Source organism: Pinus tabuliformis, chromosome 4_2 (genome assembly GCF_031772625.1).
Source record: "Pinus tabuliformis cultivar Carrire ecotype Pingquan chromosome 4_2, CPIR1, whole genome shotgun sequence".
Classification (NCBI taxonomy): Eukaryota; Viridiplantae; Streptophyta; class Pinopsida; order Pinales; family Pinaceae; genus Pinus; species Pinus tabuliformis.
This window is the reverse complement of record NC_142304.1, coordinates 755,629,433-755,701,521: the sequence shown is the minus strand read 5'-3', so window position 1 is coordinate 755,701,521 and position 72,089 is coordinate 755,629,433. Positions and strand designations below refer to the sequence as shown.

Here is a 72,089-nt window from a genome sequence, read left to right as displayed (position 1 = left end):
TTATTTGAAATTAAATGAAATAGAATGTAGAATCTATCCTACTAAAAATTGAAAATTAGTTATTGACAAGATGATCTCCCTTATAACTAATTACTAATAGACACTTACATATATTAAAAAAATACTAATAGACCATTGTAAACAACAATATATTCAAAATATTTATGAGAGGAAAGATATATTGATAAACATTCTAAACGATTACAAATATTGGAAGCTACTAATAAACAATTGCATACAACAATATATTTAAAATATTTATTAGTGTTATTAAAAAACATTAAAAATCTTAAAAAAATGTCAAAATGCTATTCAATGTCCATGTTTAAGATGTATACAAAATAGAGATGTGAAAGTGTATTGAATTATCATAAAATCATGTTAATGTACATAGAAAACCTCTATTATAGAGAAATGGAGGAAACCTAGTGTCGGTTAAGGATAACTATGAAATCTTGATACTTAGCTCATAGGGAAATGAACTCTCATAAGTGGAGAAAGAGAAAAACCCGTAGGAAAAAACTCCCCTCCAAAAGGGAGAAAGATGTGAGTGCTCAAATTATAATGGAGCTAAAATTGTAGATCCAATAATGATCCACTAAATTGCATGGAATGATCCACTAAGAAGTATGGAATGTTGAAGTACCGAAACTCTAAAGATGAGAGCCATGAAACCTCAATGAGTTCTGTCAATCTCTGAAGTTGGATAGCTGTAGAGGCACAAGTGTGGAAAACACTCTCAAATTCTCCTTAAAAGCTCTAGAGAGAATAGGTGTTGGTAAATAACCATGAAAAAGGCTTCAAAAAAAAGAAACACCATCAACCAACAAATAACCAATGAGGCTTATATGTCTCGAAAATGGCCTACAAAAAAACCCCTAACCTTGTCTCAACTTCGTCACCATCACAGTGATAAAAAACAAAAGATGACAATTGTCCACAAAGGATTGGGAAGAATGGACACACAATTTTTACTCCTATTAACCATGTAGTGCAAACATCAAGAGCTATTAACTGTGTAGTGAAAACATCAAGAGTATATTTTGGATACGATCGTGCTACTCCCTCATCACCTACATCCAACTATGAGGTGCTTTGAATCAAAATGTGGTGGCACCCAAATTTGAGTCTGCAAAAGCAAATACTGAGGTGTATCCACATCCTCACTAAAGGAAATCATCGAGGCCCCATCATCTTAGTCAATTAGTATTCCAACATTCAGATTGATTAAGAAGAGACATGAAAGAATGAATTGTGGATGAGTGCCAACCATGAGGATCAACTGTCGATGGATCAATGAATGTTCATGGTGTCATTTGAACCAATGCTTGTCAATTGCCAATTTTCCCTTGGTTGTGCTTTAGGGGGAAATTTGCTCACAGTGAAGACTATTGATTCTTTCTTCTTTCCTAGTTCTATTTTGGGGGGGGGGGAGTTAGATGGTGACATATATTGTTGTCGTTTCTTTGTTGACAATCGTCATCTTTTATGTTTGATCAGCGTGATGGTGATGAAGTTCACACAAGTTTAGGAGATTTGTTGTAGGCCATTTTTCATACTTACAAGCCTCATTAGTTATTTGTTGGTTGATGGTGTTTCTTCTTTTTGAAGCCTTTGTCATGGTTCTTTTCTGACACCTATTCTTCTATAGCTTTTCGGGAGAAGTTGACAGTGTCTGTTCTTGCTACGGGGTTAATAAGAGCAACAATTGCCTTGGGGCAGCTCTTCGATTCAACTTTTCTCCACCCACTAATGTTTAGCGTCTGAAGTTTTGCAAAGGTCACAAAGACCATCTATTTTCTCCAAATTAGAGCAAGATATAAAGTTAAATTGTATGATTTTCTTCAACAATTTTCCAACCTCCACTAGAAAAATGACAAGATTTTACTTCCAACTCGTGCAACGGACTCAGGGAATCCGGTAAACATTTCAATCTGTGGAAATCCACCAACCTCAATTCCTTCAAATTCCTTAGGTGGCTGAGTGAAGGTGACAACAATTTTAGCAGAGAATTTTTTAATTCGAGAACTTCCAAATTGTAGAGGTTTTCAGTAGTACTAAGCAAGGGGAGCCTGGAGAATTAATGTTATTGGGACGCTTAATGTTTCCACTATGCACGGTTACAGATTTTCTCCACTGGGAATAGATCTCATTTATACGCTGCCTAAAATTGTTAATCTTTAGTCAACTCCAGTACTTGATACATAATGATATAAGTCAACTACACGTATGTGTTTGACACCTTATCTCCTCCATTTAGCCACAGGGACATACTCAGCTAAATGATAGATTATAGATCCCCTTTTAAATGGTTTCTCAGTGCATGAGGAAAGGAGAGATTTGGCTTCTCGATCACACAAGCTCGACCTCTTTTGAAGACTAACATTGCTCTCTTAAAATATTGCATAGAACTCGTTCAAATTGAAAAGGTGACTCGTTCCTACTCCTCTGATCTGACAAATTAAAATCATCCCTCTGTCACTTGCAACCATAATGATATCCTCTAATTGAAGACAATATTCCAACAATTGCATTTCTTTTTGGTACTTGGAGAATGAGTGAAAAATCCTCTAAAACTCTTGATCTAGGCACTATTCCAATAGGTTTATAAATCTAGAAAAAAATTGAAACCCCATTGCTTCACTATTAGAACCAAAAGAAAAATTTGATTTACACCAACCTAGATCCATCTTAACTCCGGATCTATCAAGTGCCGAGAGGATCAAATCTCTAGAGGTGCAAAACTTTATGAAAGGTTTGCACCTCGAGAAATTTGATCCCTCTCCTCTCTTGATAGATCTGGAGTTAAGATGGATCTAGGATGGTTTCAGTCGTGTGTGGCCAAAGAAAATCTATCGAAGATATCATTTTACCAATAATATGTAAATACATTTAATATTAATATAATAATTTTAAATATGCTAAATATGTTTGAGATTATTTTAATTTTAAATTTTCATGTTGAGATGATAAATATTGTTAATAATTTTAATGATGAAACAAAAATTTTGAATGCAAAGTGAGAGTGTAATAGTGTTGAATGATAGAAATGTGAATAATAAGAATGTAGTCAATTACAAATAGTCTTTATTGTGATCAATTCAAACTATTTCCTTCTACTATTATTATTGTCACCCTTATTAGTTTTGTCATCTTTTCATATCAATTATATGAAAAGTACAACTGAAATCATAAACTATTTAAATGTTTAGCTCGATTTGTTGTAGTCAACATCATACCTTATATTTCTTTCTCTCCAATATTAATAATTGAATTACTGTAACAGAAAATTCAATGTACATTGTCAATCATTTTTTGTGCTTACTCTCAAATCAATGCATATTGTTAATCCAATCACTTTAATGTTAATGTACCATCATACATCCAATTATATCAAATCATAAATCAACATCTACACTCAAATCAATGCCTCTAATGCAAGCACTGAAATAAGATTAGAAAACAACTTCTACACTAAAATCAATGCATCTAATGCAAACAATCAAATACGATTAGAAATCAACATCTACACTCAAATCAATGCATCTAGTGTAAGTAAGAAAATAGGATTAGAAACTCACATCTACACCGAAATCAATGAATTTAGTGCAAGCAATCAAATAGGATTAGAAATTACCATCTACAATGAAATCAATGCATTTAGTGAAAGCAATCAAATAGGATTAGAAATCATTTACATTGAAATTAATGCATCTAGTGCAAGCAATCAAATATAATTAGAAATCAACATCTACATTGAAATAAATGCATCTAGTGCAAGCAATGAAATAGGATTAGAAATGACCATCGACACTAAAATCTATGCACTTAGTGCAACCAATAAAATAGTATTAGAAATAATATATTGTGAGATCAATGCATTTAGTGCAAGAAATCGAATATAATTAGAAATCAACATCTACACTAAAATCAATGCATCGAGTGTAAGCAATCAAATAGGATTAGAAATCGCCATCTACACTGAAATCAATGCATCTAGTGCAAGAAATCTTCTCCCTCTCTCCCCCCTCCATCTATATATATATCTTCCTCCATCTCTATCCCCCCCCACAAACACACAATCTCTCACTCCATATTTATCAATCTCTCTGTCCCTCCCTCTCTCCATCTCTCTCTTCTTCCCTTTCTTCACCTTCCATCAATATCTCTATCTCCATTTGTCTCTCTATATCACCCCCAAAACATACACTCTCTTTCTCCAATCTATCTATCTAACCCTCTCTCCTCCTCTCCCTCCCTCTCTCTCTCTCTCTCTCTCTCTCTCTCTCTCTCCCCTTCTCTCCCTCTCACCCACTTCTCTCTGTTTCCTCCTGATGTCCCCTCTCCCCTCTCCATATTCCTTATCACTTCTCTCTCTTTCTCCACCTTTCTACCTCTATGTATTTCTTCTTACATTCCTCTCTTTCCCCTCCAACCTTATCTCTCTTTCCCTCCCTCTCTCTAATCTCTCACATCCCCTCCCTTCCTTCCTCTCTCCCCCTTTATCTCCCACCTCTCTCTCTCTTTCTCTACCCTCCAACATTGTTACTATATCCCTCCCTCTCTCCTTCTCTCTCCTTTTCACCCCCTTCTCCCCATATCTCATTATTTATCCCTTTATCTCACCCCCAAACATACACACTCTCTCTCCTTCTCTCCCTTGTCACTCCCTCTCTCTCTCCACTTCTCACTCTCTATGTCTTTCTTCTTCCCTCCCTCTCCCCCCCCTCCAACTCAATCTCTATATCCCTCCCTCTCTGCTCCTCTCTCACTCCCTCTCTCCTCCTTCTTCTCAAAAATATCTTTGTGAAAATACTTTCCTTTCATTGAACGAATTTCAAAATAAATGGGTCTTCCCTCCTACATTAAAACAACACCAATTCCATTTTTGGAGGCATAACATTCCACAATAAAGGTTTTTGTGAAGTTCAGGGTAGCTAATAATGGTGCTTGACAGATTGCCTCTTTAAGATATTCAAAGGCCTTAGTTGCTTCTCGCGTCTTAGAAAATGCATCTTTATTAATTAATGTTGTTAGAGGTGTTGCTATTCTCCCATAATTCTTAACAAACCTACGATAATACCTTGAGAAATTTTCACAGATGCTTTATGCATGTGGGGATTTTCCATTCCTTAATGGATTTAATTTTGTTAGGGTCTACCTTAACACCTTCATGAGATACAATATGACCTAGATATTCCACCTCGTGTACTCCAAAGAAACATTTCAAGGTTTTTTCACACTTAACTTAGTGGGATTTGACCTCGATGGAACAATCTCGCCTTTCATTTCCAACTGCGCCAATTTACGTTCCCTTAACTGGTGGGTAAACCATTTAATGGATGAATTGAGAACATTATTTACAGTGTCTAGTGTGCATCCTCATCATTAAATAGCATGGAAGCCCATTTGCACTTGAAATCATTCATCATATTTTGTTTTTCATAATCTTCATATACCATTTCATATTTTTTTTGCTTGTGGAATTCATTCTTTAATTGTATAGACCCAGTTGTTTCCTTTGTTTTGATCGAATCCCATGGCCGAGCTATGAATGCATGAATGTTGTACCTTCAATGGATGATCTTGCATACACGGAGCAAAGCCTACCTAAAGAAGCTTATAAGATTGTTCTGCACTCATTGGGGCTGATTTGGGCAGATGTTGTGGATGCAAAGAATCTAGAAATCACACCTCTAAAGGGTGCCATGGCGAACAAGGTCTTTCAATGTAATTGGAAGAGGAGGAAGGGGAAAAATCCTAGGAAGGCCTTGGTTCAAATCTTTGGAGAGGGATAGGATTTGTTCTTCAGCAATTAAGATGAGATCCAGACATTCAAGTGTATGTTGAGGCTCAGGAAAGGGCCACATACCCTGGGTAGGTTCCCCGAGGGCCGTATTGAGGAGTTTCTCAATGCAAGGATAATTTATTTATTCAGTTCTTTGTTTAGAATTGCAGTTGCTTTAATCATTTTTTTTCTCTCTTCGAATTTTAGTCATAAAATGCATCTTTTCATTTCTTGTGCTAGGAAATTTCAAGTACATCTTTGTATTAGGGAATTTATCCCTTTTGTCTATGTCCAAAATTTTTTTCTTCAATGAAAAATTGGTGAGCGTTTTTCTTCCCATTAAAGGGAGCACAAGACCATAATTCAACACATGAGAAAAATGGGAAAATTGTGTCATTCATATCCTTCGGTCATGTTGTTTAATGACACCTAGTGATAGGTTTACATGATCATTGGATTAATTTAGCCCTTAAACAACCACCAAAATGTAAAAATACCATAGGTTGTTTTGGCGGTCAACAGACAGTGCGCACTACCTTAACTGTCCATGTGAATAATTGGATTCCGTTGGCGGTCTACTGTCTGACTAGCATTTAATGGTTTATCTGCTTGGCGGTTTGGGTATTGCTGTTTAATGTGAACAATTGCTGTTACCAACCTCCGTCCGGTTAGCAAACCACCTCCTGTTCGCCACAGTTAGTTACCCACATTTCCACATACCCGCGTGTCTACCCTATCCGCTCACATGGCATGCGATTCCAACGTAGATAACTGCTGCAATTAGGAAATTGTTTTATGTAACCTTCGCCTGGTGAACTCTTGTTCACATACCCACGGTTCTGACAAAGTTTAATCCTGTGGTTAGGGATGTGTGGGTTGGAATTACAATGTATTTGTAATGTATTATGGTTACAAGGTCCGAGGATTAGGTTTTAGGTTTATAGACTTAGGTTTCAAGCTTAGGTTTTTAATACAATGTTTGAATACACTTCTTTTAGGACTTGGTACATCAAATTACAAAACCCTTTTACAATAAATTGTCATAATGTGACATCACCCAATGACCACATCACTGAACCACACATTAGTGACGATGACTGAACGATGCCCATGAAATTCACGCTAACGATGAACTGAACCTATGCAATTGATCTGACGAGATCCTCCTGGATCAATCCTCTCCACTTGAAATCTTTTGGACCACAAAAGTTTGATTTTAAGTAGATATCAGGTGAGGGTACAGTTCCCTCACTTTTTTGATTTCCATCCACCTTTCCTTTCTCAGATTCATGCCCTTGAGTCCTACTCGAAGATATTCAACATATCCATGCCTCAAACATGGAATCTTCCTGTCTAAGATGATATCTTCCTCCTGCTCGTTCATATACTCATGTGCCAAATCATCGGTAGTCAGAATCTGTGTATATTCCTCGGGATCCATGATCATCAGAGGTTCATACAATTTCAGATTTTCCACATTTAAAACTGTGTAAATTTGCATGTAAGGAGGTAAATTTAATCGAAATGCATTATTTCCAATCTTTTCCATAATCTCGAAAGGGCCATACCTAATAGGTTTCAGTTTCTTACCTTCAACTTTCAACGTGTCTTTACTGATATACAACCACACCTCATCGCCGACCTAAAAATTACGATCGACTTGATGCTTGTCATGGCGTATTTTATAATTGGCTTGACTCTTCTCTAACTTATCCTACACTGCTGCATGTATCTGTTGAATGAACTTAACTACTTTGTTCGCATCATCATGTTCACCCACTTTGTCCTCTTTCGATTGCTTGGTTTTCTAGTCGAACACATCACACATTCTTTAATGCATTTATCAGCAATTTCATACATACGAGGCCACTAACAATACCTTTGAACTTGTGCCATTATTTTTCTTACTCCAAAATGTCCCGAAATGTGAGAAGAATGTGCTTCCTGGACAACATGCGCTCTTTCTGTATGCGGTATGCATAACTTACCTAGATGATATAACAACGTGTCATGAACATGATAATTGATTTCTTCCACCTTAGCATCATGAGTTAGTGATTCATAGATATCTTTGAAATCAACATCCATACTATATTATTCTATATAACTTTCATGCTTTAAAGAACTACTATGTAGCACTACTAAAGCATTCAAAAATGGTCTAGACAACATATCAGCTACTTTGTTTGTGACACCTTTCTTGTACTTAATTACTAAGTGAAATTGTTGAAGAAATCCCATGCATCTGTAATGATGAGATTGTTGCCACTTAGCTTGAGACTGAAGGTACTGAAGCGGCTGATGATCTATGTGAATCACTGTTTCCTTACCCATTAAATAATGTTTACAATTCTTAACACTTTCAACCAAAGCAAATAGTTCTTTATCATATGTCGGATAATTCATTACTGCCTTAGAAAAATTTTCTGAAGGAAAACAAATTGGTTTCCGTTTTTGAAGCAAGACTGTACCCATTGCATAACCACTAGCATCTATTTCAATTTCGAATGACTGTTGTATATCTGGTAAAGCAGATTTTTTTTTTGAAGGAAAACAAATTGGTTTCCGTTTTTGAAGCAAGACTGTACCCATTGCATAACCACTAGCATCTATTTCAATTTCGAATGACTGTTGTATATCTGGTAAAGCTAAGATTGGTGTTGTGACTATTTTCTGCCTAAGTTTATCAAAAGATTTTTGTTGTTTACCTCCGCACTGAAAGGGAACTTTAGAACCCGTTAAAGCATGTAACGATGAAGCAATCAAAGAAAAATGAGCAATAAATTTTCTCAATACTGAATTGCACCTAAAAAACTTCTAACTTCAGTCAAATTCTGTGGTCTTGGCCACTTAACAATCACATCGATTTTAGTTGGATCTATTTTTAAACTTCCACCTTTAACTATGTAACCAAGATAATTCAGTGAAGTTTTCCAATCTCACATTTGGAAAGTTTAAGGTACAACTTTTCTCTGTGTAATACTTCGAAAACATGCTTACACATGCTTAACATGCTATTCTGTACTGGAACTGAAAATCAGAATGTCATCTAGTAGATTATGACAAATTTATCAATGTATGGGTGAGAAACATCATTCACAACCAGCATGAAAGTTGTTGGTGCATTACACAAACCAAAAGGAAATAATAACCATTCAAATAGTGCCTGCCTAGTTCTGAATGCAGTTTTTTAGATGTCATTTTCTGCTATGCGGATTTGATGATACCCACTTCTTGAATCTAACTTAGTGAAATAGACAACATTTTTCACTTGGTGAAGTAAATTGTCTATCCTGGGAAGAGGATACCTGTTTTTTATTGTTATCTTGTTTAAGGCCCTGAAGTCGACACACATCCTCCATGTCCCATCTTTCTTAGGAACCAAAATTATGGGTGAGCCATATGGAGATGAATTAGGCTGAATAAAACCTTTTTCAATCAATTATTGGATTTGTTTCTTTATTTCTTCGTTCTCTATAACTCATATTCGATATATTCCAATATTAAGAAGAGGGGCATCAGACATTAATTGTATTTCATGTTGTATTTCTCTTTTAGGAGGAAGATTTTTCGGTTCCTTAAATGGATTTTGAAAAGAATCTACCACTTTAACCAATCTGTCTTTGACCTAAGATTCACAACCTGAAAAAACATCTTGTTGATCCTTTTGTTGTTCTTTTACAACCATAAGTACATATTTCTTACTTGAACTTATTAATCTCTTCATCTATTAGCTGAAACTAAATCCAAGTGTGTTTTAAGTTTATGTGCCCTCACAATAAATTCAATCCCATCTTTCTTAAGATGATATTTATGCTATTTCTTATAAAACACCGCATCACGATCATAGAGATTAGGACTTCCTAGCAATACTCCACATATATATGTTGGAATCACATCTAAATCCACTTCATCAATGTAGTTATTTGTTATGGCAAATTTTAACTAACACTGCTTTGTGACATTAATATGAGTCTCTTTATTTAGCCAACCGAGAGGGTATGGTCTTGGATGATTATGTGTATCCAAACCCAATTACTTAACTAAACCTTTAGATATTAAATTTGCCCGTGATCCAGTGTCAAATAATGTATCTATCTTTGTTTGCTTATAATTTATCCTTATGTTAAATAGTTCAACCCTTTTATCCTCCTTTAGATGATTTCGGTTTGAAGAAGGTGTAGAAGTGCTAGAACTTGAACCAATATGAGATGTTTTACTTATTGAAACCATTGTGGTTATTTTATGTTCATCACCTAAGTGGGAGCCCAAATCTTGTTGGATTGCTGTATTGGCCTTCTTTTCACCTTTCTTCTTCTCGAACTTCTTTGGTCTGAGTTGTGGGTTAAGTTTCCAACATTTGGACTCATCATGTTCGATCCTCTGGCAATGAAGACAAGTAGGTCTTTCACCTTTCTTCTGAGTTGTCGCTGATCTCTTCCTCGTCAGATTGCCATACTTGTTTTTGTCTTTGGAATCCTTGATTTCCAATTGGCTCGATGGTTTCTGTGAAAACTTGAATGGTCTTCCACCTAATTCAATATTTATGGCTTGAACACACACTTCATCAAAATCATGAGGATTAAACATCAATAATGTATGCTGCAAATATGAATGTAAACTACTGATGTATTTTAATAAAGTTTCATGTGTATCCAATGAAATACCAAACGCTAATGCGTTCTTTCTAAACTCCTGAGTAAACTCCTAAACACTCGGCCCTTTACCTTGCCTTAAATGTTTCCAATCAATAACAAATTGTTGCATATATCCTAAAGGATATAATTGTTTCTTAAGAGATTTTAAAAACTTATACCATGAAGAGATGACTTTACCTTTCTGCTTTACATCTATTTGAGTTTTACCTTCACACCTGATTAAAGCTATTTCCCCCATTCTAAGTGTATCTAACTGAATTTTTGTTTTATCATCATAAATGTTGTGAATACGACAATACACTTCTAACTGCTTAATCTAGTTATCTAACTTTTTAGGATTCATTTCGCCATCATAAATAGGTAACTCAAATTTTACATCAAGTTTTAAAAGAGATGTTTTCTTAGGTTTCTTTTCTATTTCAGATTCTGCACTGGAAGAAGAAGAAGAAGAAGAAGATGATGATGATGGAGATGATGTAGGTGAAGGAGGTTTATCAACCTTGCCTTTACCTTTATCATTATTTGATGCCTTTGAAGAAGAAGCTGCATCTCTCGCCTTCTTATCTTCGTATAGTTATCCTAAAATTTCTTGTATACTCAACAATTCTTGCTGAAACTATTCCTCACTCATCTTAGTTTTAGGATTTTCGCCTCCATTAGATCCTCTCATGGTCGACTTGAGGACGACTTGAGGACGACTCTTCGCTTTCCAATCTATGGATCAATCTCCTCGAGGATTCCTTCTCCACATTGCGACTTTGACCTGGTTAACATTCACTAACAAATTATACAAACACAACCTACTTTGATACCAAATTATATGATCTAAAATGATCATATGTTAAACTGAAGTAGAACTGATTAATGGAACCACTCAGATGAATGTTAACTTAAAGTGCTTTAACCATGAGAATCGATTGAAAAGGAAAGGCTTTACGATAGATGATAAATATAAGCAAGATGTAAAACATAAGTGAAAAGCAACAAAACACAACGATACGAGACACCAAGATTGATTACGGAGTTCGTTCCTGATGGACTACGTCTTTGGGTCTGCTTTCAAGATGGGCAACTGCTTTATTAGGATTGAATCCAAGGAGGTCGATTGCACAACAAATTTACCAGACTGGTTGTGCATGCAGGCACTTCTGGTCACTGTCAGAAGAAATCTCTCTGAAATAGCTTTCCAACGCCTGCCACAGTTCCCAATTCTGACTCCTGATACTCCTGTTACACTTAAAACAAAAACAATCTATATCCTCGAGAATCTGCATATAAAACTCAAAAACACTCTCCTTCACTTCGACGAGCCAAACTATATTTATAGCCCTGCAAATGCACTTTAACCTCCTTAGGGTGAGTTAAGGAGTGAATGAGCTGAATTCAGGGTTCATATCCTTCGGGCTTGTTGTTTAATGACACCTAGTGATAGGTTTACATGGTCATTGAATTGATTTAGCCCTCAAACAACCACCAAAACCCAAAAATACCATAGCTTGGTTTTGGCAGTCAATAGAAAAGACGCATTGGTTTAACTGTCCATGTGAACAGTTGGATTCCTTTGGCGGTCGACTCTCCAAGTGCCACCTAATGGTTTATTCGCCTCGTAGTTTCAGTCTTGTTGTTTAATGTGAAGATCTATTGTTACCAACCTTTGCCCCGTTAGCAAACCCCCATGTGTCCACCACGATTAGCTGCCCACATGTCCACATACTCACGCGGTCTACTGTGTCATCCCGCATGGAACGTGGTTCCGACGCGGCTAACTGTTACAGTTACGAAACTGGTTTATGTAACCTCCACCAAGTGAACTCTTGTTCACATACCCATGGTTCCGATGTGGTTTAAATGTGTTGTTAGAGACCTTTGGGTTGGAATTACAATGTATTTTTAATGTATTGTGGTTACGAGGTTCGAGGGTTAGGTTTTAGGTTTGTAGACTTAGGTGTCAAGCTTAGGTTTTTAATAAATGTTTGAATACAAGCCTTTTAGGACATGGTACATCAAATTACAAAACCCTTTTACAATAAATTTTCACAATGTGACATACCCAATGACCACATCAATAAACCACACATTACTAACGACGACTAAACGATGCCCATGAACTGCACGCTGACGATGCACTGAACATGTGCAATTGATTTGACGAGATCCTCCTTGATCAACATATGATTTAGTCTCAGTTTTGAGACTCATAACTTAGACTTTTTGAGTCAAACTAACATGCTCTAACTTGTGAGTATGTGATTTTGTAGCTTGACTCGAAGCATTCTAAATTATAATTTGCACTCATTTTTTTTCCAATCTAATAAATATATTTTTGTATTAATTTTTTTAGTTATTTTATTCTCTATGAAGTGGGTATATCTTGGATTGATTTCTTTTTTATTTTGATTTCCCATGATTTATTCCTATTTTGAAGCTTATTTGAGGATTTAGTTATAAGTGAGCTTTGCCAAGTTATGCCAAGTTATTCCTGAGCCTCAAGTGTCTTTGATAATGATATGTAATACTCGAGTCAAGTGTCTTTGATAATGATATGGAAAAAAATTGAGAACATTGTAAATAGATCTAATGTTTTACAAAATTTCCAAATTTGTGCAAGATATCACAAGTTTCCATACCTACATGAAGCTTAGCAATTTACTTATGATTTCCTACCACTTATGAATTTGTAGGTGAGATGTTTTGTACAACCTTATTGGGGATTTTATTGAATGGTTACACTTTTTTATATAGTATAGACTGCATCAACCCAAAAGCTGTTTGAGAGTTTTTTTCCCTTGACAATGCTCTTTTCCATCTAAAAAATGGTCCTCTTTTTTGTCTAGAGTGTGGTTATGTCTCCAACAACTTTTGCAACAACTTTTTATTTGTCCCTCTTAAAACCCTTTCCATCTCATTTAATCTTGGAATGATGCTTTTGTATTTGTTGTCTATAACTTCTTATTTACACTGAGTACTTATATACTCCAAATCTTTAATACCTCCATTAGCCACTTTCATTGGGTTTGTACCTTAGCCTTTGGCCATGTAAATACTCGTCAAACATGTTATAATTCTTCTTGATTTTTGGGTTTTTCTTCATAGGTGGCACCATACAGTAAGGTTCATTATGTGGATTTTGTGAGTGAGATTCCAAAAAATGCAGTAGGAAATATATTGAGAAAGGTTGATTAAATTTGCCACCTCCAAACTCGAATGCATCTCTGGGAGAATAAGTTTCAGTGCTTGTTAAAGAAAAAACATGCATCACAACCACTCGTTGATAAGTCACGAGAATAGGAAACAACCATTATATGCAATATGAGAGTTATCAAATTCTTTGCAAATGGATCAAAATTCTTGCAAGTAAAGACACTCTTTGGGGTTTAGTAATATGCTCTAGTTTTGTTGTAACACTCTTTTGGGTTTAGTAATATGCTCTCGTTTTATGTACAACATGTTTTGTGTAAAAGAGTGGCAATTTTTTGGCAAGTCAATACTTAAACTCTACCAACTTTTTTCTTTTAGATTCTCTCCTACTTTATTATCTTGTTTCATTATGTATATGTTGAAAATGATCAACATCAATTTGATGGAGAATTATTATGTATGATGATATTACTATATTTGGATGGATGTTGTCAATTTACCTTAAAATAGTTGTATTCATGAAATATTTTGACGATATTGAATTTCAGTTTGTTTGATTAAAAAGGATGTTGATATTATTATTATTATCTTGTTACTTTATATATGTGTTGAATATTGTGAATGTTTTCTCATGGAGAATCATTATGTACCATGATATTACTATTTTTGGATGAATGTTGTGAATTTACCTTGGAATAATGATATTTGTGATAGGTGTTGATTTGGTATTGATATATGTCTATTGAAAATTGTTAATGACTTTTTGATGGAGAATTATTATATATGATGATATTTCTATTTTTTGGATGGATGTTGTGAGTTTCCCTTAAATTTCTTTACAAACACTATGTTATCAATTTGAATTGTCATATTTTCTTTAATGATATTTATAAATTTTAATATATTTCACTATGTAATTGAAATTAGTAAAATGAACCCATAAGTGAGGTCATAAATGGAAATATTTTAAGCTTTAAAAATATTTCCACATTAGGGAATGATACAATTTATTTTAAAAAAATATTTCCAAATGTTTTATAATTTATAAACTAAGGACTAAAAAGTTTGATTTTTACAAAAATAGTCTCAAATATTTTCTAATTTGTAAATTAAATAGTAATAGGTTTCCTCTTTTGAAAGAAAACACATGGATCATAAAAACCCTAACCACTAGACCAACAAGAATAGATCAAACTCTGTACACCTAAATCATGAACTTAACCCATCTTTGCAAGGTCTTTGAACAAAATGGATACAATAGAAACAACATCAACAAAACCATCCTCCAAACGTTAAATTGAAAAATATAAAAAAATAAACAAATATCCATGGACATACTAAAAATATCCCTTCCATATATAAGAGGCACCATAGATAAAATTACAAAGAATTTTAAACAAACATAATATCAATGTGGCTTTCACCCCCTAACAACATTCGAAAATTAGGTGACTCTGTCAAAGATCCAATATAACAAGACTTTTAATCATGAATATTTACCATGGATATTATTAACTTCTAAATAGGCTTTATTACAATACCATGGGTCAATACCACGGGATAATCACATGGTTTATCAATACCATGGGCCATCTAGGATTTTGATTATTATTTTTTGTATCCACCATTTTAATAAATAAAAAATGAGAATACTTTTATATATACAAATGTGAAATTTATATAATATATATTACAATAAATAATCAAGATAGATGCATTTTAACCAAAGATCCAAGCAAAGGGAGAAAGAAAAGTGACTAAGAATGATGGAAGATGCATTTTAACCAAAGATCCAAGCAAAGGGAGAAAGAAAAGTGACTAAAAATGATACAGGAAAGATAGTGCTTCTTTTATGTTTTTTATTATTGTATTTTCTTTCACATGATTGATCCAAAATATAGGTTTAATATTTTACCACTAATTTTGTTTTGTTTTGTTTTTTGTTTTTTGTTTTTTTCATTTTTTTACTTTCTAAAATAAAATACAATGGGAACATATTTAAGATAGATAGAGTGAGATGAAGGGGGAATAGAGTGGGGGAAAGAGACATAGAGGTGGGAGAGAGGGAGAGAGAGGAAGGAACATAGAGAGGAGGAGAGAGGGAGGGAGAGAGATGGATTTGGAGGGGGAGAGAGAGCGAGTGATAAGGGAGAGACGGAATGAGGGAGAGAGGACATGAGGGAAGGGAGAGAAAATGAGAGGATAGAGATAGGGAATTAAGGGGGAGAGAGACACAGTGAAACATAGATATAGATGGTGGAGAGAGGGGGAGAGAAAGAAGAAGAGAGAGAGGGAGAGAAAGAATGAGAGAGAGAGGGAGATAGTGAGAGAGTTGGAGGGTGGAGAGAGAGAGTGGGTGTGATCTATACTAGTTATATATGTGTGTGAGAGAGATTTTTCATTGTTTAAGTTACATTTTTGAATGTATAAAATGACTTCGATGTCTTCAAAATTTATTTGGGAACTTGTATGTACTACATACCTTACAATCAAAACAAGTCATTGCTTGATTTGAAACAAAATTGACCAAAAATATATTTAAAAAATGCCACAATGAGACTTTTTAAAATGTTTTAGCCATAAAAAAATATTGTTTTCAATGTATATGTAGTTTTTTTTAGTCATATATAATATATATACACATTTAAATATTTTACTTGAAATATTTTATTTATGGACTATACTATCTACCTTAAATTTTTATTTTTATTTTTATTTTTTGTTTTTTGTTTTTTATGTTATTAATATATTTTTAAATACAATTTAATATTAATTAAATCTCCATATTAAAATAATTTATTGATGAGTCACATTAATTTTTTTATTAGTAATACTATTTTTTAAATGCTACATATCAATTTCATATTAAGAATTAAATGAATTAAGTATCTCCTTAAATTAATTTATCTTTAATTACACTTTCTCTTTAAGCATTGAAATGTTTTGTTATTGTTAACAGTGAGATAAATTTTCATTTACTTTCTTTCCATATATATATCTATGAAGATGTGATTGAAAAAATTAATCAATATGAAAGTAAAAGAATTATAGAACTATTATGGATTTAAATGTAAAAATACAAGGTTTTTTTAAAACTTTTAGTTACTTTATTTCTCTATAAAGTTAGTATTCTAATATGATATTTCATTTGGATATCTAAAGGACATGTGTTGACTCAAGGTTGAGCACACACATAATTACACATCTCCCTTATATTGAGTTTTAGAATGAACCTCCTAAATAATTAAGATAATTGCACACTCATAATTTACATTTAAAGTAATGTACAATTTTGGTAAATGTGAAAATTTTACATTTCTATAGATGGCCTCACTTATTCTATTAATGCATTCTAATTTAAATAAATACAATTACAACAAAACATAGTGAAAATTTCAATTTCTATGCCAACTTAAATATAGTGACTATACTCTACAATGATTGGGTGAAAGAGGTAGTTAAATAATTAAGGTAATTGTAAACCAATAATTTCAATTTGGAATATTGTGTAATTTGACAATTTTATTGTTTTATACATGAACTACCACTAAATAAATTTATCTTTTGAAAATATAATGTAGTCAAATTCACTATATGAAATTATATAAGAATGAATTAATATTGATTCAAAAACTACTTCTATGATATATATAAATTAAAATTAAAATTAAAATGTCTCTCAACTACATAGTTTGTTAATTTCATTTTAAATAAACTTTTAACATAATTTATCATATATTACTTTCTCTGATCCTTGAACCAACATTTAATCAATACAAAACATTGAAATACATTGCATACAACATTATATTCAAAATAGTTATTAGAGGAAAACATATATTTATAAACATTGAAACCAAATAAGCTACCAAAAAAATTTCTTCAAAATGTTATTGAAGATCAATTTTTAATATATATAGAAAATGGAAATATGACCAATTAAAAATATAGATTAACTCTTTTTACAAAAATAACTAGATAAGAAATTCTAACATGAAAATAATTTGCATAATAAATCCCTACACTAATTATCTATAATAACCCCATTAATAAACATGTCTCGTTCTTTTTCTCAAAACTTGTCTTTTCTAGTCCTTCAAATCTATTTTAATTGTTTGGAGGAGAAGATAATTTAGAGAATTTGTGAATCTGACCATTCATTAAAAGAAATTCAATTACATTACTTCTTGACTTTGCAAACTATAGATTAAAAAAAAACCATAAAAATACAAATACTCTTCAATATATATTTATAAATATTTGGAAGGACACCAGTAAGAATTATTTGATTGTCAAAAATTGTGATACTTAGAATTAAATGAAATAAATGTGTAAAATGAATCTTTAGAAAAACTACAAATTAATTATTAACAAAATTATTTTACTTCTAATTAATTACTAATAAAAAAGAATATCAACTCCAATAAAAATGAAAAAAGAAATATATAAGAATACGACCAAACATGCCTGTCCACCTTTGTGTGAACGTTATCACTATCACCAAGCTATAGATGGTAAAAAGTGTTGATAAGACTCCATCTCTCAACATTTAATCTCTGTGGCATAAATTTTATATTTAAATTGTGATTTTAAATTTAAACTGTAATCTCTGCACCATGAAACCACCACAAAAAAAAATTCTGCAATCTACCATGAAGTTGTGCCTTCACGCTGTAGTCATAATTTCCATTCATGTCCTATATGTAGATATGAATTGAAGTAGCTCTATGTCATAAAGGAAAATCCCCGCGGCATCATTTGTTCGTTTTACTTAATGGCCATTTTCAAAAATTATTTCCTGGTAAGATCGGCAGATAACTTATCAGTTAACTCTTCTTTGTTTTTGCTGGTGAAGGTTTCACTTAAATGCCATTTTTTAAAAATTTCAGTTAATTGATTGATAAATTAGTTTTTGATAAATTAATTATTTTTAATTTTATAAATAATTTTATAGATTGTGCAATATTGGATTCAATATAAAATTGGCTCCAAAAAAAAATAAATTGAAATACATAAATATTGGTTAAAAAATATAATTAAAAAATTAATATATAGAAATATTTATATAGTTGAGATTAAATTATTTTTGCCAATTATCTTTAAGAGATTTCTTGTTTCTTCCAATTTCTTATAAGTAATATAAATAAATTACTTTTGAATGTAAATTAAATAATAAGAAAGGTATAGAAATTTTATGTATAAGAGGTTAAAAAGAGAAAATTAACAGTAACTCAGCAACACTTGGTAGTAAGAATTTGTAGTTTTACTTGATGAAGCAGCTGCCTCGATTTTTTTTAATCAAAAGTATAGTATGTTTACATATCTTTGTGGAAATTTCAGTTTTGGCATTTGGCGGGCAATCACTTCTTTTTGCTCTATTATGCAGTGCTTAAAATTTGAATTTTCTCTACAAATCAGCTAGCTCACTGATATCATGTAGAAATTTCACCTGCAGATCAAACTAATATATGTAATGTACTAAAGCATAATACTAGATCTACATCCACCATAAACTTTGCCCAAGCTAATCAACCATGAGCAACATCAAGCATGAACACATATAGCTGATAAGAAGGAGTCAATCACACATAACACAAAATATATCACTGGGTAAAACACCAACATAAAACCCCAACACTGTATTATCAATCAAGTGGAAATTCTCAACAACATACAAAAAGAATTAGCTCAAAAGCTATTCTTCTCTCTCTGTACTATGATGATGAAGATCATAGACTACCTAGGCCTCAATATATAGGCCACAAGTCCTCCAATCTCCTATAATAGGTATTTCTCTTGGAAATAGATCCTTCTCCATGCAAGGAATACTTACTATAAATATCCAAGCATCTGATAGTACACTGTCCCTCATCTGATCTCAACCACGCATCAATTATCCATGAGGGAATGCGAGTTATATGAAATAATAGTTGTCACATGCATGCAAGCATTAACAAACTATATTTCATTAATTTAACAACTTGTTAAATTAATCTAACTGGACTTGACTAAGTTAAACTAAGTCAACTGATCCGAAGAAACTAAGTCAACTGATCCTCCCATTATAGAACTAAACCTTATCTCCTTTAATCAAGGGATAAATTCCTAAATCAAGAGAGAAAATAATTGCATGATCTCACAAAGACTTCTAGTTTAATTTTCCATAACTAATTAACTCATGGAGATTAATTAGTTAATATTTTAAACTGCTGTTAAAACCAAATTCGTTTTTACTTCCTATAGTTAGACTAGGGACTGCTAAATTAGGAAGGGACCTAGAAATGCTATTTTTAGAAGATTCTATTTTTAGCAGTTTCACCTCTCATTCAAGGTGGCCAAAATGCTCATTGGCCAAACTGCTATTTTTAGAGGTGCTATTTTTAGGAGTTCTATTTTTAGCACTTTCTAAATTTAGAATTTTTTGCTGCACACTTTTAAACACTCCCTCTCAACAAGAAAGTCTTCCTCTCGAACCCGATCCTGTAACTCTAGAATGTTTTGCATGCAACACATCCACAGGTCCACTTGCTCCAACAACTCTTGGAACAAAAATCACTCCCAACTGACCACTCTGTTGGGCTAGGAACATACTCTGATGCTGAAGCTCTACCTGCTGCTGACAAGTGCTCCCTCTCTGACATCTGCGCTACTGCAACATCTCCATGCATCTCGCACCATTGCACACCTCTCTGTGCCACCTAGCATTGTGCAAAACACTTGTGCCTCTCGCATTCCTGCAGCCTGCTAGCTATGCGCTGTCCTGGGATTCCCTACACTGTCGCTCTCTCTGCCGCTCCATCCGCATCTGTCTCTACCCAATAAGTCAGTTCCTGCTACTTCACATCGGGGATCCTGTAGCAAGGTCTCATCCAAGAGGTTGGGTACCTCAAGGATCCTGCCCCTCCTCCTTGGGACGATCACTCTATATCGCCCCACCTCCTACCTGGAGGTATGGCTACATGTGATCCCTCAACCCACCTAGCTCGAAGTTTCCCCCTACTGTAGGTCTCTGCATGAGTAGATGTTTCTACTCGATCTTCACTCAGCTTCCCCTGTTGTGGCTGCTCCACAACCTCCTGAATTTGCTGCACCAATCGTGGCTCCTCCATAATCGTCTGAGACTTCTTCTGGCTCTGCATGTTGAGAGGTAATATACCCTCCCTCTCAACCACCAAGTCTACATCAATTGCCTTGCTACTCAAGGCTTTGCATGCATCTTGAACCTCAAGAGCATACAGGTTCTTGACCCTTGAACCAATCAGCTTCACCTGTCTAGTGATGATGTGTCTAAGGAAAACCTTTCCCTTACTGAAGACTACATCATAGCCTCTGTCTTCCAGCATCACGATCGACACCAAGTTTCTCTTCAGTCCTGGTACATACTTGACATCGGTCAAGGTAAGGCGAGCTCCATGCTCCCTCTAAAAAATAACCGTGCCTACACCTTAGACACTATACTTCTCATCATTACCCATCACTATGAGTATCTGGAGATCTTTCTCCTCCAAAGTACTGAAAAAACTCTTGTCGCTGGTCATGTGGAAAGAAGCTCCACTGTCAAGAAACCAACCACTTCCCACCATGAATGAAACCATGCATGCGAAGAGTGTGAAATCCAACTCAAATTGTGAAGCAAGTGCCTCACCTTCAGATCCTTCCCCGGATCCCTTCTTGGATTTCCTCCGTGGACAATTTGCAGCATAATGGCCCACCCCATGACAACGAAAGCATCACACTTTTGATTTGTCAACCTTCTTCCCATCATTGGAAGAACTGGATTCGGAAAGAGAAACCTTCTCCTTCCCCTTCTTTGCCTTACTCGCTAAGGCACAGTTCTCCTCATTATGCATGGATGAAGAACTATCTCTGGTGCTCTGTCTGATCTCCTCCTGAATCAAATCCGACCATAGTCGTTCCCAATCTGACAGTTTCTCCCTTCCATTCACCGAGTCCTGGTAGCTATTCCAGATCTTAGGAAGGCCAAGGAGTGCTAGACTTACCATATCCTCATCCAATGTCATGACCCCTACACTTGCAAGCTCATCCCTGCATGTGATGAGCTTGGTCAGATACATAGAGATCATCTCATCCTTTTCACACTTGATCTTTCGAGGTTTGTCCTTCAGTTCCAGCTTCCTCTGATCACTGCTATTCTGATATAAATCTTTCAATGTTTTCCACATTGCATGCAGATTCTCCTTCCAATGGAGGCTCGAGACAATGTGATCTCGCACTACCTCCAAGAGAATTCTCCTAGCTCTAGCCACACACTTCCTCCATTCCACCTGCTCAGTCTTGTCAGTAGGCTTAGTAATTTCTTGATCAATGAAATCCTTAAGGCCATTATCTTCCAAAACTGCCTCCATGCGATCCTTCCAAGCTATATAGTTTGAGTTGCCATCAAGGGCATACTCAAGCCTCAAACCATAGAATGCCATCAGTGAAATAGATGTGATAAGAACTTGAGATCTATATCCCGAATAATAAACTTCGAATTCCTTCTTGTATACTGTTCTTCCTTGATTACTTGTGCTCCGATACCATGTAGATTTTTCTCTACGAATCAGTGAGCTCACTAATATCATGTAGAAATTTCACCTGCAGATCAAATTGATATATGCAATATACTAAAGCATAATACTAGATCTACATCTACCATAAACTTTGCGGAAGCTAATCAACCATGAGCAACATCAAGCATGAACACATATAACTGATAAGAAAGAATCAATCACACATAACACAAAATATATCACTGGGGAAAGCACCAGCATAAAACCCCAACACTGTATTATCAATCAAGTGGAAATCCTCAACAACATACAAAAATAATCAGCTCAAAAGTTATCCTGCTCTCTCTGTACTCTCATGATGAAGATCATAGACTACCTAAGCCTCAATATATAGGCCACAAGTCCTCCAATCTCCTACAATACGTATTTCTCTTGGAAATACATCCTTCTCCATGCAAGGAGTACTTACTATAAATATCCAAGCATCTGATAGTACACTCTCCCTCATATGATCTCCATTGGGTCTTTGTCTTAATTGACATGCATCAGTTATCCATGAGGGAATGCTCACTTATCTCAAATAATAGTTGTCATATGCATGCAAGCATTAACAAACTATATTTCATTAATTTAACAACTTGTTAAATTAATCTAACTAGACTTGACTAAGTTAAACTAAGTCAACTAATCCTCCTATTATAGAACTGAACCTTATCTCCTTTAATCAAGGGATAAATTCCTAAATCAAGAGAGAAAATAATTGCATGATCTCACAAAGACTTCTAGTTTAATTTTCCATAACTAATTAACTCATGGAGATTAATTAATTAATATTTTAAACTGTTGTTAAGACCAAATTCATTTTTACTTCCTATAGTTAGACTAGGGACTACTAAAAATAAGAAGGGACCCAGAAATGCTATTTTTAGAAGATTCTATTTTTAGCAGTTTCACCTCTCACCCAAGGTGGCCAAAATGCTCATTGGCCAAAATGCTCATTTTAGAAGTGCTATTTTTAGGAGTTCTATTTTTAGAAATTTCTAAATTTACCATTTCTTGTTGCACACTTTTCAACATTGAGTTTTTAACAGCTTCTAATTACGTTGTAAGGCGTTTCCCTCTGAAATGAACTTCCCTAAAATCTACCTGTCATCCCTATGTGCCGTTAGATTATGTGTTAGACGATTAGAGGATTGTTAATCGTTCGATCAAAGGAAGGTAGTTGAGTGGTTGGAACTGTTCACGATAACCTCACATCACCGCAACCATCGCAGGGTTTGGAATCACTGCAACCGTCGCAGGGTTTGGAATGAGCCTGCACCAGGAAGCTGAAGCGAACAAAGTTATTCCACATAGCAATGCGTTTCCAGATCGATCCCCGCAGCAGATATTGCAGCTCCAACCAGATGTACTACAACAATCGAAAACCAGTAGATTTTCCCCAAAGACGAATTCCTGGATCTCCCCACCTACATCTCCTCGCTTCGCCACAATGGCCGCATAGCCCTCATTGACTCTGCCACTGGGGAAGCCACCACATTTACCTAACTATGGCAGAGCGTAAAGTCACTTGCCGCTGGTTTAGCCAGCCTTGGCATTATAAAATCCGACGTTGTACTCATCCTCTCGCCGAATTCAATCTATTTCCCTATAATCTGCACGACTGTCTTGTCCATTGGAGCCATCGTTATGACCACCAATCCGCTAAATATCGCGGCCGAGATAGCGAAGCAAGCCAGAGACTTAGCAGTCGTGTTGGCCTTCGCCATGCCATCTTTGGCTGTTAAATTGGCAGCCACCAAATTGGCCATTTTGCTCATTTCTTCTTCTTCATCTGAATTAGCCTCTCAGAATGACAAAAATTACATCTCTACTCTAGACAAGCTCCTGACTTCGAATCCTGCCCATGCCCCTGTTGTTAAAATCTGGCAAGACGATACTGCCACACTGCTTTATTCCTCCGGGACTACTGGAATGAGCAAAGGGGTCATTTCCACCCACAGAAATCTGATTGCTATGGTTTGCATTGTGCTGAAGTGCTTGGGATTCACTCCTGAGAATAGTACCCAGAATCAGACTGATTCGTTCCTGGGTATGGTGCCCATGTTTCTTATATATGGGCTTGCGGCTTTTGCTTGTGCGTTGCTTGGTTCCGGATCCACCATTGTTGTGCTGTCTAGGTTTGATCTCGTGGAGATGCTTCGGTGAACGACTGGCTTGTTGTCTCCAAATACTGAAGTAAAGATAGTTGATCCCGTTTTAGGAGCTCCTTTGCCCCCAAACCAGAAAGGAGAACTGTGGCTGGCTGATTAGTTCCTGGGTATGGTACCCATGTTTCATATATATGGGCTTGCGGCTTTTGCTTGTGCGTTGCTTGGTTCCGGATCCACCATTGTTGTGCTGTCTAAGTTTGATCTCGTGGAGATGCTTCGGTTGATTCAGAAGTACAGAATCACCTATTTGCCTCTTGTGCCTCCCATCCTGTTGGCTATGAACAAAGTCGATATTGCAAAGAAATATGATTTGAGTTCTTTGCACACTGTTATATGTGGTGGAGCTCCCCTGAGCAAAGAGTCTACAAAGGAGTTTATTTCTTGGTTCCCTAGAGTCACATTAAGACAAGCAAAGTTGTTTTCTTCTTTTCTGCCATGCTGGTCTACTTACTATAGAAATACAAATACTAGAACACTAACTTGCTTTCTTTTACATAATTTAAAGATATGGACACTGACTAGATAATCACTCTCTCCAACCACTCAGGAGGGTATAAAAAGTTACTATCCATCTTTATTAGGTAGGCTAAGTGTGCCTCTTTTATTTTTAGCCTAGTGTACTTATCAGCGGTCTAATGCATTCACAGGCTTAGGGATCGTTTCATTGCCTTTGTTGAACAGGGAATGATAATTTTGTATTGGCAGAAACATATAAAGAACACTACTCATTGAAGTTTTTTTTCACAATATTAAGGAAGAGCCCTAGTGATAGTTCAAATAGGTGCTCGAATAAGCGCAGAAACTGGCATCCATTCGACTCATGAAGAATCTAGGCCTTATTTTTACAACATTTCTTGCGACAGAGTTACACTTACTCTTTCTCACGAATCTGCCCTGTTTTGAATGCATGCTTAGGACAACGGGGTATAAGAGTCTAAGTCAAGCTTTAGAAGCCAAAATTTGAATCGTAATTGTTAGTCATGACCCCTGTGATGATATGGATTTCTATTTCACTTAGTATTTGAATTCTAAATACGGTCAACTAGTTAAGGGTTTCTTTGGAGTTTGGAACTGTGATATGGATTTCTATTTCGCTTAGTAGTTGAATTTTAAATATGGTCAAATAGTTAAGGGTTTATGTGGAGTTTGGAACTGCGAAGGATTGAAAGAATACTTTATAAAAGATTTTGAAACATATTGGATTCGTTGTTATTTGTATATCAATTGTTGCCACTATCCATAGTTTTTACAAATCCTTGTACTAATATTTTAGTTGAATTTTATGTGTTTTATAACATATTTGATCATTTTTGTAGTTTTATATTCCAGGTATCAATTTTCTTGAATTCACAGTTTACCTAGTTCTGCATTTTAATGGCATGCTAATCAACTTCATTTCCTATGATCCTTCATTTCTGAAAATCAGTAAATCTTTTGGGAAATATCGATCGTAATTCATTTACATTAATTCGCTTCCTTTGTAGATTTGATGAAATATGTCATAAGGGCATGATATGGTTTTACCCTCTACTTACTCCTTGTAAAGTTTCCTTTCATCTTTGAGAAAGGCTTCTTCAGTGAAAATTGTGCAAGGTTGTCACAAAAGTCTACAGGAGCACACATTTCCACTATTATTTTTTTTAACTCGAAAGAGTATTTGTATTATATAATTCGATGTCTGGCTTGCCGCAAGTACATCAGGAAATTTCATAGATATCTCTTCAAAAATTTCAATGTCCTTCTCCTAATCAAGAATATTTCATACCTTATGTGAGGAGGGTGATTCTGGGCTAAAAAACAATGAATTTGTTTGTAAAGACTTTACAGAATTTCCCTGCAATTTACAAAATTTGCGATATATATGACTACTAAATTATGATAATATCCTTGATGAGAATGGACCTACTATTGTTTTCAAGTGAATTGTTCAGATCTGATCCTTCAACAGAAAATGAGGTGATGGCACTGGTTGTGTCACTGAGCGGAGAGACAGGTTGTTGAGATGGTCTTTGATGGCCTCTATTTCTCTCCTTAAGGCGTCCATATCATCCTCTTGACGACCTGATCTCATTTTCAAGTTGTTAACGTCACCCATTGCATTTGAAATCGTTGCACATTGATCTTTAATTTTAGATTGAGAATCAAAAGATCAACTTGGAGGGCATCCATCCTCTGGGCCAACTAGGCTATCGTGACTCTACAATTGCATCCTTTCTTCATGTTAAAGGGTTTCAGCTATTTGTATTTTCCTGTATTCAAATCATTGCTTCTGATGTTGTTACTATAAGAATCCACAAGCATGTTCTTATGTTTATGCACAGGGGCCAGGATGTGCAACAAGAGCACACATTATCACTGTTAGACTACCTTAACCAACAAATTTATTCTTAATTTTTAGTCTAAGAAATTGTAAGTTTTTTGCATACAATGGAGGATGTAATATCAAAGATTTTTCCTTGTATTTGATTTGAAGACTTCAATTCTTTTGGAACAAGGATGTATGTACACAAAATATTCAAACACCGAATGAACTGAAAATAATACATGGAGGCATTTCATAAGAGCATTTGGAATGTGCTATAGTTTAATGTATAACTGCGTTAAGATATGTTTTTCTATGAACTAAAACTACTTTGGAATTTCAAATTTTACCTGCCCTGATATCATACACAGATGAATGGCATTCGTTGAAATTATATTGAAAATCCATAGTATGATGTTTAATGGGTTTTATAAATTTATTTATGTAGAAACTATAAAATATCTTCAAATCTTAAAATTACAGATCTTAGCCAGTGCAAACTATTGGAGGAGTGGCAAAAATCTATGGTTTGTCGTGGGAAGAGTCCTTCGTAATGCGATCCTGCCATTGCAAACACGAAGTAAGATCTAGTCACCGCAGGCTTATCTTCATTGGGCGCTTCTGCTTATACTCCATCTACGCCTTTGAGTGGAGGGAACATACGAAACAATGATATTAAAATCATTTGACGAGATATCAAGGCCCCAACCATCAACCCAAGAAATCTAACCAAACAAATTGATAAAAGAAAATTAAACTAAAGGGGATTAAATATCTATTGCATGGAACTAAAACCAGGTTGTGTAGTCTGGCTAAATCTATGCATAGTAGTGGTGTTTGTCTTTGGGACCAAATTGCTATAGGTTGGGTGACTAGGCATCTGGGATTAAAAAATAGCTAGTCACAAACTTGAAGCCTACTGAGCAAATGATTGTATGGGTAGGATCAGCCTTTTCTTGGCCTGCACAGAGGTTTGACTGATAGATTTTTCCCACCCATATGATACTCTAGAGCCCAGGGGCACGTGTACCAAACATAGAAAGCATTTAAAGGTAATTTGAAGTATATCCTAGATGGTGGATCGCAAATATTAGCAACATCACACCTATGGGGTCTTCTTAGCCAGTGTGTATATGCCTAGCCATGCTTACACACAAGCATCTAACAAGTATAGGGGCTTGCATTGAGCATTGAATATCTCTAACTAATCATCAACAACTAAGACAGTTTCTGCCATTTTTTTCCTTGCTACCAAGGTATTAGAGGCATGACCTTACAACTATCTCTGTAAGCTTACACCTAGGCTATGCTTTTTCTCAAGTAAGGTTGCATGATATTTTGCAGTGCTATGGGCTAACGGAAACAATGGGAATGGGGGCATCCACAGATAGTCAAGAAGAAAGTAGACACTATGGAACGACTAGTTTGTTGTCTCCAAATACTGAAGCAAATATAGTTGATCCTGTTTCAGGAGATCCTCTGCCCCCAAGCCAGAAAGGAGAACTGTGGCTTACTGATTCGTTCCTGGGTATGGTGCCCATGTTTCATATATATGGGCTTGCGGCTTTTGCTTGTGCATTGCTTGGTTTTGGATCCACCATTGTTGTGCTGTCTAAGTTTGATCTCGTGGAGATGCTTCGATTGATTCAGAGATACAAAATAACCTATTTTCCTCTTGTGCCTCCCATCCTGTTGGCTATGAACAAAGTTGATATTGCAAAGAAATATGATTTGAGTTCTTTGCACACTATTATATGTGGTGGAGCTCCCCTGAGCAAAGAGTCTACAGAGGAGTTTATTTCTTGGTTCCCTGGAGTCACAATAAGACAAGTAAAGTTGTTTTCTTCTTTTCTGCCATGCTGGTCTACTTACTATAGAAATACAAATACTAGAACACTAACTTTGCTTTCTTTTACATAATTTAAAGATATGGACACTGACTAGATAATCACTCTCTCCAACCACTCAGGAGGGTATAAAAAGTTACTATCCGTCTTTATTAGGTAGGTTAAGTGTGCCTCATTCATTTTTAGCCTAGTGCAGTGGTCTTCCTGTAAGGGAAAATGAGGGCTAACAGGTGCCTTCTATCTTTACCTTTAAACACAGGATTGACCTTTCAGTACCTATACAACAGAGCTTTTACCAGCCAGATTTGGAATCTATTGTTGAAATGCATCTGGCCCTAGCTATGGATCAGAGAAAAGTATTTTGGAATTGAACTAATAAGCAATAACTTTTCCTTCTAGTTAGCTATAACAAAGTCAAGATTAAAATCCACGGACTTTTTTCAAGTTTTTAGAAACAAGAATCTGCATTCAAGAATCACTTACCTCAAGGAAAAGTAGAGTTCATTAGACTATATTCCGGCTTCGATGTTAGGCAGATTTCCTTCCTCTTAACAAACCAGGTTGTGTAGTCTAGCTAAATCTATGCACAGTAGTGGTGTTTGTCTTTGGGACCAAATTGCTATAGCTTGGATGACTAGGCATCTGGGATTTAAAAATAGCTAGTCACAAACTTGAATCCTACTGAGCAGATGATTGTATGGGTAGGATCAACCTTTTCTTGGCCTACATAGAGGTTTGACTGATAGCATTTTCCCACCCATATGATACTCTAGAGCCCAGGGGCACATGTACCAAACATAGAAAGCATTTAGAGGTAATTTGAAGTATATCCTGGATGGTGGATCGCAGATATTAGCAACATCACACCTATGGGGTCTTCTTAGCCAGCGTGTATATGCCTATCCATGCTTACACACAAGCATCTAACAAGTACAAGGGCTTGCATTGAGCATTGAATATCTTTGACTAATCATCAACAACTAAGACAATTTCTGCCATTTTTTTGCTTGCTACCAAGGTATTAGAGCCATGACCTTACAACTATCTCGGTAAGCTTACACCTAGGCTATGCTTTTTCTCAAGTAAGGTTGCATGATATTTTGCAGTGCTATGGGCTAATGGAAACAATGGGAATGGGGGCATCCACAGACAGTCAAGAAGAAAGTAGACACTATGGAACGATTGGCTTGTTGTCTCCAAATACTGAAGCAAAGATAGTTGATCCTGTTTCAGGAGCTCCTCTGCCCCCAAACCAGAAAGGAGAACTGTGGCTTCGTGGTCCATATGTCATGAAAGGTATGTTCTCTTTCTGAAACTTTCTTTTGTTCATAATAAAGATATTGAACAAGAGACAACCTTAAATACAATGCATAGTTCAAAACCTGCTCTAGAGAGGAAGTATTTCATTGAAGTTTTATACCAACAAACAAAATTTTAAGATGGTGGAATAGAGTTATGCAAGTGGAAAGAATTCCAATCCAATTCTCTAGAGGTTCTCAATTAGCTGTGGTGAAGCAAGCCCTTGAACTTGACTTCTTCGCTTAACCCTGAGAAAATTACATCTGTTGGAAAAGGATACTTCTGGCAGATGAGGATCGTGGAAATGTATCGTTGCCTTAGATAAAGAAATCTTTTAAAGGTCAGATTTAAAGATTTAAAAAATCAATTTTACTCTATTGCAGGTTATTTCAGCAATCCAGAAGTGACTAGTTCGACTCTGGATTTGGATGGTTGGCTACGAACAGGTGACCTATGTTACTTCTCTAATGTTAAGAATTGTACTTATCAGCGGTCCAATGCATTCATAGGCTTAGGGATCGTTTCACTGCCTTTGTTGAACAGGGAATGATAATTTTGTATTGGGAGAAACATATAAAGAGCACTGCTCATTGAAGTTTTTTTCAAGATTTTTTCTAGATTATTGAATGTATTAGAACTAACTTCAAAAGATGGAGGAACCAAAATACCTTTCTGTAGCTGATTGCTTTTTACTATAAAGGAAATTTGAGTTTCATCAACATTGAGTTCATTAGAGCTATTCTGATACTCAGCAACGGATGTGTGGCAGGTTATATTCCTTTCTGATGATTGGTTTGGTTTATTATTTGACATTTCCTCCATGTTATATTTGTCCTTTCCCATTGAAATATTTAACAAATCCCCATATCTATATTCTTCTTTAGTTCTTGTTGAATAGGGTCATCGTGAGTTTCTTTTATCTTTATTTTTGCAGTTAGCGTTTTTGTATAGGGAGTGTGCCTATAAATATTGGTACACATTTAAGAATATTTCTATAATTCTGGTTGGTTACAACATTTAGAAAAAGTGAATAGATATGTTGATATTTAGGTCATTGACATAATGTACGCAATATATGGATAATGGATTTCTGCACTTTATGCCTTATAGGGTTTCCTTTGCAACATCTATTGTAAATGCTAGTTAGTAAGCTCCCGTGATCTCTACACAATGAAACTACCTAAAAAGTTTTTTCCAGATGCAAAATTCATTTATATATTTAAAAATTTCAGTTTAAATAATAAAAAACCAGCATACAATAAAAAATTGTTTAAGTAAATTTTAACAAATTCATATTATCTTACCAAAATAGTTACATTTACTTTTTTTTTAAAAGGCATGTGTCAAGTCAAGGTTGAGTACATACATAATTACAGGTCTATGCCTTATATTTGGTTGTAGAATGAGCCTCTTGGCTAAATAATTAAGGTAATTGCACAATCATAATTTCAATTTCTAGTACTGTACAATTTTAGTAAATTTTAAAATTTCACATATTTATACATAACCTAATTGATTGTATTAATGCATTTTAATTTAAATAGATACAATTACAACAAAACATAGTGAACATTTGAATTTATATCTCAACTTAATTATAGTGACTATACTCTACAAAGATAGGTAGTTAAATCATTAAGGTAATTGCAAACTAATAATTTCAACTTAGAATATTGTGTAATTTGACAATTTTATTGTTTTAGGCTTGAATTACCATGAAATAAATTAATATTTTGAAAATATAATATAGTCAAATTCACAAGAAGAAATTCTATAAGAACTAGTGAATTTTTATTAGAAAATTATTTTTATATTATATATAATTAAAATTAAAATATCTCTCAACTACATAGTTTATGTTGATAGTTTCATTTTAATCAAAATTTTAACATGATTTCTCATATATTACTTTCTCCTAACCTTGACCCAAAATTCAATCAATACAAAACATTGAAACACATTGCATAGAACAATATATTCAAAATATTTATTAGAGGAAAAATATATTTATAAACATTGAAAACAAATAAGCTACCCAAACAAATTCATCAAAATGTTATTCAAGATCAATTTTTAATATATACAGAAAATGGAGATGTGATGAAATAAAAATATAGATTAAGTTTTTTTTTTGTAAAAAATAACTCCATAAGAAATTCTAACATGAAAATATTTTGCATAATAAATCCCTACTCTAATTATCTATAACAACCCCATCAATAAACATGTGTGGTTTTCTTTCTCAAAACTTGTCTTTTCTAATCCTTCAAATCTTGTTTGGAGCATAACAAAATTTAGAGAATGTAAACTGGTCATTCATTAAAATAAATTCAAATACATTACTTGTTAACTTTCCATAAGATAGATTAAAGAAAAAATAATCAAAATATTCTTTAAGGAAATAAATTATTGCAAATATTTATAAAGAAATAAATTATTTTAGGAGTAATCTTGGAGCAGTAAATTATAAAAAAACACTCTTCAATATATATTTAGTAATATTTGGAGGGACACTAGGCAGAATTAATTGGTTGTCAAAAGTTATGATACCTGGAATCAAATGAAATATATGTGCTGAATGGATAGTCATGAAAAATACAAATTAATTATTGACAAGATCATCTGCATTCTAATTAATTACTAATAGACAATTACATATATTCAAAATTACTACTATAAAATTGAAAGCAAAAATATATTCAAAATATTTATTGAGAGAAATGTGTAATTATGTATGTTCTCAATGTAGAGTTGAGAAGTGTATTTTTAAAATTAAAATTAAGGAAATTAAATATTTATTTAATAAAAAGGAATGTCCACTCTCATAAAAAATGAAAAAATAAATATTAAAGAAATAAAAAAAATCATGATACAATAAATAAATGTTTAAGTAAATTTTAACACATCTCCAAAAATTATAATGGTTATACAACTTTTTTTGTTTTGTTTTGTTTTTAGCTTGTAGAACCATATTAATGAGCCAAAAATGAAAAACAATTTAGTTTTGAATGAATTTTAAAATTTCTTTTAGCTGGGTCTTACATTAATGAATCTTCTCATACAAAAATTGAAATTCAGTGTTAGTAAACTCCCAATTCTATGTCCAATGAAATTCCAATTTGTCTTACTATTTTGCAAGGTTAGCAGTTTAATTTCAATCTTGAGTATTGTAAAATTTTAGTAAATTTGAAATTTTTACATTTTTATACATGACTTAATTGGTCCCAATTATGCATTTTAATTTTAATATCCACAATTGCAACAAAACATAGTGATCATTTCAATCTCTATCCCAATATAAATATAGTGAATATACTTTAGAAAGATTGAATGAAAAAATAGTCAAATAATTAAAGTAATTTCAAACTCATAATTTTAATTTAAAATATTTCACAATTTTGATATTGACATAAATTTTACAGTTTTATACATGACCTACCTAACAATCTAAGAAATAAATTAATTTTTCCCAATATGATATAGTAAAATTCACAAGATGAAATTTTATAAGAATCAATGAATCTTAATTAGAAATTTATTTTTATGAGATAAATAAATTAAAAATAAAATGACCCTTAACTACACTATTATTTCAGTTTATAGTTTAGTTTTAATCAAAATTTTAACATGATTTCTCATTTATGGCTTTCTCTTATCTTTGGCCCAAATTTTAATCAACCCAAAACATTGAAACTTATTGCATACAAGAATATATTCAAAATATATTTTAGAGGAAAATCAACTCCCAAAAAATTTCATCAAAATGCTATTCAAGACATACTTTTAGTATCTATAGAAAATGGAGATATTAATAAATAAAAATATAGAAAAATGAAGATATTCTGAAATAAAAATATATATTAATTTATTTTACAAAAATAACTCCAAAAAAATTCCTAACATGAAAATAAAGTGCACAATAAATACCTACACTAATTAAGGTGTGTGGTTTTCTTTCTCAAGACTTGTCTTTCCTCATCCTTCAAATCTATTGTAATTCTTTGGAAAAATAAATAATTTATAGAATTTGTAAACATGGCCATTCATTTAAACAAACACTAATTAAGGTGTGTGGTTTTATTTCTCAAAACTTGTCTTTGCTAATCCTTCAAATCTATTGTAATTCTTTGGAAAAACAAATAATTTATAGAATTTGTAAACATGGCCATTCATTTAAACAAAAATCAAAGACATTATTTCTAGACTTTGCAAACTATAGATTAAAAAACCCATCAAAATATTCTTGAAAGGAATAAAATATTGCAAACATTTACAAAAAAATAAATTATTTAGGAGTAATCTTGTGGCATTAAATTATAAAAAATACTCTTCAAGGTATATTTAGTAATACATCTATGACACTATTATGATTTAATTAGCTTTCAAAAGTTGGACACTAATTAAATGAAATAGATGTGTAGAATCAATCATCCTAAAAATTGTAAATTAATTATTCACAAGATTATCTCCCTTCTAACTAATTACTAATAGACCATTATATATATTCAAAATATATTCAAAATTACTAATAGACAATTGCAAACAAAATATATTCAAAATATTTATCAGAGGAAAGATATATTGATAAACATTCAAAACAATTATATATATTCGAAGCTACCAATAAACAATTGCACACAACAATATATTCAAAATATGCTAACTTACATAGAAAACCTCTATTATATAGCAATGAAGGAAACCTAATCCCTATGTGAGTTTATAACTCACCATAAATGCCCTATAGGTACAAACTCTCATAAGCCGAGAAAGAGAGAAACAATAGTAGGAAAAAACTTCCCTCCAAAAGAGAAAAAGATGTGAGTGCTCAAATTATAATGGAGATGAGATTGTAGATCCTATAACTATCCACTAAATGGAAAGAACATAGACTTTCTCAAATCAAGAAGTATGTTATGTTGAAGTAGAAAAACTCTGAAGATAAGAGCCATGAAACCACAATGAGGTCGGTCAACCTATGAAGTAGGATAGTTGCAAAGGCACAAGTTCTCCTAAAAAGCTCTAGAGAGAATAGATGTCACTAAAGAACCATGAGAAAGGCTTGAAACAAAAGAAATGCCATCAACCAACAAATAACCAATGAGGCTTGTAAGTGTGGAAAATGGCTTATACCAATACTCATAAAGTTGTTTGAACTTCGTCACTATGACACATATGAAACAAAAAAGATGACAATTCTCAACAAAGAAATGACAAAAATATCTCTCACCATATAACTTCCTTGTTAAAATAGAACTACACAAAAAGCATGAATCAAAAGTCTTCATTGTGAGTAAATTCCCACCCATAAATCACAACTAAAGGAATTGGCAATCAACAATGAACAATTGATGCAATATGACCATATCAAGTCCTCAGGAATTGGTTCAAATGACACCATGACCATTCATTGATCCATCTAAAATTGATAGTGATGGATGGGAGTGCTCCAACCTCCACTCCCACCCACTTTAGCGTCTGAAGTTTTGCAAGGTCACAAAGACCATCTATTTTCTTCAAATTAGAAAAAGATATAAAGTGTATTAAAAAAATTTCCAACCTCCATGAGAGAAATGACAAGATTAGACTTCTAACTGTGTAAACCGACTCAGGGAATCTGGGAAACATTTCAATCTCTCGCAATTCACAAGCCTCAATTCCTTCAAATTCCTTAGGTCGCTGAGTGAACGCGACAACATTTTTAACAGAGAAATTTTTAATTCTAGAGCTTCCAAATTTTATAGGTGTTCAATAGTACTTAGCAAGCGGCCGCTTGAGAATCAATTTTGTTGGGACGCTCAATGTTTCCACTGTACAGGGTTACAGATTTGCGCCACGAGGAATAGATCTGATTTATATAGTGTCCAAAATTGTTAATCTTTAGTCAACTCCAAAAGATGATACAAAATGATATAAATCAACTACATGTATGTGTTTGATACCTTATCTCCTCCATTCAGCCACAGGGACATACTCAGCTAAATGATATATTACAGATCCCCTTTTTAATGGTTTCTCACCGGATGAGGAAAGGAGAGATTTGGCTTCTCGATCACACAAGATCAACCTCTTTTGAAGACTAACATTGCTCTCTTAAAACCTTTCAAAGTATTCGTTCAACTTGAAAAGGTGACTCGGTTCCTAGTCCTCTAATCTGAAAAATTAAAATCATCCCTCTGTCACTTGCAACCACAATGATAATGATACTCATGTAATTGAAGAAAATATTCCAGCAATTGCATTTCTTTTTGGCACTTGGAGAATGAGGACAAGTCCTCTCAAACTCTAGATCTTGGCCCTAATCAATAAGGGTCACAATAAGAATAGTAGAAAAGAAGTAGAAAAACATTTATATCATTCAACACTATTACATTCTTACTTTCCATTCAAAATTTTGATTCCATCATTAAAATTATTAACAATATTTATCATGTCAACAAACTCATGTGACTAAGAAAATTCAAAATTAAAATTTAACATATTTAACAGGACTATATTAATGTTAGATGTATTTACATATTATTGATAAAATTAATAATATGTTTGATAGATTTTCTTTGGCCAGGCATGGGACTGAAACCATGGTAGAAGCATGTTAACTCAGAATCTATCAAGGGCCTAGAGGTATCGAATCTATAGAGGTGCAAACCTTTCCTCAAGTTTTGAACTCAGAAAGGAGGTTTGCACTTCTAAAAATTTGATCCTCTCTGAACTTGATAGATCCGGAGTTAAGATGAATCTAAGATCATATTTTTCTTTTGGTTATAATAGTGAAGCTATTGGGTTTCACAATTGTTTTTAGATTTGATCCAGAGTTTCAAAAGATTTTTCAGTCATTCTCCAAGTGCCAAAAAGAAATGCAATTGCTGGAATATTGTCTTCAATTATAGGAGTATCATTGTGGTTGCAAGCGACAGAGGGATGTATTTAATTTTTCAGAGTAGAGGAGTAGGAACAGAGTCACCTTTTCAAGTTGAATGAGTTCTATGAAAGATTTTAAGAGAGCAATGTCAGTCTTCAGAACAGGTTCAGCTTGTGTGATCGAGAAGCCAAATCTCTCCTTTCCTCATGCGCTGAGAAACCATTAAAAAGGGGATCTGTAATCTATCATTTAGCTGAGTATGTCCCTGTGGCTGAATGGAGGAGATAAGGTGTCAAACACATACCTGTAGTTCATTTATATCATTTTGTATCATGTTCTGGAGTTGACTGAAGATTAAAAATTTTGGATAGCGTATAAATCTCTATTCCCGATGGAGCAAATCTGTAACCCTGCATAGTGGAAACATTGAGTGTCCCGACAAAATTGATTCTCAAGGCGCCGCTTGCTGAGTACTATTGAACACCTATAAAATTTGGAAGATCTGGAATTAAAAATTTCTGTTAAAATTGTTGTCGCCTTCACTCATTGACCTAAGGAATTTTAAGGAAATGAGGCTGGTGAATTGCGAGAGGTTGAAATGTTTACCGGATTCCGTTGACCCAGTTGGAAGTCAAATCTTGTCATTTCTCTCGGGGAGGTTGGAAGTTTTTTTAATACACTCATATGATTGAACTTGATATATTGTTCTAATTTGAAGAAAATAGACGGTCTTCGTCACCTTGCTAAACTTCAGACGCTGCTGCCCCAACGATTGAAGGTATGCTCTCCATTTGAAAATAAAAGTTGAATAACGCAGTGTTCCATCCGTCATAACGAAGGGCTTAACTAGTCAATTTGTAAACGATTAAGACATTGTGCTATGGCACGGTATGTTGTGGTTGAGTTGGTTATTTTCCCGCGCTAGTATTTGCTTTGGGTTTTAGGTAAGGTTCTAATGGCCAATTAATTCTCCTCTGTATCGAGGTGGTCTCGGTTTGTGTGACACTGCACTATGGCATGGTATGTTGTGGTTGAGTTGGTTATGGTTTCGCCGGTTTTGGTTTTGGTTCTACTCCCGTGCGTTCTTACTTAGTTCATTCTGCAAGGAAAGGATGGTGCTCCTGCTGTCTTCTGGGTCCTTCTTCGGATCTCTTCTTTTGTCGTTTTTTTCACTGTATGGTGGTGTTTCATTGGACGGTGGTTGCTTCTTGCATGGTTTTTTGAAGAGATTTTGGGCTCTGTGGTCTCCCTGTGTACGCCTTGGCTTCTATGTATTTGTTTCACGGATATTTGATTTTACCAGGTTGACGACAGTGTTTTTAATTGTTTCCATGGTTGTATTGTTTTACCAGGCCCTCTACCCCACTCTCCCAATGGCTTGACGACTTCTAGTTGAGGTAATTCCTCTCCTCCAGCTTCAATTCTCCGTTTCCTTTTACTTTCGCTCACAACTTTGCTCCTCGTGAACAAATGGTGGTCTTGTGGCTCTGTGGCCATGGTTTATGCTCTGTTGGGTCTTAGTATTTGCTGGCCCTCTCGCCGTTGGTTGCACTCTGTTTTGTCTCGGCTTTCCTTGGCTCTCATGCTGTTGGCTATGCTCTTTTGGTCTCAGTTTTGTAGCTCGGTTATGGAGCGCGACCTCCTCTTGTATCCGCTGTGGGTATTCATCCTATCCTATTTCTGTTCTTTATCATAGGTTTATGGTTATGCTGCCTCACTAATTCTCTGTTTGTTTGTGCAGGTACTCGGCCCTCGTCACGGTGGTTGCAAGGGTTTGGTCTTTGGGGACAATTCTAGGGTCTTCGTCCTTCTGGTCCAGCTTTACGCAAACCGGGTAGGGTCCTTCCTGTTTACGCTATGTGGTCATATATATTTTGTTGGTAGGAGTTAGGCTATGTATCTGTCTTTTCTCAGTCTTAGTTGGTCTCTCAATAGGTGGCCTCCTGTGCACCATGTCCTCTGCTATAACTTTTGTTTATGAATTTCAGAAAAAGTTTATGTATCCCGTCTCTCGCTGTTGGTAATTCTTCGGTCTCTGCTCAGTTTGGTTTGTTCTGGGTTGTGTGGAACCCTCCTTGGCCTATGTTGATTGTATGAGGACTGTTATGGATGGTTTTTGAAGGCTCTGTGCCTCAGACCTACGTGGGGTTATAGAATGCTATCTTTTTGTGCTACCGTGGACTTTGAAAAATGTTTATACACATATATATATATATATATATATTGAAAATTTTCACTGTTAAATCAATAGCATGTTTTTGTGAAATACATGGATGGTTTCTTCTCCTCTATTTGGCTCCTTCAGCTTGATGCACAATTTGATTAACAGTCATTCAATTCTGTCATTAATTTCTATGCACACTACATAATTCTTGTCATTTATAGAAAATAATAATGGATACTTGTAAGCTTCAATTTAATTTTTAAAAATATATTTCAGAGCTAAGCTCTCTGGTCTCTTTCCTTCTGGATGATAGCAACCCCACCTTTGTCTTTGGGTTGCCTATTTAAGATGCTGGCAGCCTCATTCTGTTGAGGAACTACCTACAATTACAATGTAGTTACATTCTAGTTTATGGAAGTTTGTTTCCTAACTTATTTAAAACTAATTTCTAATCTAACTACTGTTCAAATTAAAGGAAAACATTAGCTGTGACAACCTTCTTTTAAACGTAAAATAAATTAAACTAAAGGTGAATTTAATTTTAACAGCTTGTCTAGCTGTCGCCTCCCCGATTGGATGCTCTTGCATTAGGCTCCTGGGGTGAATGAATCTCATGGCTCCTATCCATGAGCTCTTCAATCAAATACCCGACGCTTTGAATCTGTCTAGCATCCAACCAGGAACTGTCCTCAATTGGACAGTTCTTCCATTTAACCAGGTACTGTAAGTACTCCTTCCGTCGTGTCCACCTAGCTACCTAAGTATCCAATATTTGTTCGATCTCTAGAGGCTTGGCTGGGGGCATCTGTCTGACCCATGTCTCTATCTCTCCTTCTCCCTGGGTGTCCCATGTGTATTCTGTTGAACTGTCCTCCACATTAGCAGTAATGTAAGGGTACAGGTTTGCCACATTGAAAATGGGTGAGATCTCGATACCTGGGGGTAGTTGTAGTTCATATGCGTTGGTAGAGAACTTTCATAGTATCTGGCAAGGCCCTATTTTTATTTTTATTTTATTTATTTATTTTTATTTTATTTATTTTTATTTTTATTTATTTTTATTTTATTTTATTTTTATTTATTTATTTATTTTATTTTATTTTTATTTTTATTTTTTTATTTTTATTTTATTTATTTATTTTTATTTTTTATTTTATTTTTTATTTTTATTTTTTATTTTTTTATTTTTTATTTATTTTTATTTTTTATTTATTTATTTATTTAATTTTATATTTATTTATTTTATTTTATATTTATTTATTTTATATTTATTTATTTATTTTTTTCAGTTTGAGCTTGTTATATTCCCCTTTAGGAAACCTCTCTTTCCATAGATGTGCCAATACCAAGTCTCCTACATTGAATTGCACTTCCCGTCGTTTTAAGTCTGCCTTCTGTTTATATCTTTGGCTGCTGTCCTACAATTTGGTTTTCACCTGTTCATGAAGTTCGTTGATCACCTTTGCGAAATCTTCACCATCAGCACTCCTTCATTCCAACCGACCCAAATCCTGCAACTCGTGCACACCACGGGGGTGCATTCCGTATAGGATCTGGAAAGGACTTCTGCCCGTACTCCTGTTGGGTGAATCGTTATAAGCGAACTCTACTTGTGCGAGTATGCGATCCCACTGTCGTGAATTTTCACCAACCAGACTACGTAATAGATTCCCTAGACTTCGGTTCACTACCTCAGTCTGCCCATCGGTCTATGGATGATAAGCTGAGATAAAATTTAATTTAGTATCTAGCTTCTTCCATAAAGTCTGCCAAAAATGACCCGTGAACTTCACGTCCCTATCTGAAATAATAGACTTTGGCAAGCCATGTAGTCTGACAATTTTTGTGAAGAACAAGTGGGCTACATGTGTGGCATCGCTGGTCTTTTTATAGGGAATAAAATGTGCCATCTTAGTAAAGCAATCCACTACTACCATGATTGAATCGTACCCCTTCTGTGTCCTTGGCAAGCCTAAGACAAAGTCTAAACTAACTGAGTCCCATGGTCTGTTCAGAATAGGTAGGGGCGTATACAATCCTGTATTTTGACTGTGTCCCTTTGCCAGTTGACACATCTTACATCTAGCCACATATCTTTGTATGTCTCACCGCATCTTCGACCAATAATAGAAGTGACTTACTTGGTCCAAAATCTTGTCTATGCCAAAATGTCCAGCTAGACCCCACCATGTTTCTCGTGAATTAAGTTTTCCCTCATCGAACATTCTAGGATACACAACTGTCCTCCCCTGAACAACAATCCTTCCTCTATATTATAGTCTAGCCACAAACTCTTGTCCCTCAACAGTGGATTCTGGAAAGCTTCGTATGCTTCCTTAAAGTCTGCATCTGTTTCATATAGATCCTTGAGATGCTCAAAGCCTAACACCTACACTCTGCTTTCCTGTAAATCAAACTCCTCCTACTTAACACATCTGCCACTTTGTTGGCTTTTCCACTGATGTGTTTTAACACAAACATAAAACTCAGGAGGCATTCCACCCACTTTGCATGTTTATGGTTCATCTTATGGTGTTGCATTACATATTGCAAAGCGGAATTGTCCGAAAATAGAACAAATTCATTTCCTATTAAGTAATGTCTCCAATGTTTTAGCGCTTGTACCACTCCATAAAACTCCTTTTCGTAGGATGTATATTTTTGTCTACTCTCATTCAACTTCTCGCTGAAATAGGCCACTGGTTTGTCCTCTTGGTTGAGTACTGCTCCAATCGCTGTCCTACTAGCATCGCAACGAACTTGAAAAAGTTTGTTGAAATTTGGTAACCTCAAAATGGGTCTTTCGGTGATCTTCTTTTTCAACAGTTCAAAACTATTTTCAGACAACTTTGTCCAATGAAAAGGTTGATTAGATTTTTTAACGATATCCACCATGGGTGCACAAATCCCACTGAAATCTTTTATAAATTTCTGATAAAAACTTGCCAAGCCGTGAAAACTCTGTACTTCAAACAAACTCTTGGAGGATGGCTAGCTAACTATGGCTGTAACCTTTTCCAGATCCATCTCTAATTCATTTTCTAAAATCACGAACCCCAAATAAATTAACTACTCCTTAAAAATGTACACTTTTTCAAATTTAACAACAACTTATTTTGCTGAAATTTTTCCAAGACACACGTAACGTGTCGAAAATGTTCTTCCCTTGTCTTACTGAAAATAAGGATATCATCTAAATAAACAATCACAAACTTTCCAATATATTTCTTCAACATATCGTTCATCAAGCACATGAATGTGCTGTGCTCAATCCAAATGGCATGACCAGCCATGCATACAGGCCTTCATTGGTCTTGAAAGTGGTCTTCCACTCGTCTCCTTCTTGAATCCAAATCTGATGACATCCGCTTTTTAAATCAATCTTCGAAAAATACACCGCTCCACTCAAACAGTCCATCATATCATCCATCCATGGTAAGGGAAAGCTGTACCTGATGGTGATCTTATTTATTGCTCAAGAATCAGTACATATCCGCCACTCTCCTCCTTTCTTGGGAGCTAAGACTATTGGAATCGCTTAAGGACTTAAACTCTCTCGAATCAACCCTTTGTCCAACAACTCCTGTACGTGCTTCCTGATCTCCTCATTGTCCTTTGGACTCATTCGGTAAGCAACTTTGTTTGGTAAACCAACTCCTGGAATGAAATCAATATGGTGACTGATACTCCTTCTTGGTGGTAATTTATCCAGTAAATCATCCACTATAATGTCGCTAAACTCCTGTAGCATATCTTATATCTCCTCAAGCAAATTAGTAATCTCAGTGTGGATTAACACTACTCTTGGCCTTCACACAATTGCAAACTTTATTTCATCATCTCCAATCTGCTATAGGAACTCTTTTCCTCCTTATAATAATGCTTTTGTTCCACTGTTTTCTATTGTATCCTCCTCTTTTATGGGTACTAGCGTATGCTTGATCCCATCTTTCAAAAACTTATAATAGTTTTTCTTCCCATTGTGGAATACACACCTGTCACACTGCCATGGTCTACCGAGCAGTATATGGCACACATCCATCGGCATAATATCACAAGTTACATTATCCTTTTACCTACCAATATGAAACTAGACTTCGCACAGCTCATCAACCAGCAGTTGATGTCCTTTTTGTAACCAACACACCCGGTATGGGGTTGGGTGCTTTAATATTTTTAAACCCAGTTTCTCTACCATTTCAGTGGCTACCAAGTTGTCAGTGCTTCCGCTATCAATAATCAGTTTACAACATTTCACATGTGATTTACACACAATTCAGAATAGTGCTTTCCACTGTGTTTGGTCAACTAATTCTTTAGCTGGTTTCAACAATACCTTGTTCAACACCAAGGCCTCTCCTGTGTCAGGCATGTTCTCCACTTCTTGAGGTGGTACCTCAGCTTCCTCCAATTGAGCAACATATGCTCCTCTTTGTCTTGCTTGATTACTTTCAGGACATTCAAAAGACCGGTGTCCCCACTTGTGACACTTGTAACACTCATAGGCATTTCCTCTGCCTCTGCCATTACCTCTTCCTCGTTGGTAAGGCCTTCCTCCTCTAGTGTTACCTTCTATATCAGTTGGTCCTACAGTTTTTGAACTGCTGCCTTCTTCATTGCTATTGGCAGTTCTGCCTCTGCCAAAATATTGTCCTCTTCCTCAGCTAGATCCACATCCTCTTCTAGAATTTTGCTTCTTGGTGATCTTCTCTTCTACTTTTAAAGCACTTTGATAGGCTTCCTCTGTGGACTTGGGGGAGAGAATACTAATCTCATCTAGTAGCTCCATTTGTAATCCATTCAAACCTTGCTGTCTTTTCTGGGGTATCTTCGACATAACCCGCTCGTAGATTTACTCTCTAGAATTCTTCTGTATATTCCTTCACAGTCATTTCCCTTTGTTTAAGGTTTTGTACATCTCTATATAGAGGAATCTGATAGTCTTTGGGTAAAAACTTACTTTTCATCTTGGCGATCATTGTGCTCCATTTTTTAATTGGTGGCTTATTTGACCTTCTCCTTTCTCCCTACACACTGTCCCACCATAGTGCTGCAAGTCCCTTCAGTTTGGTGGCTGCAAACCTAACCTTCTTATCCTCACTCATTTCTTCACATTTGAAGTATTTATCCAACTCGCTAATCCAGTCCAACAATACTTCTATAGATAAAATGCCATCAGAGTTCAAAAGCTCTGGCTTAGGTTTGCTGCTTGCTAACAAAAAAAGCCTCAATAATTTTATCTCTGGCCCTTCCTCATCGGATCCATCCGTCATAGTTACAACTTCCTCTTCACTGTTGTCACCACCTTCTCGATCCCTACCCGTCCCTGCTTCTACTGCTTCCAATCTGGCACTTAGGATCCTGAATTCTTCGCGTAATACTTCGTCGGCTACTCTCCGAATAGCTCTACCTCAACCTCTTCTTCCTACTTCCATATTTTTTCTTCCTTAAGGAAGAAACTTGCTCTGATACCAAAATTTGGTGACAATCCCCGAGACGCCGAGGTGGTAAGCCTACGTGGCGGTTGGCCTACGTTCAAATTTTCCCACGCTCGTATTTTCTTGGGGTTCTAGGTAAGGTTTTAATGGGAAATTAAATATCCTCCATCCCAAGGTGGTCTCGGTCTGTGTGACACAACTTTATGGCACAGTCTGTTGTGGTTGAGTTGGTTATGTTTCCGTTGGTTTTGGTTCTGCTCCCTTGCGTTCTTACCTGGTTCGTTCTGCAAGGAAAGGATGGCGCTCTCCCTCCCACTATCTTCTCGGTCCTTCTTTGGCTTTGGTCCTCTGTTGTTTTGTTAACTGTGTGATGTTGTTTCGTTGGACTTGGTGGTTGCTTCTTGCATGGTTTTTCGAGGAGGTTTTGGGCTTTGTGGTAGCCCTGGGTATGCATTGGCTCTCTGTATTTGTTCATGAATATTTTATTTTACGAGGTTGATGGCACTGTTTTTAACTATTTCAATGGTTGCATTGTTTTACCAGGCCCTCTTCCCAACTCTCTCGGCGATGGCTTGACGGATTCTACTCGAGGTAATTCCTCTGCTCCGGTTTCAATTCTCTGTTTCCTTTTACTTTCGCTGACAGCTTTGCTCTTGGTGAGCAGACGGTGGTCTTGTGGCTCTGTGGCTGTGGTTTATGCTCTGTTGGGTCTCAGTATTTACTGGCCCTCTCACCGTTGGTTGCGCTCTGTTGTGTCTCGGCTTTCCTTGGCTCTGGTGTCGTTGGCTATGCTTTGTTGGTCTCAGTTTTGTGGCTCGGCTATGGAGCTCAGCCTCCTCTTCAGGTATCCACTGTGGGTATTCATCCTACCCTCTCTCTATTATTTATCATGGGTTTATGGTTATGTTGCCTCACTAATTCTCTATTTGTCTGTGCAGGTACTCGACCCTCATCACGATGGTTGCAAGGGTTTGGTCTTTGGGGAAAATGTTGGGGTCTTCGTCCTTCTGGTTGGGCTTTACACAAACTCGATAGGGTCCTTCCTGTTTACACTATGCGGTCATATATATTTTGTTGGTAGGATTTAGGCTATGTCGGTGTCTGTTCTCGGTCTTAGTTGGTCTGTCGATAGGTGGCCTCCTGTGCACTGTGTCCTCTACTGTAACCTTTGTTTATGAATTTGGGAAAAAGTTTATGTATCCCGTCTCTCATTGTTGGTAATGCTTCGGTCTCTGCTTAGTCTGGTTTGTTCTGGGTTGTGTGGAACCCTCCTTGGCCTGTGTCGATTGTATGAGGACTGTTATGGATGGTTTTTGAAGGCTCTGTGCCTTGGATCTGCGTGGGGTTACAGAATGCTATCTTTTTGTGCTACCGTGGACTTTGACAAATGTTTATACACACACACACACACACACACACACACACACACACATATATATATATTATATTTTCACTGTTAAATCAATAGCATGTTTTTGTGAAATACGTGGATGGTTTCTTTTGCTGTGTTTGGTTCCTTCAGTTTGATGCACAATTTGATTAACATTCATTCAATTCTGTCATTAATTTCTATGCACACTACATAATTCTTGTCATTTATAGAAAACAATAATGGATACTTGTAAGCTTCAATTTACTTTTTAAAAATATATTTCAGAGCTAAGCTCTCTGGTCTCTTTTCTTATAGATGATAGCAACCCCACCTTTGTCTTTGGGTTGCCTATTTAAGTTGATGGAAGCCTCATTCTGTTGAGGAACTACCTACAGTTACAATGTAGTTACATTCCAGTTTATGGAAGTTTGTTTCCTAACTTATTTAAAACATTTCTAATCTAACTACTGTTCAAATTAAAGGAAAACATTGGCTTTGACAACCTTCTTTTAAACGTAAAATAAAATTAAACTAAAGGTGAATTTAATTTTAACAGCTTGTCGAGTTGGCGCCTCCCTAATTGAATTCTCTTGCATCAATTTGGTTAATGTCCATTGGTTGGAGCTTGTGAAAAGGATTTGTAAATTATGATCAATGGCCATATGTCTATTAGTTTATGTATTTGATGTTTGGGTGGTTGGCTAGTCATCCAAATTTAGGTGAATTTCTATGATTTATGTGGTGATTGGAAGCGAAGCTATGGTCATCATCAACTTTTTTTTGTATCAATTTTTGCTATGACAAATTGGATTTTTCAAGATGGTAAAAGATTGCAGGAGCTTGTGAGAAGAAGGGCACAGATGAAATTCGTAAAGAAGTCCTTCAATTACAATGAGTGGTAGTTGTTTTGAAGGCAAAGAACAAAACTTCTTAAGAATAGGTTGCAGATGAATTTCAAGAGAAGATTGATCTCCTTGATGATTTGCATGAGGAAGTTGAGTCTTTTTCTCACCCAAATTTGAAGAAGAAACTAGAAGAGAAAAATAATCAACACATTATGGAGATTGATTATTTAAAAGAAACAATGATGGAGCAATATCATTTTTTGAAACAAAATTTTGATGCCTTGTCTCAACAGATAATTGAGAAGGATAAGGTCATTCAAAAGCTGCATGATTTTAAGCAACAACTTGAACTGGAAGTTAGTCATCCTTAGAAATTTGAGATGGAGAGAGTTGATGTTAACTTACCAAGCTCTCCTTCTTCCAAACTTGATCATGTTTATTGTCAATGATCATGATGCATCACATGCCTTTGTCACACCCAATTTTGAGAAGAATACCATTGGTATTGGATTGGGATTGCTTAGCTAAATGGGATATACCTAAGGAGGACTTGGGAAGAATGGACATGGAATTGTTTCTCCTATGAACCCTGTAGTGAAAACATGAAGAGAAGGACTTGGATACGATCCTGCTACTGCCTCATCACCTACATCCAACTATGAGGTGCTTCTAGATGAAAATGTTGCCACACCCAACTTTGAGTCTGCAAAAACAAATACTAAATCATCTCCACATCCTCATCAAATGAAATCATCTAGGCCCAATCATTCTTAGTCAATTGCTATTCCAACATTTAGATGGATTCAGAAGAGACATGAAAGAATGAATTGTGGACCACTACCATCCATGAGGATCAATTGTTGACGGGTGGATAAATGTTTGTGGTGTCATTTGAACTAATGCTTGTAGACTTGATATCGTCATATTGCATCAATTGTTCATTGTTGATTGCCAATTACCTTAGCTGTGCTTTAGGGGGGGGGGGATTTACTGATTCTTGCTTCATTTGTAGTTCTATTTTAGCAGGGGAAGTTAGATGGTGACATATATTGTTGTCATTGCTTTTTTGACAATTGTAATCTTTTTTGTTTGATCAGTGTGATAGTGACTAAGTTCACACAACTTTAGGAGTGTTGGTGTACTCCATTTTCCACACTTACAAGCCTCATTGGTTATTTGTTGGCTAATGGTGTTTCTTCTATTTCAAGCCTTTGTCATGGTTCCTTACTCACACCTATTCTCTCTAGAGATTTTTGGGAGAAGTTGACAGTGTTTGCCACACTTGTGCATGAAATTATCCTACTTCAGATATTGATCAACCTCATTTTGGTTTCATGGTTCTTTAGTGGATTGTTATGGGATCTACAATTTCAGCTCCATTATAATTTTAGCACTCACATCTTTTTCTCTTTTGGAGAGGAGTTTTTTCCTACTGTTTTTTTCTCCCTTTATGAGATTATGAGAGTTTGTACCTAATAGGTCATTTTGCAACACTTTATTTCTCTATGTGCTAAGTATGGTGAGTTATAAACTCACAAAGGGACTTGCATCTATAGAGATTTCATTGTTCTCCTCAAGGGACACAAGGTTTCCTTCATTGCTATATGACAAAGGTTTTTTATGTACATTAGCATATTTTCAATATATTGTTGTATGCAATTGTTTATTGGTAGCTTCGAATATATATAATTGTTTTGAATGTTTATGAATATATCTTTCCTCTAATAAATATTTTGAATATATTGTTGTATGCAATTGTCTATTAGTAATTTTGAATATATTTTGAATATATGCAATTGTCTATTAGTAATTAGTTATAAGGGAGATAATCTTGTGAATAATTAATTTACAATTTTTAGGATGATTGATTCTACACATCTATTTCATTTAATTCCCAGTGTCCAACTTTTGAAAGCTAATTAATTCTTAATAGTGTCACCAGAGGTATTACTAAATACACCTTGAAGAGTATTTTTTATAATTTAATGTTACAAAATTACTCCCAAATAATTTATTTTTTTGTAAATGTTTGAAATAATTTATTTCTTTCAAGAATATTTTGATGCTTTTTTAATCTATAGTTTGCAAAGTCTAGAAATAATGTCTTTGATTTTTGTTTAAATGAATGGCCATGTTTACAAATGCTATAAATTAAATTTTTTCCAAAGAATTATAGGAGATCTGAAGGATTAGGAAAGACATGTTTGAGAAAGAAAATCACACACCTTAAGTAGGGTAGGGATTTATTGTGAAAATTATTTTCATGATAGGAATTTTTTTGGAGTTATTTTTGTAAAATAAATTAATATATATTTTTATTTCAGCACATATTCATTTTTCTATTTTTATTTATTAATATCTCCATTTTCTATAGATATTAAAATCAGGTCTTTAATAGCATTTTGATAAAAAAAAATAGGGAGTTGATTTGTTTTTAAATGTTTATAAATATATATTTTCCTCTAAACAATATTTTGAATATAATGTTGTATGCAATAAGTTTCAATGTTTTGTATTGACTAATATTGGGCCAACGTTAAGAGAACTGGCTAAATGAGAAATCATGTTAAAATTTTGGTTAAATTGAAACTATAAACCTAAATAATAGTGTAGTTGAAGGTCATTTTATTTTTAATTTTTTTATCTCATAAAAATATATTTCTAATTAAGATTCATTAGTTCTTATAAAATTTCATCTTGTGAATTTTACTATATCGTATAGAGGATTAATTTATTTCCTAGATTGTTATGTAGGTCATGTATAAAACTGTAAAATATCAAATTTGTAAAATATTCTAAATTAAAATTATCACATTGAAATTACTTTAACTATTTAACCACTTTTTTCGTTCAATCTTTCTAAAGTATATTCACTATATTTACTTTGGGATAGAGATTGAAATGGTCATTATGTTTTTTTTGCAATTGTGGATATTAAAATTAAAACCCATAATTGGAATCAATTAAGTCATGTATAAAAATGTAAAAATTTCAGATTTACTAAAATTGTACAATACTCAAAATTTGGGAGTTTACTAACACATTACTTAATTTCTTTATTGACCCCTATTATCTCAGAGTGGTAACATTGAATTTCAGTTTTTGTATGAGAATATTCATTAAAGTAACACCTAGCTCCATCTCAAAGAAATTTTAAAATTCATTCCAAACCAAATCGTTTTTAATTTTTGGCCCATTAATATGGTTTTATGTGCTTCAGAAAAAAGTTTGTATAACCATTAAATTTTTTGGAGGTGTGTTAAAATTTACTTAAACATTTATTTATTGTATCATGATTTTTTTTTTTATACTTAAAATGTAATTTTTAAATGTAGAAATTAATTTAGCTTCTTCAAAAAAAATTGGACCACACACTTCAAATTTAAAGCCACAATTTAAATTTATTCTAGAGAGAACATGTTGTTAAATCTACGGAGTTGGAACCTCATCAACACCTTTTACACTCTACAATTGGGTAATATTGACACCCTTCACACAAATAGATACAATCATGTTTGGCCCTATTGTTATATATTTATTTTTTCATTTTTTATAAGAGTGGACATTCTTTATTATTAAATAAATATTTAATTTTTTAAATTTTAATTTTAAAAATACACGTATCAACTCTACATTGAGCACATACATACTTACACATCTCTCACAATAAATATTTTGAATATATTTTTGTTTGCAATTTTCTAGTAGTATTTTTGAATATATGTAATTGTCTTTTAGTAATTAATTAGAAAGAAGATGATCTTGGCAATAATTAATTTGTTGTGATGTCCCGAGGAAATGTAAATATTTAATTTTACTGCGATAAGAGACAAACTGAATATGACAATATTAATCGTTTGGAATTTAATAATCCTTTTATTATTTTTAAGTAAAATAAATAAAGTAAGAAATGTTTTCTTGATGTGCTCGCAACTTCTTGAGGAGGAAGTTGGGCAAAAGTAGTTGCTGTGCTTGCAACCCTAACTACCTCCCCTAACTGGAAGGGCTTCCAAGGAAAAGGGAGGAGTTGGAGGAAAATATACGCTGTAGTGACAGGCAGAGAGAAAGAAAAAGGAAAAAAAAGGAGAGGCTATGTCTGGTGAGGACCAGATAGCCAAGCACCTTGTGCGAGAATTCTTGCTGCGGATTGTGATCCTGCAAGATAGCTAGGGGGGAGATTTGGTCTCGAAAAACAATCTCACGGTCGGGTGGAATGACTAGATACACCTAGAGGTGATCTCTTTCTGTGAAGATACTTAATTAAAGCAACCAGGTATGAAATACTCTCTTATTTGCTGACTGTGAATTATTGATATTATGTTTTTGCGGATGTGATGGTGCCGGAAGAAGGTTCTACTAGTAGGGCACCATAAAATATTATACTGTTGTAGGAACCCAGGTGTGTATTTATTTTAGGAAAATCAATAATTCCTATGCTCAGGGAATAATGACTACGGAAACTAAATTTGTCTGTAGAGGAACTATCTAACTGTGGCTAGACAACTGTACAACTGAATCTTTTATTTATTCTTGTGTTCCTGAATATCTTTACATGAATTTGATTCCTATATACAAAGGACAATGTGAAAAACATACACATTCTGTTTCAATCTTTCTTCCAAAAAAAAATAGATATCGGAAAAAACTCGAAGCTATGCACAGTGTCATATCATATCAAAGAATAGAAAATCTATACATAATGCTATACCATTCAATAGAAGGACAATCTGAACATAGAAGAGTTTTTAAGGATAACTTATATAATAGTAGCATATATGAAGGTGATAACAGAAAAACATTATATATGAAGACTGTACCATTCCTTTCAAAATGAAGACTATTCGAACGCGTTGGAGTGCTGTAAAGGTAGGTAATATCACCATCATAGTATATACGCAGGAAAAAAAAAAAACAGGAATAGGTATATATTACTGCACCATTCTTGTAGATAAATGGAATACACAGAAACCAACCAAATTGTGCGGGGAATAAATAGTAAGCCGAGAACCAAACCATACATCTCTTGTTTGCCAGAGAGGTACAGGAAAATGGGAATAATACACCACTGCCAAAAACCCTATATCAGAATTGCTAAAACTGAAAAGAGTAATTGCGTGTGTGTGTAGGGTCATATTTACAAGGAATTAAAAACCTTGGCCTCGTCCAGGTCACCTGGAATAAGAACTTGAGGAAATCCACAGGAATGCCCGAGACTGAATGCTTAAAATAGACCCTACCTTGCCAATCTAGAATCTCCAGAGGTGGAAACCTCTAAGTAAGTTCCAGAGAATTGGCGGCGTGAATAACTTCGCAGTAAGACTTACGAACAAAGGCCTAACCAGAATAAATCCAAAACCTGTGGTAAGGTTTTGGTCCATTAGGTATAAAAACGAACCCTGTACAATGTCACGACAGAGAAACGTTTTGAGCAGGGTTAATGAGGAATTCTTAATATGATAGGAAGCTCATCAATGACCCGAAAAAGGGCTCAAGTCCACATTTACAAATAGCCATAACTCTCCACACATATACATCATAATCTAGAGAATAAATAGTGGAGCAAAAATTAGGAGAACAATAAATTTGATTAAACTCATATATGTAAAAATCATAAATGTCAATGCACAAAAGATTTAGCCAAGCGAGCAATGGCACCGTTGCACAGACAATGAAACTATAACTGTGAATTATACACAGGAATACAACCGATAAATGTCCATATACACATAAAATAGGAAAGGGTTTGTTCTGATTAGGAACGGTGACACCTCCATGGGTGAAAAGTCATAAAACCCAGAATATACAGAGAATTCCGAGGGTAACTCTGGGTATCAGAGTGACTACCCTCCAAACCCTCTGGGCATTAACGCCTATACAAACAAACAACAACTTAAGGCATGACCGGCAAGAGCCAGGGTCTTTTCATTAAATGGAACTGAAGAAATTCTAGCTAGAAGCGCTGCTGCCATGGTGGATCTTACCTGGGAGAAATGTCAAGCTAAGGCTGTAGGTGCTCCTCTCTTCCCAAATCAACCAAGGTAAGTACCCATTTACCCTGCGAGACATAGGAAAACGCCAGAGGAAAACCCGATTAAAATTACAGTAAACGACTCTATGATCAGCAAATAAATTGAAACAATAAGAACAGAAGCTCAAGTTCACCTGTAGGTTCTTTGCTGGCAAATGCTGGGAACGAGGCGAAACACCAGTAGCAACCAGGCTCTATGCACCAACAGCATCGAGCTGCCGAGGAAACAGTCGGTCTGGAGCAGGTTTGCCGGAGGTTTTCCTCCAAATGAATTTATGCCCATAGCAAAACACAGAAGAGGAAACCTCGAGGAGACTGCCGCCGTCGGATCATGGAGGGAAAGGAGCAAGGATAATTTTTGGGGCGAATGTTCGCCCTTTGGGGAAATTAAGGGGTTTTAAATTTTTAGTGGGCGAATATTTTGTATCATAGTACATTTTTACAAATCACCTCAAATAGCCCACCTTATTTTAAGGGAGAGGGTAAAAAAGGTAAATTTAGCCCTTGAAATTAGGAGTTACAACCTTCCATTCGCCCATTTTCAAGAATAGGTTTTATTTAAGTGAAACCTATGGGCCAAAGGCCCAAATACCATATTTATAAAAGAGGTATGCTAAATTAATAAAAATATAAATAAATGAGAGTTATGATAAATAAATAAAACATTTTTATATTTACTCCATAAGTCACCTTATATATATGCAAGGGTGTAAACAAATAAAAATATAAGTAAAGTGGAGGTAGGGTAAATAAATAAAACATTTTTTTATACTTACTCAAAAGGTATGGTAAATAAATAAAAATATAAATAAACTAGACGTATGGTAAATAAATAAAACCTCTTTTTATATTTAGTCCATAACCCTCGTTCTATTTATGAAGGCCCAAGAAAGAGATTTTATTTAAGTGAATCCTATGGGCCAAATGCCATATTTGTAAAAGAGGTATGGTAAATTAATAAAAATATAAATAAACGAGAGGTATGGTAAACAAATAAAACATTTTTTTATATTTACTCCATAAATCACCTTATATTTACGAACATTAAAAAAATGGGTTATATTTAGGTGAAACCTATGGGAAAAATACTATGGGACAAATACCATGGACTATATTGTTATTAATACCATGCAAAAAAACATTATTATTAATACAAATAAAAATGGCACATTGTATTGACCCATGGTATTCACCAAAATGGCACATGGTATTGACCCAGGGTATTCACCTGGAATGCAACCTATTTAAATGGGGGAATTAAACCAACATAGATCCATCTTTACTCTGGATCTACTAACCCCCGAGAGGTAGCAAATATCGTGATATGCAAACTAGCATAGAGTGAAAAATATTTGATCCCTCTCGGGGCTTGGTTAAAATAAAAAATAAAATAAAAATCAACTATTAATTTTTTTAATTTTTATAAATTACTAATAGTAATTTTTAAGCTCCAGGTTTATGATAACCCATGGTATTGACCCATGGTAGTACCATGGTATTCATGTGAGCATAGACTATTTAAAGGGGAAATTCTATCATCTTAGATCCATCTTAATTCTGGGACTACCAAGTGTTCAGAGGGATAAATAGATTTCATCCCCCTAAGAGTGGTAAATGTGGAGTTAAGATGGATATAGGTTGGTTTTTATGATAATGAAGATATTAAATAGACTTTAAAGGAATTATATTGTAAAAACATCTTAAGGTGAATGGTTAAAGCATAGACATTGGACAAGTATATTTGTATACTTCTGTTTTAAACTGAAACAAATCCAGGGTTAAAAGGAATGGATTGATTGCACTAGTCATCCTTGTAAACAGATTGTAATTTGGGTAATTTTTCTAACTGCAAATAGGAACATACTTGTGTATTGGCAGGGTGGTTACGAGGTCCCTAGAAGTGATGAATTTGAATTTTTCTTGGTTTTATATATAGTATTAGGTTTTTTCTCATGCTTTCTGTGAATGACATGGGTGAATTTTATCCTACACCCACTAGGTTATCGATATGTAATTTCGGTAATTTTGATTTCAAAAGATATTTTAAAGAAATGCAATGATTTCATTTGTATATTCAATAAACACAAGATTTTATAATTGAGTAAAATATTTGCCATGCCTGGTGAGAGATTTGCCAAATATATATATATATATATATATCTATATATATATATATATATATATATATATACATATTATATTATTGATAAAATCGTCTTCTATTTTTCCTATATACCATGGAGATTCGCCCATTTATTATATATATAAATTTTGGGGGGGTTCTTAAAATTTTCCCTGGAAAGGAGCACCATTGATCTAGGCGGGATCCCCAAACCGATAAATGAGTTAGGACAACCGTGCTCAGGCCACGTACCGAATGGAGCAGATAAGTCAATAAAAAAAACTACAAAAGTATTATAAACCACGTGATGGCAGCAGGGTAACAAATACAGGTAAGCGGATGGGTGTCGCATGGACCTCCAGGTGATAAATAAAACCGTAGCATTAAAAACGACTATCAATACACTGATGTGTTCCTTGGAATTACAACTGCGTAATATCACAAGTGGTGAAGAGGTTATGTTTGTGGTAAAAAAATAATTAATGGAGACGTTACAATTGGTATCAGAGCCCAGTTACAGAACTAAGGCCTCTGGGAATTGAACATTAAAATTGAAAATTAAAACTGGAATTGACAGTGACATTGGAATTAAAATAGAGATTTAGAATTGAAAGTTGAAACAGAAAGTAGCATATACCATTATTTGTCCCTATTTGAGCAGGTTAAAGAGAAGAAATAGTAAAGTGTTGATTTTTTTTTTCCATGTTAAGCCGGAAGGCTGACAGTATGAGAAGAGGGGACAGTGCATCACGCAGATATGCGACGGGTCAGGGACCTGCACCTGGCCCTGAGGGTAATCAAGAAGCCCACAATACAAACCAGGCTATTTTGGAGACGGTGCAGGAACTGAAAAATGAAATGGCCCGGTTATGTGAAGATAATGCACGATTGACAATGGAACAAGAAATAATTCTAAAAAGCTTATCTGACAGACAGAACCAGCCGCTAGCTAATCCCAGTGCGGAACAATAGAGAATGTCGGAGGAACAGGACCATCGTACGGAACCTGAAGGATCGGAAGAAAGGGAGGAATGGTCAGATAATGCATTTGAACAGTAGACCTCAAAAAGGAAACAAATAGAGTTGCAAGGGGAATTACGGAAGATTAAACCGCCACACTTTGACGGAGAACAGGAGGAAGCAACTGAAGCATGGTTGATAAATATGAACAAATACTTCTAGCGGTATGAATACGATCATAACCTGAAGGCATGATTGGCCATCTTTCAATTACAGGGAAAAGCGACCCTGTGGTGGGAAGAAGTCAAGATCGTAAAGGGAGTAAGCGAACAGACCATAACTTGGGAGAAATTTCAAAGGTACTTCAAAGAGAGATACCTAACCGAATGTTTCTAAGATGAAAAGGCAAGGGAATTCCATGATTTGCGGTTGGGGCAGCAAACCATGGACGAATTTATCACCCATTTCACTTCCTTGCTTGGTTATGTGCCTTATATTAGGGAAGAAAAAGCTAAGGTGCAAAGATTTGCTAGTAGTTTACCCCTGTATATGCGAGAATGCATTGAGTTTGACAATCCAAAAACCATGGACGAAGTTATTCGTAAAGCCAGGATTTGTTACCAGCAGAGTAAACAGAAAGGAGAAGTTTCAGGCAAAAGATGGAATGAGAAAAGAGGTAATAAGTCAGCTGGAAACAGTAAAGGAAATCACAGTGGTGGAAGCAAGGGTATCGGCAAGGGGCAGAACAACAGAACTATGCAAAAAAACTCATACAAATCCAAGCCAACCAGTGAGTCCAGAGTCAGCGAACGGCCTGCAAGACCCCCAATACAGTGTTGGGGTTGTGGAGGGCCTCACTACGTCAAAAATTGTCCGAAGCGAAAGGGAACTGAGTAGTTATCCCAAATCCATGAAGCATCGACAGTTGGCGATGTAGGACATAGCATACCAAGGATAAATGTAGCCCTGGACGATCGTCAGGCAGAGTACCAGCCGACCATGGTGGAAATTGAAGGTAAAATTTCCGACCTTACTGTCGCTGTTTTAATTGACCCTGGAGCCACATTAAGTTATATTAGTCCAAAGATAGTAGAACATTGTAAACTGCAAACTGTTAAATTCAAGAACCCGTGGTTAGTACAGCTGGCTACAGGGGCCAAGAGGCGAGTGTTGGAAAAAGTCAATAGCTGCCCTTTAACAATAGCAGGTCAGCCAGTAATGGCTGATTTAAATGTGCTTCCCCTTGGTTCATATGATGTTCTGATCGGTATGGACTGGTTGGAAAAGCACTGGTCATTAGTTGACTGCAAAACGAAGATTATTTATTATTGGGATGAACATGGAGCTAGGAAAGAGATGCAAGGAATCAAGCGGCCAGTGCAGGTTTGGCCAATAACTGCATCTGAGTTAGCAAAATGCATTAGGAAGGGGTGTCAGATTTACGCCATTCAAGTGGGTTATCCTGACTCAAAAGATAAAACAGCCACGTTGGATAATATCCCTGTAATACAAGATTTTGCGGATGTGTTTCCAGAAGAGATTCCCAGACTGCCGCCTAAAAGGGATATAGATTTTACCATCGAATTAATACCGGGGGTAGCACTGCTATCTCGAGCACCCTATAGGATGAGTGTACTTGAGTTAACAGAGTTAAAAATGTAGCTACAGGAGCTATTAGACAAAAACTATATTCGCCCCAGTGTGTCTCTGTGGGGAGCTCTAGTGTTATTCGTCAAGAAAAAGGACGGGACCCTCCGCATGTGTATATATTACCAACAGCTGAATAAACTGACGGTAAAAAACAAGTGTCCTTTACCTCAGATCGATGAACTTTTCGATCAAGTAAAGGGTGCAACAATATTCTCCAAGATCGATTTGTGATCAGCTTACCACCAGATCAGAATTAAGGAGGAAGACATAGCTAAAACAACCTTTAGAACAAGGTATGGGCATTACGAGTTTGTGGTTCTACCCTTTGGGTTAACCAACACCCCTGCAACTTTCATGTGCTTAATGAACAACGTATTTCATCGATATTTGGACAGATTTGTGCTGATATTTATCGATGATATACTGATATACTCCCGTACCATGGAAGAACACAAGGAGCACCTTAGGTTGGTGCTACAAACCCTCCGAGAACACCAGTTATATGCTAAGATCAGCAAGTGCAATTTCTTCAAGGAAGAAATACAGTATTTAGGCCATATAATCACAAAGGAAGGGATCGCAGTGGACCCTGAAAAGATAAGGACCATAATGGAATGGTCCGTACCGAAAGATGTAGCAGACATCAGGTCCTTTATGGAGTTAGCCGGATATTACAGATGCTTTGTAGAATGCTTCTCAAGAGTTCCCTTCAGAAAAAGGGAAGAGCATTCAAATGGACCCCGAAATGTCAAAGAAGTTTTGAGCAGCCTAAACATATGCTCACCATCGCACCCATTTTGAGCATAGCCGATCCTAATAAGGATTATGTGGTGTGCACTGACGCAAGTAAGGAGGGCGTGGGAGGTGTGTTGATGCAAGAAGGGAAAGTAATAGCTTATGAGTCAAGGAAATTAAAAGAGCATGAGCAGAAATATTCTGCCTATGACCTAGAGCTAGCAGCTGTCATACACGCCTTGAAGATGTGGCGACACTATCTCATGGGGAGGAAATTTTTATTACTGACAGACCACCACAGTCTGACCAATTACTTTAGCCAACCCACTTTAAACGCGAGACAAGCATGGTGGGTAGATTTCCTAAGTGGTTTTGACTTCGAAATCAAACATTTGAAGGGAAAAGAAAACTGGGTGGCGGACGCCTTAAGTCGGAAAGTACAATGTTTGTACGAAATTTCCTTCAGCGAATGGAAAAGCCCCTCCGAGGAAATGATAAAAAAGGCTGCAAAACAAGATGCTGAATACCGACAGATAAAACAACAAGTACAACAGTCTGCCAGCGAGAAGAATCGGCAAGGATATGAGGTAGATGATGCTGGAATGCTGTATTATAGAAAGAGGCTATATGTACCTAGTCAAAACAGTCTTAAAAATCTGATTTTGGACGAATTTCACATCAGTCACGATGCTTGACACCCAGGATATCAAAAAATGGTCACTGCGCTTCAAAAAGAGTACCATTGGCCAGGTATGAAGAAGAATGTAGCCGAGTATTTAGCACGATGCTTGGAGTGTCAACAAATTAAGGCGAAGCACCAACATCCAGCGGGGTTACTGCAACCACTACCCATTCCAGAATGGAAGTGGGAAACCATTTCCATGGATTTTATAATAGGGCTACCTAAGACAAAGAAGAATAACGATTCTATTATGGTGGTGGTAGACAAGTTGAGTAAAGCAGCACATTTTATACCTGTGCAATCCACCTACAGAGCTGTACAAATTGCCCATATCTTCATGCAGAATGTGTTTAAATTGCATGGACTTCCAAAGACGATAATTTTAGACCGTGACGTGAAATTCACGTCAGCCTTTTGGAAGACATTATTTACAGAATTGGGGACAGAGCTGAACTTCAGTACAACATACCAACCCTAGACCAATGGACAAACAGAGCGGGTGAACTAGGTGGTAGAAGACATGTTAAGAGCTTATGTAATGCAACAACCGACACAGTGGGAGGAGTATTTTCACTTGGTTGAATTTGCATACAACAACGGGTACCATACCTCATTACAAATGAGCCCCTTTGAGGTCCTGTATGGGCAGAAATGCCGCACACCCTCAAGCTGGGGTGGACCTGAAGACAAATTAAGGTTAGGACCGGAAATGCTTAAGGAAATGGAGGATATGGTAAAAAGGGTATGCTCTAACCTAAAAGCTGCTCAGGATAGACAAAAGAGTTTTACTGATTGAAAGAGGAGGTTCAAGGAATATCAAATCGGTGACCATGTTTATGTGAGGATCCAAGCCAGGAAAAGTTCACTGCAGTGGAGCGGGTGTGCCAAGTTGGCACCCCGATATTGTGGACCATTCCAAGTCTTGGCAAGAATTGGGCCGGTGGCTTACGAGCTCGCCCTGCCAAGTCACATCCGGGTCCACAATGTCTTCCATGTTTCCATGTTTCTATGTTAAAAAAATACGTCTATGACCCTAAACATGTGATCCGATGGCAGGAGATACAGGTAAGGATTATATCCAGTAGACCAGTCTAAAGGTTTTCTTTAAAAAGAAACTGATTTAAAATATTGCATGTGCAGGTCGAATCGGAAGGAGAAGTCTTAGTTGAGCCGCTGAGCATTCTCGACCAGAGAGAAGTACAGCTGCGGAAGCGAGTTACTACCCAAGTTAAAGTGCAGTGGCAGCACTTTGGGCTTGATGAGGCCACCTGGGAGGATGAAGAGCTTATGAAACAAGCTTACCCGAGGCTGTTTATGGTTAAAAGACATCGGGACGATGTCCAATCTCAGGAGGGGGAGATGTGATGCCTCGAGGAAATGTAAATATTTAATTTTACTGCGATAAGAGACAAACTGAATATGACAATATTAATCGTGTGGAATTTAATAATCCTTTTATTATTTTTAAGTAAAATAAATAAAGTAAGAAATGTTTTCTTGATGTGCTGGCAACTTCTTGAGGAGGAAGTTGGGCAAAAGCAGTTGCTGTGCTTGCAACCCTAACTACCTCCCCTAACTGGAAGGGCTTCAAAGGAAAAGGGAGGAGGTGGAGGAAAATCTGTGCTGTAGTGACAGGCAGAGAGAAAGAAAAAGGAAAAAAAGAAGAGGCTAAGTCTGGTGAGGACCAGATAGCCAAGCACCTTGTGCGAGCGTTCTTGCTGCGGATTGTGATCCTGCAAGACAGCTAGGGGGGAGATTTGGTCTCGAAAGACAATCTCATGGTCGGGTGGAATGACTAGCTACACCTAGAGGTGATCTCTTTCTGTGAAGATACTTAATTAAAGCAACCAGGTATGAAATACTCTGTTATTTGCTGACTGTGAATTATTGATATTATGTTTTTGCGGATGTGATGGTGCCGGCAGAAGGTTCTACTAGTAGGGCACCATAAAAAATTATACTGTTGTAGGAACCTAGGTGTGTATTTATTTTAGGAAAATCAATAATTCCTATGCTCAGGGAATAATGACTACGGAAACTAAATTTGTCTGTAGAGGAACAATCTAACTGTGGTTAGACTACTGTAAAATTGAATCTTTTATTTATTCTTGTGTTCCTGAATATCTTTACATGAATTTGATTCCTATATACAGAGGACAATGTGAAAAACATACACATTCTGTTTCAATATTTCTTCCAAAAAAAAAAGATATCGGAAAAAACCCGAAGCTATGCACAGTGTCATATCATATCAATGAATAGAAAATCTATACATAATGTTGTACCATTCAATACAAGGACAATCTGAACGTAGAATAGTTTTTAAGGAGAACTTATATAACAGTAGCATATATGAAGGTGATAACAAAAAAACATTATATATGAAGACTGTACCATTCCTTTCAAAATGAAGAATATTCGAACGCGCTAGAGAGTTGTAAAGGTAGGTAATATCACCATCATAGTATATATGCAGGGAAAAAAAAAACAGGAATAGGTATATATTATTGCACCATTCTTGTAGATAAATGGAATACACGGAAACCAACCAAATTGTGCGGGGAATAAATAGATATCTGAGAACCAAACCATACAACTCTTGTTTGCCAGAGAGGTACAGGCAAATGGGAATAATACACCACTACCGAAAACCCTATATCAGAACTGCTAAAACTGAAAAGAGTAATTGCGTGTGTGTGTAGGGTCATATTTACAAGGAATTAAAAACCTTGGCCTCGTCTAGGTCACCTGGAATAAGAACCCTGAGGGAATCCACAGGAATGACCGAGACTGAATGCTTAAAATAGACCCTACCTCGCCAATCTAGAATCTCCAGAGGTGGAAACCTCTAAGTAAGTTCCAGAGAATTGGCGGCGTGAATAACTTCGCAGTAAGACTTGCGAACAAAGGCCTAACCAGAATAAATCCAAAACCTGTGGTAAGGTTTTAGTCCATTAGGTATAAAAACGAACCCTGTACAATGTCACGAGAGAGAAAAGTTCTCAGCAAGGTTAATGAGGAATTCTTAATATGATAGGAAGCTCATCAATGACCCGAAAAAGGGCTCAAGTCCACATTTACAAATAGCCATAACTCTCCGCACATATACATCATAATCCAGAGAATAAACAACGGAGCAAAAATTAGGAGAACAGTAAATTCGATTAAACTCATATATGTAAAATTCATAAATGTCAATGCACAAAAGATTTAGCCAAGCGAGCAATGGCACCATTGCACAGATAGCGAAACTATAACTGTGAATTATACATAGGCATACAACCGATAAATGTCCATATACACATAAAATAGGAAAGGGTTTGTTCTGATTAGGAACGACGACACCTCCATAGGTGAAAAGTCATAAAACCAAGAATATATAGAGAATTCCGAGGGCGACTCTGGGTATCAGAGTGACTACCCTCCAAACCCTCTGGGTGTTAACACCTATACAAACAAACAACAACTTAAGGCATGACCAGAAAGAGCCAGGGTCTTTTCATTAAATAGAACTGAAGAAATTCTAGCTAGAAGCGCTGCTGCCATGGTGGATCTTACCCGGGAGAAATGTCAAGCTGAGGCTGTAGGTGCTCCTCTCTTCCCAAATCAACCAAGGTAAGTACCCATTTACCCTGCGAGACATAGGAAAACGCTAGAGGAAAACCCGATTAAAATTACAGTAAACCACTCTATGATCAACAAATAAATTGAAACAATAAGAACAGAAGCTCAAGTTCACCTGTAGGTTCTTTGCTGGCAAATGCTGGGAACGAGGCGAAACACCAGTAGCAACTAGGCTTTGCGCACCAACATCATCGAGTTGCTGAGGAAACAGTCGGTCTGGAGCAGGTTTGACGAAGGTTTTCCTCCAAATGAATTTCCGCCCATAGCAAAACACGGAAGAGGCAACCCCGAGGAGACTGCCGCTGTTGGATCATGGAGGGAAAGGAGCACCGTTGATCTGGGCGGGATCCCCAAACTGATAAATGAGTTAGGACAGCCGTGCTCAGGCCAGGTACCGAACAGAGCAGATAAGTCAATAAAAAAAACTGTAGAAGTATTGTAAACCACGTGATGGCAGCAGGGTAACAAATACAGGTAAGTGAATGGGCACCGCGTGGACCTCCAGGTCATAAATAAAACCGTAGCATTAAAAACGACTATCAATACACTGATGTGTTCCTTGGAATTGCAACTGCGTAATATCACAAGTGGTGAATAAAAATTAATGGAGACGTTACAATTGCAGTTTTCACAGACACATCTATTTCATTTAATTCAAGATATCAAAATCTTTGACAACCAATTCTCTTACTAGTGTAGGTCCAAATATTACTAAATATATATTGAAGAGTATTTTTTTATAATTTACTGCTCAAATATTACTCCTAGAAGAATTTATTTCTTTATAAATATTTGCAATAATTTAAAGAATATTTTGATTATTTTTTCTTTAATCTATAGTTTGGAAAGTCAACAAGTAATGTATTTGAATTTCTTTTAATGAGTGGCAAGGTTTACATTCTCTAAATTGTCTTCTTCTCCAAACAATTAAAATAGATTTGAAGAATTAGAAAAGACAAGTTTTGATAAAGAAAATCACACATATTTATTGATGGTGTTGTTATAGATAATTAGTGTAGGGATTTATTAAGCAAATTATTTTCATGTTACAATTTCTTATGGAGTTATTTTTTGTAAAAAACTTGATCTATATTTTTATTTCATCATATCTCCATTTTCTATATATATTAAAAATTGATCTTGAATAACATTTTGATAAATTTGTCTTGGTAGCTTATTTGTTTTCAATGTTTATAAATATATTTTTTCCTCTAAGGAATACTTTGAATATATTGTTGTATGCAATGTGTTTCAATGTTTTGTATTGATTAAATTTTGGTAATGTTAAGAGAAAGTAATATATGAGAAATCATGTTAAAATTTTGATTAAAATGAAACTATCAACAGAAACAATGTAGTTGAGAGATATTTTAATTTTAAATTATATATATCATAAAAATAATTTTCTTATCAAAATTCATTCATTCTTATAGAGTTTTGTCTTGTGAATTTGACTATATTATATTTTCAAAAGATTAATTTATTTGATGGTAATTCATGTCTAAAACAATAAAATTGTCAAATTACAAATTATTCTAAATTGAAATTATTAGTTTGCAATTACATTAATTATTTAACTACCTCTTTCAGCTTTGCAGAGTATAGTCACTATATTTAAGTTGAGATATAAATTCAAATGTTCACTATGTTTGGTTGTAATTGTATCTACGTAAATTAAAATGCATTGATACAATCAGTTAGGTCATGTATAAATATGTGAATTTTTCAAATTTACTAAAATTGAAATTATGACTGTGCAATTACCTTAATTATTTAACCAAGAGGCTCATTCTACAACCAAATATAAGGGAGATGTGTAATTATGTACATACTCAACCTTGAGTTGACACATGTCCTTTAAAAAAAACATATATTCTTTAAATAAAATAAAAAATGTTGTCTATAATAAAAATGAATATACATGTTAGCACAGAATAATAAATAAAATATTTAAATATCTATATGAAATATCATATTTTCATACTAACTTTATAGAGAAATAAAATGAATTTCTGAGTTTCAGAAAAAAGGAAGTTATACAACTATTCTAATTTTTGGAGATGTGTTAAAATTTACTAAAACAATTTTTTAATTGTATCTTGGTTTTTTATTATTTAAAATGAAATTTTTAAATATATAAATGAATTTTGCATTTTCAATTTTTTTTTGGATAGTTTCATTGGGTAGAGATCACAGGAGCTTACTAATTAGACACTATTAAAAACTCAAAATCTCAAGTGGTTGCTGGCCAAAAGCCAAAACTGAAATTTCCAAAAAGGTATGGAAACATACTATACTTTTGATTAAAAGAAATGGAGGTAGCTGCTTCATCATGTAAACCTACAAATTCTTACTGATCTCTGAGTAATTCACTGTAACAAGTTGTTTTAATGGGTCACCACAAATTATTTCATAATTTTCTCATCTTAACCTCTTATACTTGAAATTTCTATACCTTTCTTATTATTTAATTTACATATCTGTATTTGAAGTATTCAAAAATAATTTATTTATATTAATTATAAGAAATTTAAAGAAATAAGAAATCTCTTAAAGGTAATCTGCTAAAATATTTTGATCTCAACTATCTAAATATTTCTATATTTTATTTTTGTTTGTTATATTTTTGAGCCAATATTTCTTTATTTTAATTTTTTTGGTATATTTTTCAACCAATTTTATCTTGAATCCTGTATTGCAAAATTTATTAAATTTATTTATAAATTTAAAAATAATTAATTTATCAAAAACTAACTTATCATTTAATTAACTTAAATTACAAAAAAAACACTAAAAAAAACCACTCAAGTGAAACCTTCACCAGCAAAAACAAAAAATAGTTAACTGATAAGTTATCTGCCGATCTTACCAAACTGTACTAACGCTTACACACGATAAAGCATATGATATTAAAACGACCGAAATAAGTTTTGAACCATTGTCATCATAGGAGTATTATAAGAAACAACAAATAAGTTTTGTCATCATGTGCCGCAGGGACATGAATGGAAATTATGACTACAGCGTGAAGACACAACTTCATGGCAGATTGCAGATTGGTAATTTCACGGTGAAGAGGTCACAGTTCATATTTAAAATCACATTTAAATTTATGCCACATAGATTAAATTTCTAGAGATGGAGTTTAGTAAACACTTTTTACCTGTGGTGATATCGATAACTTTCACACAACTATGGACATGTATGTTTGGCCTTATTCTTATATATTTATTTTTTCATTTTTTATTAGAGTTTACATTTCTTTTTATCAGTAATTAATTAGAAAGAAGATGATTTTATTAATAGTTAATTTGTAGTTTTTCTGAGGATTCATTCTCTACATTTATTTCATTTAATTCCTTGTATCACAATTTTTAACATCTAATTAGTTATTATAGGTGCCCCTCCAAATATTACTAAATATATATTGAAGAGTATTTTTATAATTTACTGCACCAAGATTACTCATGAAATAATTTACTAATTTACAAATATTTTCAATAATTTATTTACTTCAAGAATATTTTGATGATTTTTTTTAATTTATAGTTTGAAAAGTCAAGAATTAATGTAATTGAATTTCTTTTAATGAATGGTCATATTCACAAATTCTCTAAATTATCTTCTTCTCCAAACAATTAAATTAGATTTCGAGGATTAGAAAACACAAGTTTTGAGAAAGAAAACCACACATGTTTATTGATTGGGTTATTATAGATAACTAGTTGTTAAGGGCCTCGAAATCGGGTCAACAACAAGGGGGATACCCACCCGGTCGGGAACCTGGTTGGCGGCTTCTTGCCCGTTTAGTGTAGCGGGTCCGACTGGGGATGATGGGACCAGCTTCCCAATCTGAAAGATGTGTGTGTGTAGATTTTGAAGATACTAATCTAAAGGTAATTTTAAACTAATTTAATTCTAGACTCTAAACTGACTCTATGCTACTGCAATCTAGCAAAAACAACACATCTAATCTATACTAACCCGGGGTAAGATTCTTTCATTATGCGATCTAAAAAGATTTCATACAACAGCTGGTAATAAAGATCATTCAGCTATCATAAGAATATAAATCAATTAAGATGAACCATTCTGCATAAGAAGTTAGGCAAAACAGTTGTGAACAGCATATCGCATAATCAGTTATTCATATGTCAAGCACAAACAAATGATTCCACCGTACAAAAGTGCCAAATGGTAATCCAGACATTCATACATTAACATATAAATAAATCAGCTGTATATCACTCTAGGAATATGAGCAGAAATTAATCAAGAGATAAAAGTACCATTTATGACTGATTTTCACTCACAAACTTCAAGCAATAATGATTTATCTCTACTTGCTTCTAACATCTACTAAGAGTACAGAAGTGCAACATCAGTAGCAGATATTAAAATGCAAACATAAATAAATCTCGATCCATCTATTCACCAAAAACCACCTCCGAGGGTGCAAAAGTGCATGTTCTGAGGACAAGTTTTTTGACAAATTTCCGGACCCTTCTCCAAATGCCATGAGAAGGGTTAAATACTACTAACTAACTAATCTTAATTACACAAATTTAGGGAACGGCTTCAAATGACCGCCCTTTTACTAAAGCAAATTTATTTCTAAAAATTGAATCTAATTTCTAACCGTTTCTGTATCTGCTCCTTAGTGCTGTAAGCAATGTGAGGTTTGCCTGGAAAGAGTCGGCTGGTTGTCTTTTCCTTTTGCTCGGGCGATGAAAGTAGAAATAACAAAAGCTGGCACCTCTTTCTGACAAACTAGAAGATATTTTTGAAAATCTTCCTCTGACTGGGTGTTTTTTGCTGTGCGTATACTTAGTATAACCCAGACTTCTTTCAAACTGATTGTGCTGTTGCTATTTCGGTTTCCGGCCGTGTGAATGACTCAATGAGTTAGGGATTTCGTTGCCTGAACAATCTTACGTATTGAAAATTGCTTCCATTCTTTGTTCCAGGCTTTTCTGAAGCATCATCCCTTTTCAGCGTTTTTCTTTTTACTTTATTCAATCTGAGCTTCAGGATCTTTTGCAAACATGCTGCTTTTGTGCGCCTTTGACTCTGAGTCTTGGATAGTTTATTTTCATCAGTGTCTGTGGAGTGATACTCCGGAATCTGCGGTTCTGCTGCATGCGGTATTCATTTGCGAAGGCATCTCCTCTCTGTTCTTCAAGTATTGGCGCTTTCCCCTTTTCCTTGGATGTTTCCTGCATATAGATTTATATTAGTTGCTGCCTTACAGTTTACACAAAGGAAAAGAGACATGACGAAAAGATTGACATGAAAGCTTTAAACTCTAATGAATGCATAATCACGACACTCATAATGACTTGACTTTTCGAAAAACGCAACACGATCATCTTTGGATACTCAGGCGTGCAATCATTAATTTCCCTTAAGGTGCGCGCTCGATTTTGGGTTTACAGATCATGTCGAAGAAACTTTGCGATGAGTGGTTTCTGCGATTCGTATCGCAGCAATTAATAGTTTCATTTGTCGCAGATCGCAAATCGCAGAATCGCAATATCGCAATTTTCATTTGCTCGTTGTGTGCTGTTTAGGCGACGTTGCGATATGCGACGTTGCATATCGGCCATCGACGATTCCTTAGGATTTTCTTTTTAAGGGCACTTTCAGAATATGCGATGCGATGAATGTCGCATCGCTTCATCGCAGCTCACTTGCGCGCATAGGAAAAACGCTTCAATTTCTCTTTGCGATGCGATATAGCTTTTAGGGAGTTAAATACAAAAATCTTGATGAAAATATTTTTGAGATTTTTTGTTAAGGGTCCCTCTTTGCTTGATAATATTGCTAATACCAAGCAAAGAGGGGGGTTGTTGGTGACCGCAACAATGACGATTCACTGTGAAGAACCAGTTATCTCTGCTTTTCTATTGACATTTCCACTTCCGAAACAGAAAAATTTTCATATGTTTAAATTTTGTTATGGGCAGATAGAGTAGATTACCCCTCATCTTGTCAATGATACTTTGTCTTAACCCTTCTTTTATTCCAATTGTCTGCTTCCCTAGGCTTAGTTCTTGCATTTATACCAGACATTACTCGGTCCTTTTTAAAAGATAAAATAAGGTCTTCTCTGCGTACTGGCTTTTAAAATATGCTCATTTGTCGTAGGTAGAGCCTTTGCTGCCCGCAAGCGTCCATAGCCTCGACAAGGTTACCATGTTATCCAGCAATGATCCTTTTTCCTGCTTGAGGTTATTTACAACATTTCAGAGAAAAATCCTTTTTGGCACTTTTTCCTTTTTTACTCTCTAAAGAACAATGTCTTGGTTTGGTGGCCAAATTATGACACAGTCATTCACTTGATTTACACTTTTGCTGAACAAGCTGGCTCGTGATGAGACCCCTTGTCTTTTGATTGCAACAATCTTGAGTTGTTGCCCTGTTTTGATAGACAGTATTGGCAAAGTCAGCAAGTTATAATATCTGTGATCATGATAAGCCGGCTCGTGATGAGACCTCTTATTCTTTGAGATATGGTGTTTTCTCGGATTGTTTCTCTGAATGTTGCAGTTTCCTTTTGCAGGGAGGAAGTCATTGTTTTTCCTTAAGAAAGCTCTGGACGACAATAATAGAGCTTGAAAACAACAGTTTTACAGAGAATATTTATTTTATTATTGATGATACCTTTCATTGTGCTGACACAAAACAATTTTTTACCAAAAGGTTGCTTTCATCAAAGTCTTCTGAAAAGGTTGAAACTAATATCATTATTCAAGCTAAAGTTAACTCTATTTGCCAATAATAAAAATCAGATTTTTCGAAAAGCTTTGCTATTTGTACAAGTGAAATCAAAATCTGATAGAGAGTTAGTGTGCTCTTTCATGAATCCTTTTAAATGATCATTCACAACCGATTTTATTTATAAGAAAGAGAAAAAACAAAATAAAAGAAACTAAAACTATCCTACAAAAATAGAAGAATGATCTTCTTATGGAAAATACATTTTAAGAATCTGTCCATTCACAGGCAAAGAATCTCTTCTTCCTACCAAATCCTGCAACACAAACGTAGATGGGCCTATGACTTCTACAATCTGAAAAGGACCAAGCCACAGCTTCTGAAATTTCGTATGTTTGCCCTTTTCTTCATGAGCCTTATCCCATTTCAAAACTAAATCTCCCATCTAAAAGTTCTTTCTGGTTATGATGGTTGAGTCAAAAGAGGATTTTATTAGAGCTTGGTGGTGAGCATGGGTTTTCTTAGCTTGTTCTCGGCGTTCTTCTAGTTTGATTATTTTCATTTGTCTTAATTGCAAAGAAGAAGTAGATACTTCATCGATGTGTTATACTAAAGACAAAGAGGGAATGACTAAGTGAGTTGGAAGAACCACTTCTTTCCCATAAACTAAATTAAAGGGAGAAGTGCTGATTGAAGCTTTCTTCGTAATTCTGTCTGCCCATAAAGCATTAACCAGCGCTTTGTGCCAATTCTTTTGGTTTTGGTCGACTGTTCTTTTGATAATCCTGATTAGGTTTTTGTTTGTTGATTCAACCAACCCATTACCTTGTGGATAGTAATTAGCAGAATATTTCAATTTGAACCCTCTTTTTAATGCAAACTCAGTCATCGCATTTCCAGAAAGGTATGATGCATTATCAAACATTAAGGCCGTTGGCAATCCAAACCTAGTGATGATAAATTGATCTATGAATTCAATAATGTTTTCAGAATTAACTGTCTTGAGAGGAACTACTTCTACCCATTTAGTAAAATAATCTGTTGCCGTGAGGATATACCTATGCTGCTGAGAAGAGTGAGGAACGATCTCACCTATTATGTCCAAGCCCCATTGGCTGAATGGTTGCTCGATGTTGACCGGCTGTAGTGGCATGGACGATTTCCTTTGTTTCCCTGTAGCAGTCTGGCAGTTTTGGCATTTCCTTACGTAATTGTAAGAGTCTTTGAACAACGTGGGCCAATAATATCCTGCACGTAAGATCTTATGCACAGTAGTCTCTCCAGCATAGTGTCCACCTGCTGGTCCATCGTGGAGTTCCTGCAAAACCTTTTCGGCTTCAGTTTTCTCAAGACACCTAAGAAGTACAGAATCGTAATTCCTTTTAAAAAGAACATCATTTATAAGCTGGTATTGTTTAGCTTTCAATCTTAGAGCTCTTTTCTTGGTGTGATCCAAGTGCGATGGAGCATACCCGTTCTTAAGATAATAAATGGTGTCCGCATATAATGATTCTGCGTCGTTTAGGCTTACCTCATATGTATGTACCTCTTCAGATGATTTCTCAGGAATTTGTGATGCTCCAGCTAACATCTTACAGAAGCCTTGACCTTTTACGATGTTTGCCAGTTTGATCTCAAGATCGTATTCTTGTAAAGCGGTAATCTAATTCGCCCTCTTTTCACCCACATCCTTCTGTACCAACAAGTTTCTTACCGCTGGAAACGGTACGACGACTTTGGTATGGGCTTTAAGTAAGAAAGGTCTGAAATATTTGATCGCTTTGAAAACAACATAAGCCTGTTTCTCCACGTCTGAGTAATTGAGTTCAACACCTTGTAAGTTTGAGCTAAAAAATGCGATTGGAGCTTCCGCCTTCTCTTGATTTACTTGAGTCAAAATCACGGCATAAGATTTCTCTGAGGCAAAAGTGTATAAGATGAAAGATTCTGAAAAATTTGGGGTAGCTAAAGATGGAGCGTTGATGATAACTTGTTTGATCAAGTTGAATGCTTCGTGCTCATCTATGCCCCATTTAAAATTTGAATTCTTTTTTATCATATTTTGTAAAGGAGAAATAATACGTGAAAAATCTGGGACAAACCTTTTTACAAAATTGATTTGTCCAAGGAAAGATTGCATGGCCTTTTTGTTATGGGATATGGATATTTCGGAAATTTCTTTGATTCTGTCAGGTTCAATGTGAATACCAGATTTCGACACTATGAATCCGAGCAATTTCCCTTCACTTAATACGAAAAAAGATTTCTTTGGGTTAAGTGAAATTCCATAGCTTAAGCATCTTTGAAAGATCTGTTTCAAATCTTTGAGATGGTCGCTTCGCTTCTTGGAGTACACTGTTATATCATCCAGGTAAATCACTACCGATTTATTGACTAAACCTTTAAATGCGATGTCCATGGCTCTCTGAAAGGTAGCACCGACATTGATCAGACCAAATGGCATCTTCCGATATGCGTATGTGCCCCACTTGGTTCGGAATGTGGTTTTCAACTGATCATCGGGATGTACCAGCACTTGATTGTATCCTGAAAATACATCCAGGAAAGACATTAATTCTGAGCCTGCTACTGCCTGTAGTATTTGCTCCATAGGTGGGAGGGGAAAATTGTCTTTCTGACAAGCTTTGTTGAGATTCCGGAAATCAATACAAATTCTAATATCTCCGTTTTTCTTCCTAACAGGCACCATGTTGGATACCCATTTGGAGTGTCTGACTGGGAAAATTATTCTGGCTCTCAACAATTTATTTAGCTCAGTCTTTATCTGATTTTCTAAGTTGGGGTGGATTTTTCTGAGCTTCTGCTGGACAGGTTTTTCATTGTCAATCATAGGGATAGTGTGTTGAATGATAGAAGTGTTGTATGTTTTCAGCTCATCGTAATTCCATGCAAAAACGTTTTTGTATTGTCTCAGAAGACGGATATACGCTGATTTTTCTTCAGGGGCCAGGCCGTGGCCTAGATTAACATTTTGCGGCTTCTGATCGGTTCCTAGGTTCACTAATTCATAGTTCAGAGTTGAATTGTAAAGTTTAGAATTGGCAGACCTTTTAAACCGACTCTTCAAATCATATAAATCTTCTAACTTAACCACTGATTTAGGTATAGCGT

The 72,089-nt window shown here is 35.3% G+C and overlaps 1 pseudogene; it reads left to right on the top strand.

The window, feature by feature from the left end:
- Positions 1–23,455: 23,455 nt before the first annotated feature.
- Positions 23,456–30,308, top strand: LOC149171800 (beta-phenylalanine coenzyme A ligase-like; annotated as a pseudogene).
- The last annotated feature ends 41,781 nt before the right edge of the window (positions 30,309–72,089 follow it).